Source organism: Sceloporus undulatus, chromosome 5, assembly GCF_019175285.1.
Source record: "Sceloporus undulatus isolate JIND9_A2432 ecotype Alabama chromosome 5, SceUnd_v1.1, whole genome shotgun sequence".
NCBI classification, from domain to species: Eukaryota; Metazoa; Chordata; class Lepidosauria; order Squamata; family Phrynosomatidae; genus Sceloporus; species Sceloporus undulatus.
In genome coordinates, this window is record NC_056526.1 from 121,058,288 (window position 1) to 121,119,235 (window position 60,948).

At 38.9% G+C, this 60,948-nt stretch overlaps 3 protein-coding genes and 1 long non-coding RNA gene across 10 annotated transcripts in view; 2 read left to right on the plus strand and 2 right to left on the minus strand.

The window, feature by feature from the left end:
• OCIAD1 (OCIA domain containing 1) overlaps positions 1-8,416 on the plus strand; it is a 13,547-nt gene extending 5,131 nt beyond the window's left edge. For all 4 annotated transcript variants that reach the window (XM_042468857.1, XM_042468854.1, XM_042468855.1 and 1 more), the window contains exons 5-8: positions 898-1,024; positions 5,948-6,159; positions 7,195-7,347; positions 8,232-8,416. In XM_042468857.1, coding sequence (XP_042324791.1) covers positions 898-1,024; positions 5,948-6,159; positions 7,195-7,347; positions 8,232-8,269 — 530 coding nt within the window. In that variant the 3' untranslated portion in view covers positions 8,270-8,416. The remainder of the gene's footprint in view (positions 1-897; positions 1,025-5,947; positions 6,160-7,194; positions 7,348-8,231) is intronic.
• A 2,888-nt stretch (positions 8,417-11,304) lies between these two features.
• Positions 11,305-29,662, minus strand: OCIAD2 (OCIA domain containing 2). 3 transcript variants are annotated; one of them, XM_042468595.1, is made up of 9 exons: positions 29,506-29,642; positions 23,428-23,573; positions 22,724-22,833; positions 21,001-21,091; positions 19,198-19,251; positions 16,814-16,861; positions 15,582-15,687; positions 13,976-14,062; positions 11,305-12,962 (listed from the first exon to the last, which is right to left on the minus strand). In XM_042468595.1, the coding sequence occupies exons 2-8, from the start codon at positions 23,516-23,518 to the stop codon at positions 13,981-13,983; spliced, it is 582 nt and encodes a 193-aa protein (XP_042324529.1). In that variant the 5' UTR covers positions 23,519-23,573; positions 29,506-29,642; the 3' UTR covers positions 11,305-12,962; positions 13,976-13,980. The 3 variants fall into 3 exon arrangements, with proteins under 3 accessions (XP_042324529.1, XP_042324531.1, XP_042324530.1); XM_042468597.1 differs by lacking the exon at positions 23,428-23,573 and adding an exon at positions 28,742-28,822 and having other exon boundaries at positions 29,506-29,634; XM_042468596.1 differs by lacking the exon at positions 23,428-23,573 and having other exon boundaries at positions 29,506-29,662.
• An 8,355-nt stretch (positions 29,663-38,017) lies between these two features.
• Positions 38,018-59,841, plus strand: CWH43 (cell wall biogenesis 43 C-terminal homolog). The gene is made up of 16 exons (XM_042469058.1): positions 38,018-38,060; positions 39,607-39,798; positions 41,312-41,432; positions 41,701-41,861; positions 42,669-42,852; positions 43,324-43,412; positions 46,527-46,781; positions 47,457-47,582; positions 50,140-50,219; positions 50,931-51,036; positions 54,270-54,405; positions 55,156-55,305; positions 56,190-56,334; positions 57,176-57,237; positions 58,861-59,016; positions 59,637-59,841. Exons 1-16 carry the CDS (start codon positions 38,018-38,020, stop codon positions 59,722-59,724), a joined length of 2,094 nt encoding a protein of 697 aa, XP_042324992.1. The 3' UTR covers positions 59,725-59,841.
• Positions 53,344-58,993, minus strand: LOC121931369. 2 transcript variants are annotated; one of them, XR_006104121.1, is made up of 4 exons: positions 58,892-58,993; positions 55,614-55,759; positions 54,142-54,197; positions 53,344-53,392 (listed from the first exon to the last, which is right to left on the minus strand). It is a non-coding gene; the product is annotated as an uncharacterized LOC121931369 (long non-coding RNA). The 2 variants fall into 2 exon arrangements; XR_006104122.1 differs by lacking the exon at positions 58,892-58,993 and adding an exon at positions 56,795-57,338.
• Positions 59,842-60,948: the final 1,107 nt, after the last annotated feature.

The following is a 60,948-nucleotide window of genomic DNA, read 5'->3' on the forward strand; positions in this document are numbered from 1 at the left end:
CTAAAGCAACACCACATGAGTGGCAGGACAAGGCTCCCTTTGCAGCTGCTGGCCTTCTACTCCTCCAAGGCACTGGCGCTTTGCTCATGAGGCAAGTCCCAGCCTCCAGAGACCACCCCCGGGCTAGACCAGACTGGGCTGGGTGACCACCATCTGCAGCTGGGCCTCGTCAAAAGTATCCCAGGCGCCAGCTGCATCCACCAGGTAGGGCAATGGGAGACAGAGTCAGAGGTAGTAGGTGACTGGGAGTGATGACTTGACCTGCAGCTCCCACTTGCGGACTCCAGCTGGGCTAAGACAAGGAACAGAGCAGAGGCAGATCAATGGTGACCACCACTTGTTAATGTCAGTTAATTCACAGGCATGGCACTATGTACTTCCTCATCTTGAATATGATTGGAAGTCTCCACTTCTTTTAGAAAATGTTCACTCAGTTATAGCAGCTGACCATCTGGACCCAGTTCTTTTCTCACTGTCAGGCTGTTAGTTCACTGGAACCCTCAGTCTTTGTTATTTTAGCCCTAGTCTTGTAAAAGTGAGCTTCTCAAGAAGTACTTGTCATTTTCTACCAAGTATTCGGGAAAATAGTTATTTGCGAAGACGTAGCTAGTAGTTCATCTTGTTCTTTTGGAAGAGACAAGACTTTATGTTTCTTAGTTGCTGCCTGGTAATGACCCAGTTGCCTCAAATCCTTTCTGAGGTCTCTCTTTTGTTGCCATGGAGGCATGGAATAGAGAAGAAGGCTCCAGGGACTAAACAAATCATTTTTTAGTGTTTAAGTTAAACAATTGTTGCATTCTTTTTCTTACATTTCACTTTAAACGTAACTGTATATTTTAAAAACATACCACAACATCAAACGGCTTAAATTGATGTTTGCCTTCCTTTCTAAATAAGTTGCTGGCTTATGTGGATACATCGGAGGGAAGATTTCCTATATGAAGACATGCCAAGAGAAGTTTAAAAAGCTAGAGAATTCCCCACTTGGAGAAGCTCTGAGGAAACATCGACCATTTCCACATGAGTAAGAAAGTTTGTTCACTCAAAATGTTAGATTTCTTTTAAAAAGTTTACTGTCTTATGAATGCTGCTGTTCATTTTTTCCTGCTGCAGGAGCTCATTGTGCTTCGAAAAAACAGTATTGATCATGTACCATCTATGAATTTTACTATCAGCTTGAAATTTTGGAGTGTTTTAACATAGAAAATAAGATATTTTAGACCACTGCAAAACAATCTTGCAAAGCATGCTTGCTTGTTTACTTTTTATTTTATTATGTAAGTATATTCTGAGTGTTGGGGATGGCATATACATAAAGTTAACAGGCATTTTGTTCAGTTTCCTGTAAGTAAACTTTGATTGAGAGAGAGGGTGGTAAGTATTTGTGCTCAACTCATCCAAAGCTAAGTGTTCTGGAGGAGCCTGACCTAAAGGGGAGATAGTCAAGAAAATATTAAAGTTTCACATTGAAACTAATGGGACCTCAGACTGCTTGAATTTGGCTAGATCATGTTCTTTGTGTATTATAAAGTGGTAAATAATAGGAAATACAATAATCAGCTTCTATTCCCCATTTAATTTATTTTAAAATAAATTCCAGCAGTTTAAAATGAAGCAGAAGTATGGGTTTCTTATTTGGACCATGGGAAATCCAAAACACATATGTAGAAGACTCATTAATTTCTTAACATTTTCCTGTTCTTCAAGTTGGTTTTTACAAATTTACATCAGATAGGGATTTCATATACCTATTATATGTTATTTGGACTACATTCATGAATTGTATAAGAATCAGTTTTTTTCACCATCTTTATTTTAAATCTTTCTACATCTATTTGCACAGTAAAGCAAAAGTATTTAGAAACCATTATTGTAAGCAAATGATTCTGCTGCCTATTGGAATAATGTCGTTTCATCCTCTTTCCTAGGGTGTAGGAAAAGCAAATGTAAAATTTCTGCTTTCATAACCATAGTAAGGCTATATGGCAAGCCATTCCTCCTGCATCTTCCCTTGTACATACATATTTTCCCTGCTGTCTTTAATTTTGCTTAAAGTGGACAGTGACAATAAAGTTCACACTGACAGCCTAAACCCAGGCTTTAGTTTTAAGCAAGATTTGAGATGAGAATTTAAAGCTGATTAAAATAGATTCTAGTTCAGCTAATAGAACTACTGTATTAACAATAGTCATGGTGGGTTTGAAAGTGGGCATTTGAAAGTGAATTGTGGTTAGGTTCAAGGAGGGAACTTGCCCTAGGGAGAGGATGAAAGTAATGTAAAGTCCTATTTTATGCTCCTTTGTTTTTATCCCATTTTATTTACAGTTGTTGAGACTGAAACCATTGTATACCAAACAGACATTTGAAAAAAAACAATTCCCCTTGACTTCAGGCGAAAGCTTAGTTGAGATTCTAAACAGGAAAAGCTTCAGCAGGATGTGGGAAAGTGTGTCAGTCCTATATATTTCCTTTCAAAATAGAGTTTTCTGAGTATAAAGATACAGGCACCATGCAGGTTAAGTACTAACTATTGTACGCAGATAAATTGAATTTTCATGCACAAAGTTCAGTTTGTGATTCATACAGCACATTCAGTTGACTGCAAGGATAGTAGTGAGAAAAAAAGTCTGAGTTGGAAGGAAGGGAACAGAATAAACTTTTCAGTTCTGTAAAATGAGCTCTAGTTAGCTTCACTAGTGCCTTGCTGTTGTCTTTTAACCTCAAAGACAGTTACAAAGCGAAGTAAAAAGTATGGGTTGGGACCACAAAGCACACACCAGAATTTGTGGTTTTGAGAGTTCCTGTACTCAGGGAACTCTTTTGAAATTGACCGTGTGTCTGCCTCTCTGTTGCAGAAGATTTTGAAGTGTATTCTGAAACACTCTTGTCAGTACACCAGGCTGCCAGAACATCATACTCCTAATTAGGATAGAATTCCATTCAGGCCTGTTAGTCCTGTATCTCTGTGCAAGTGAAAGTCCATTTTAGATTGTGTCCAGTGCACACCCATGTTTGCAACTCTTTAGGGGAAGGTTAGGTACTTTGTCTTCCAAGGAGGGTTGTCTGTTGCCACAAGTTTATCAAATGCAAGACTTCCTGATTTCTAGAACTCCATTTGAACACCAGTCCATCAGGTTATAACTTAGCTAGATAGAACTAGAAAAAGTTCTATGTTTTAATCTCACATTGTTGTTCATTGATGCAAACAGAAAGGATTAAGAGACCAAGAAAAAAAAATAATTTGTTTGGCAATGTAACTTAGAAAGATAGGGTTGGAGTTAGCAGGATACAAACTTTTTGGCACTGCAGGCTAAGAACAGCTGGGAGTAGGGTTGCCATAGCACGCCCCCCCCCCCCCTGACCCGCCCGGGTTTGGGGGGCCCCCCCCGGTCACGGTCTGGTTTGGGCCCCCACCCGTGCCTGGTCCCCTGTTTGGGGGCCCACTCCGGCCATTGCCGCTGCCGCTAATGCGGCTGCTGCGGCGCCAACCCACCTCCTCCTCCAGCTCGCCTTCCTCGCCTCCAAGGCGAGGGCTTGAACACTGCCCAGCCCAGGCCTCAGTAGGGGCTAGTGGCAGGTGCACGCGTGCGCGCGTGCGCGCGCGCGGAAGGAAGTGGGGCAGGGAAAGCGAGGCCCCATTCCCTTCCCTGGCTTCCTCCCCTGGCGACGGAGAAAGCCAGGCAGAGGTTTGGGGCTTCGCTTCAGCGAGGCCCCACTCCCTTCCCTGGCTTCTTCCGTCGCCGGCGGAGAAAGCCAGGCAGGGGAAAGTGCCTTTCCTCTTTCTCCTACTCCTTCTGCCTCCTCTCCTCCTCCTTTTCTTCCTCCCCTTCTTCCTCTTCTTCTTCCTCCTCCTCTTCTTCTCCATCTCTTCTCCTCCTCCTCCTCCTCCTCCTCTTCCCCTCTTCCTTCCCTTCTTCTTCCTCTCTACTTCCTCTTCTTCTTCCTCCTCTTCTTCTTCTCCTCTTCCTCCCCTTCTTCTTCATCTTTTTCCTCCTCCTCTTCTTCCTCCTCTGCTCCTTCCTCCCCTTCTTCCTCCTTTTCCTCCCCTTCTTCTTCATCTTCCTCCTCCTCCTCTTCTTCTCCTCCTCCTCTTCTTCCCCTCTTCCTCCCCTTCTTCTTCCTCTCTACTTCCTCCTCCTTCTTCTCCTCTTCCTCCTCCTCTGCCTTTTCCACTCTTCCTCCTCTTCAGTGCCCAAATGTGCTGTTTGGAATGGGGGGAGGCAGGTTGGCCAGAAAGGGAAGTCCATTTCTGCCATCTGCCTAGGAACAATGTCCAAATGTCCTCCATTTTGATCATGCCTAAGAAACATGCATTTATATTAACACTTTTTTAAAAAGCATCATTTTTTGCGTGTCCTCCATTTTTACAAAATATGCCCTACATTTGAAATTTTTGTCCTACTTTTGTCCTACATTTGTCCCAGTTTCGAGGTCCAGAATTATGGCAACCCTAGCTGGGAGGGAAATGAGAATCAAATCTGGTTTGCAGTTCATGTTGGAATATGCTTGTACAGTGCTATATTTGAATAATCAAGACAATGAAAAGGTAACCCAAAATCTGTCCTAAGACATTTGTGCATCCTTCACGAACAGAGTAGTTATGGAGAACACTGAAGATCTGCCACTGAGTAGCTGAAAATCTTTCTGAGTGACACAAGCACCAAGCTTTGAAAAGCTCATCAGATACTGTTGGCATACTTATTTTCTATCATGTCTTTTCCAGACATTAAGAACACAATTGTACTATTTTAAAATGAAAGCTGAGATTTCCAGAATACTATATATTTGCCCAGGGTAGCCGTAGAAGAGATACATCCCTGCTCATGGCCAGACACCGGTCTAATCTGCACTGCAGAAATAATGCAGTTTGATACTGCTTTAACTGCCATGGCTCAGAGCTGTGGCATTCTGGGATTTGTAATTTGTTGTGGCACCAGAACTCTCTAAGAGAGAAGGCTCCCAGGAAACATTTCACAAAACTATAAATCGCAGAATTCCATAGCATTGAGCCATGGCAGTTAAAGTGGTATCAGACTGCATTATTTCTGCAGTACCAATTAGACCATAGTCAGGAAAAGGAGTTTTTACATTTTCTATACTTAAAAGTTTAGCATGTTTGTGCAGAACAGATTCCATAGTAGTGAGCTATTTACACTGAATGAAAATAAGACAGGGCATGGGCTTATGTACTGATCTAGGATTGTCCTTGGATAACAGAGGCTTGGAAAAATAGAGGCCTGGACTGGTTGTGTGTACAGAAGTGAGAAAAATCTGAATCCTTATTCTTCTCTGTTACATATAGATATAGATATTGACATCTTGTGAGCTGGAACTCAGATTATTTATTTGCTTCTATCAATGTGTGTATGTGTGGCAAGTGGTTCCTATCTAGTTTCTAACATTTAGAAGTACTTCACTGTTGAATGGAAGGTAGCTATTGTGGGTTTTCATATTTCCAGGAGCATGGAATAGTGTGGGAAGCCTCAGGTCACATGAAGGACACTTGTCACTAAAACAAAGCTTATGGCCTGAATTCTATGGTTAGTAACAACTAGATTAGACCCATTGAATCTTATGGGATTTACCTAAGTGTTAACTAGTCAACAGCTAATTCAATGGGTCTTCTGTAACTGGAAGTACCAACAGGGTTCAGTCCTGTGACTTGAGTGCTAACTAAACTATACAAATATCTTAGATTTCTACCCAGATCTACTTTGGGACTTCAGATTGATGGCAACACGTATATCCATATCTATATGTAACAGAGAAGAATGAGGATTCAGATTTTTCTGTCTGCTATAGTTGTTTAGCATATTATCGTTTGTCCCAAGTATTACAGACTTGAGTGGCTTGATAGGAAATACATTTAATGCATTATACACATACCTTGAAAAATGGGAAGATTTTTTAAAAATGCATTTCTGATAACTGTTGCATTTCTCTTCAGGTATAATTCTCAACAACCAGGATTTCCAAAAGTGCCTTCACCTTTTGAAAGTGCTCCAGCAGCAGAATCATTAGAGTCTTCAAAATATGCTTCAAAGTATGCTGTTGATAATTATGGATCAATAGACTTTCGCTCTAATTATGAACCTGTCCCATTTAGTTCTTCTATGAATGAATCCTCACCTACTGGAATAACAGATAGTTCCCCTCAAGGTATGATCTGTCTTGAATTTTATAATGCATTTCCTGTCAAAAATGAAAAACATATTGTTCATTTCACTGATAGATGTGAACTTTTTCAGTTTTAAAATGGTGACATTAGGATGTATATTAGGGATATGATATGTGTGTTTTGTGAATGTCCCTGTTCAGTTGATTCAGTCAGTGTAGTCAGATTTGCAGGGGAGGACTGGCAGGCACAAGGAGGATATTCCTGCCAGTTCTCCCTGGAGATTTTCTTGTAGCATTTATCTGCTACAGTTAGTCATCTTTATGATGTTGGACTTTTGCTGATGGTATACACTTGGAAAAGACCAGGGGAGAATTGGTGGGTGGAAGGAATCATACACTCTGTACTATCTGGTGGATTCTGCCCTGCAAATTCAAGGAATTGCCATAACCTGACATGTGACTTGAAGGTCTGTACACACAGACAACCATTTGCATAGAAATTGTAGTGGCAGCATCCATGAAGAAGTGTGCTGGAGGCTGCTTATGAACGGTCTCTTCACCTTTCGATAATACACAGCAACACTTTCATTGTTTACAGGATGAAGATGACATTTGTCTATACAAACAGAAATAGCTAAATTCAACCTGAATTTAACCTGTATATTCCATTTACAGATATGTATAAAAACTACATTGACATTTCACCTACCTTATGGCTCATCTCACAGTGTAGTGCACTGAGGAGCAGATCCCTGAACTTAGAGCAGTGTTGAAATGTATGGCCTATAGGGAGCATCTAAAACAAAGGCAAGCAGGCATACTGTTTAAACCTGCATTAATTGTAATTTCAGTTACTTTTAACTCTAGGGCACCAGTTCCCAACCTGAACTCCATGGAGCCCTTAGGGTTCCGCGAATCAAAAATGTTGGGAACTGCTACTCTAGAGAAATCTGTTTTGAAACCAGTTGAAGTCAGCTACTCACAAATAAAATATTCCCATAATCCATTTGTGTGTAATGTTATTCATTCCACTGCTCCTTTCTCTCTCTTTTGTATTTATTTCTTTTGTTGCCTAAGAACCTACACCACCAATGGAAGAAGGTCCAAAAAGAAGAGGAATTACATATGATGAACTAAGGAGCAGAAACAGAGAAGTGTATGAGGCAGGAATAACGCAGAGGTCAGATGTTCCATCAAAGTCATCACAGGAAATACCATTAAAGAAAGAAGGTAAATTGTTAAATAGCTGAAATATTTGGTAATAACATCTGCACTGGTTGTGTCAAGGACATGGGAGTTTCATGTTTAATCTTGCCATTCCACTGGCGACTCACAGCATTGTAAGGAGTAAACAAGAAACAGTGTTCTTTTTAGAACTCATTTTATGTTCATTTCCTTTCAGTGGTATGGCCTGATTTATCACTGGGTACCATTCATATAGGTTCAGCTAAATGAACCCAAATGCCCCCTTCAGTTATTTGGACCTGAATAAATCAGCACAGTAAATTGGTCCAGATCAGGTGTTTGGAAACAGCCAACTTTTTGAGGGGTTGTTTTTAATTAACCTTTGAATTCATAGCAGAACTCTGAAGGATGTGCCATTGTTTTCTTCTGTTTACCATTGTACTGGAAGGAAACTGTACTTGGCACCAAATGTGAAACTGTGCTTCTCTGATTATAAAAAGTCCTGTACAAAAAAACAAAGACTGATATGAGCTAGGAAGTCATACTACCTTTCATTTAATAGAAATGGTATCTGTGACAACAAAAATCTGAATAAGAGTTTATTCTGTCGTTCAGTGTGCTTGCCAAGTCAGTTTCTGAATTTTGAAGCACTGTATTTTCATACAGCAAAGGTATTGTGTGGAATAATACATATCTACAAAATAAGCCACAAGCAATACCGTGTCCTTCTTTTGAGAAAGGAAATTCACTAGTGAACTGGGGGTTGCAGCAGTGAAAGCAGTATAGCAGGTTATACTGTTATGACAATCAAAGTTAGCAAGTCCAGTGCTGAGTCAGATAGTAATCTACTGGCAAGCAGTTCATCCTGTTTCTAACATGCACATAGTTCATAAGTCCTTTTGTGCATTACTGTCTGTTTTCTTTTGTAGGTAAAGTCAATAAGTACGGAGACACTTGGGAAGAGTGAAAATCTTTGCGCCTTCTTAAGACATTTCTTCAATCAACTAATTCACCTTCCTTATCAGGATGAATTAAATATCAAAATTTTCTGTTTTTTGTGGAATGCAAATGTATGACAATAAAAGATATAGGCCTGCCTATTTCACTTGGCAAAGTGAGTTGGTATTGGATTGTTAGGCTAAAACTGTTTAATTTTCAAGAAACAAATTAATTTAAAAAGCAACAACCACCCACAAGTTTGTTTTAAGGCTGAACAGTGACTAACAAGAAGGAAAGTGGGTAACAAGCATTCACGGAAGGAAGCAGTTAACATTTCAATCTGTTTATGATTTAATTGAAAATAACTACTTCTGAAAGGAGAGTCACAAAATTTTAAATCTACCATCCCCTTCTTTCTAAAGTGTAACATAACGTAGGAAAACAAAAGAGAGAGAAAGTACAGTGGTACCCCGGGATACGAATGCGCCGCCTTACGAAATTTCCGGGTTACGAAAAAAATCCATTGAAAAAAACTGTTCCGGGTTACGAAGGTTATTTCGGGTTACGAAAAAAATTTTGGTGCTTTTCGGCGCTTTTTTGCACAAAATCGCGGCTTTCGCTATTAGCGCCTATGGCTTTTTCGGCTTACGAAGATTTTCGGGTTACGAACGCGGCGGCGGAACGAATTAAATTCGTAACCCGGGGTACCACTGTAATGTGAACAGTAAGAACAAGGGCTGTAGTTTGACTTGAAAAGTCTTAGTTGATTTTATCATAGGAGTGTGTGCTACTGAGTGAATCTGACATTTAAATTTGGAGATGAATAAAAGCAGTCTTTCTGAAATGACAAAGTCGGCCCTCCATATCCACAGATGCAACCATTCACTGTGTGAAAAGTTATTTAAAAACCCACACACACCCCAAAAAAAACCTTGATTTTGCCATTTTATATAAGGGGCATCATTTTACTACACCATTGTATATAATGGAACCAAGGGCTCACTGTATTAGATACATATCATAGCTGGCATCTTCCTAGAAGAAGCATTACTTCTGTATGTGTGAAAAGAGAGAAGGCCTCTTAAAATGGCACTTGCCAGTAGCAGTTTTCCTCAGCATTGTGTTACCGTAAAAAAAAATTGCTAATCAGTTAATCAAAGACATCTTTTAAAGTTTTTTTTTACTCTTATTATTATTATTACAGTATTATTAAACTTTATTTCTAGAGCGCTGTAATTATACACATAAGCCACATTGACCAAAAGCCACTGTAACAATTAGCACATAAGATTTTTTTTTTTTAAAATCCCATCTTTGCAAGTTTGATAAAATCAAAGTCTTTGGAGAGAGACCTATAGCCCATTGATAATGCACATGCTTTGCATTCACAAGATGCATTCTGTTATCTCTTGTTAATGGATTTTGAGTAGCTGTGCTTTGAAAGACCTACCAAAGACTAGAGAATATGGAAATTATTTAGTACACAAACAGAACTACAACTTTTCTAAACATGTGAAATCTGCTAATGACAGTGTTTGATGCATATCGCAAGACTGTATATATAGATGTTTTATACCAGGCCATTTGGATATTTAATGTGTTTTTGTGATCAGCAAGTAAATCAGTACAATCTAGCTCAACTGAGGTTTAGTTTGATTTTATATTGAATTGGCGCATTTACTTAATCTCTTTTATGACTGAATGTCTTATACATTTGTATTCTTTTGGCACTTATTTGTCCAGCCATCTTGTTTGTTTAATCTGGCCTAAACAGCTGGATTTACATTTTATTTCCGTCTTCTCCAAACAGACACAATTTCCTGGGGGTAGGGTAAAGGTATTGAGGTTAACTCTTATAATAGATGAATAGGCCTACTTCTGTTGAAAAAGGATGCAATAGGCTTCTTTTTATTAAAACCTGATTTTTGTGGGCAAATACTTAAATGGATTAAACGTTCATTTGATTAAGTAAAAGATATCTGAAATGTATGTTGTTGTCATATTTAAAATATTTATATTCTATCTTGCCATCTGACAACAAGCCTTTAAGACAGTTTCTTTTTTAAAGGCAGTAACTTTTGAAGGTTTCTGTGGGAACAATGGTTGAAAAATATCAACTTGCTCAGCCTCATGGTGATGCTGTGATTGTTTCTACTGCTGTTTTGTAATGACAATAAGGGAGAATAATCACCCAGTGTATGTTATATAGCCAGATGCACTTACTCCTTTAGAATATTTCTCTCTCTCTAGCCTTTTAGGATGCAGTGGCTCAAGTGGTTAAGATACTGACTCTGTTGATTTGCAAGATCAGCAGGTTGGCAGTTTGAGGCCTGGGTGCCGCATGATGGGGTGAGTTCCCATCCCTAGTCCCAGCTTCTGCCAACCTAGTAGTTCAAAAGCATGCAAATGCAAGTAGATAAATAGGTACCACTCCAGTGGGAAGGTAAACAGCATTCTATGCAATCGTGCTGGCCACATGATCATAGTCTCTGACAACGCTGGCTCTTCAGCTCTTAGTAATGGAGATGAGCAACCCCCCCCCCCCATGGTCTAACACAACTTGACAACCTTGTCAATGGGGAATCCCTTTACCTTCAGCCCTTTGGCCAAAAGGTATCCTACAATCGCTTATAAATTGTTAATTTGATAGTTCCCCGCCCTCAGCCTTACAATCTAAATAAGACATGGCACATAAGAAAAAGGCAATGGCAATGGGGGAGGATATTAGGTCCAGCAGATACTGACTGCTTCTATGTACCTCTGAAGCCAGAGAAATGACAGTTGGAACATGGAGGGAGGAGTTCTTGCCAGCTGCTTGACCAAGACACAAAATGTTTTGTTGTGGAGGAAGGCATCTGAGACCTATCCCTTATCCAGGTTGCCCCTGTAGTTCTAAGCTCCTATCACTCACCATGCCCTTTTACCTTAAAATCCCTACTTTGATCTGGTACTTGGGCCTCAAGGTCTTAACTGTATTGGACAAGTAATACATGTGTTGGTTGGGTTCAGTGTGGCAAAGTGTGACCAGTCCTCCTTGTTTATTAAATTAAAACTTCAGACAGCTTAAGAAAATAAAACCAATTAAGATTTATTGTAATAGATAAGATAAACATCTAGTGTTAATCTGGTTCCACACAGAACATTAGAACATCTCAGGTTTCAGACAAAAAACACTTCTCCCTGAACTTTTCCATGCTATCAACTCTCAGAAACCCTATTCAGATCTTATTAATGCCCCTCTTTACAACTGATCCTTACTCATCTGATCTTCCCTAGATCTAATCTATTCCTATTAATCCCTGCCCCATCTCTATTTCTACCTGGCCCTATCTAACTGTTTAACAGATAAGCCTCCAAGTTATATCTTTTCCCTATGAAGTGGGGAGGAACCTTCTAAATGTGGGTTGTTCCACTCAGTTGGAGGAATTGTGAAAGGCAGGAACATGGAAGCACCCATCTCCATTATTCCCTGGGCTGTGATTGACTGGTTCTATCCAGGTTTGCCTGGCTTCTCGTGTCACAGCGTCTTCTCACTCTGAGCGCTAAATCATTTGCAGCTGTTGGCTCTAGGGTGGCAATGATGGAAAATGTCCACTCTTGAGGTCTAGGAGACTTATGCTGCTGGTTTCACTCTTCCAAGTGAACTTTTCATATGAAATTATGCTGAAAGTTAAGTCTTTGGCTTCATTCTATAAAGCTACAGCACAAAAATGAAAAGCTTGACACAAATACTTATTACTGGGAAAGTTGCCGGTGTTTTGAATCTGAAATTATGGGAATATTAGTAATTATCAACAATGTAGTGCTTATGCATTCTGTAGATATTCAAATGAGTTTCTCTACTTGAAAACCAAGCCATTATAACTGCTGTATTGGTAAAGTAGAAGCAAAACACCAGTTGGGCACCCAAATGGATATAATTTTTGATTTTAGGTCCCATGGATTCTGATGCTGCACTGTATTTAACAAGTTGGTATTTTTTTAATAGTGTGTTGTATCAGATCATAATATTGTAGTTCCTTTTATTATACATAAAACACTCAGGTTTTTTTATAAACGCAGTAATTCCTATGCATCTATCATGATCTAGCATATGAACATACGAATGACTATACTTACAGTCAATGTGTAATTCAATAATAGTTACACAAGTTTTTCCTACTAGCAATATCTTACAAAGAGACTATGTACATTAATATCAAAAACATTTTTCCTTGGCCAGGATGTGTAACCTCTCCAATTCATGCAGCCCCCATACCCATGTGCCTTAAAAACCTGCTAAAAGGACTGGGAAATCCCAGAGGAGAATTTTGGTGCTACAGAGAGCTGAGCGGGGGAGTTCAAATTATACAAACTGGACAGTCATTGGATACTGACCTTGATTAGCAGTTATAAACTAAAGATTTTTTTTACCATTAATTATTTACTGAAGGGTTGTTCAGTGGAATGACTTGCTTCCACCATTTGTTGTGTAACTTGATTGTTTAGCTGACAAATTTTCTTGACTGCAATTTTAGGGTCCAAGTGTAAAACCAGAGTAACTCTCTAAAATAATAGTGAGCCTACTGAAAGTTTGCATCTACTAAAAGAAAAGTGACAAAAACATCCTCCTAATTTTATTTAAAAGTTGCAATAAACATTTTGAAAAAGGCAGATTTTACAAAATAATGAGGCCATATTCAAGAATAGGTACCATGACAGAATGATCTCTTCCATGTTATCTGAAACAGAAGAGTAATATAACACTTTTAAGATACCTTCAATCCATATGGATGTCAAGATAATTGCTAAAATACAGTAATCTTATGTTCATTAGAGAAATATTTCAAAAGTGTGTTATAGAAGAAAATGTAAACATGAGCATATCTATCCTGGAATTCTCCCAGTTTTCAGAACCAAATACAGTACTTGACTGAAGGGTTTGTAAAGCATGTTAATACAACACACATTTTAAACATATGGCATGTACCACAGTATGAAGATAAGGTAATATTCATGCACTAAGTTAGAACAGCTTTAAATGTTACTGAAGAACCACCATCGGGTGAATGTAATTTTGAAATCTACTTGAAAGGAAATTTATAAAAGGGGACAGGTGCAGACTGTAAATGTAGACTTTAGGATATTACAAATACTGTGATCACTTCATCAAACTATATTCATTTAGTATCAGTTCACATTTGTCTCAAAAGCAATGTAAAAAAAAAACTCCTAAAGTCTTATGCTTGTGGGAATACTTGAGAGACAAGCAAGGCTTTGCCCTCTACTGCATATTACATATTGTTAAATAATAATATAATACACAATAGCCAGTCTGAAACATTCTCTCTCCTACCTCTGAAGCATGTCAGAATAGAAATAGGAAAGCAGTGCAGGAAGGGGAAGAAACAATAAAGTAAAAACATATATTCCCAGGCTGGGAAAGGAAACAATAAAATTTCTGGCCAATTCCCCATCAGATGCCAACATACACAGAGTCGATGTGTTTACTTAAACTGTTACCATTTGAGGGCATCTTTGAGGCCAAATTTAATGCAGTAGTATTGAACTATCACATGGAATTGCTTGTTTTAAAAACACTTGATTACTTTACATCACTTGACTACACAGTTGCAGAGAATAACTGTTTGCCAATGCAAGTGTGCAGTTCTTGTTCTACAGTTGGTAATTACAAGATATTGAGAGCTGAAAAGAAGCAGTGATAATTAAAACTTGAAATTTCATAGATACATACCGGTTTTAAGAAACGGAAGGCTGTGTTTGTTCCAGTTGGCTTGCTTTAGACTTAGCTTTACATTCCTCACACATGTGATGGCAATGCCTAAAAACATTGGAAAGAATTTAGAAATAACAGTCAATTTTTCCAGAGAAGTGAATCTGACATGCAAGCGCTTCAATCCAGATATCCTCACATGGATACAGTAGAGACCTTGTACATGGTCCCATTGCACTTGAAGTGAAAAGATCAAAGAGCTGAGCCTTCCACACCAAACATGATCCTACTACAGTGGAAGGCCCAAGTTATACATTGATTTTACATATCTGGGTAATCACAGTTCTGCTATAGTGCAAATAGTTACACCATGTTAGGGCCTAAGTGCCTTTCTATAAACAGAAAGACCTTTTATCTAGTCTAGGCTCTCAAATAAGGGGGTAACAGCAATTTTTTGCTGACTCCATTCCCATACAGCCATCTACATGCTCATACTTTCTAGTAATTTCCCCTATCCTCTGTGAAAATCAACCCCCCCATAGGTTCACAAAGTATTTAGTATTTGATGAGGGTTGTTTTCAGGACCCCCCTTGGATACCAAAATCTCTGGTTGCTCAAGTCCCACTGTACAATGGCATAATAAAATAGTATCCTTTATATAAAATGGCAAAATGAGATTTGCTTTTTGGAATTATTATTACTACTATTGTTTTGGAATATTTTCTAGCTGTGGATGGTGAAATTCGTGGATACAGATGACCAACTGTACTGAGAATGTAGATGCCCAAGCAGAGATTTAGGGATCCTACTCATTGTCTTCCCAAAATGTTTTTCTGCATAGGAGGATTACCTCACAGGATCCCCAATTATCATCTCCCACTTCAGGCACAAAACTATCCATGCACAAACATGTCCTACTTATTGTTTATTGATAATCATCCCCCCTTCCTCATCGCCCACATGGCCCACATGGAAATGTTTCACTTAATATTCACAAAATGTTTCACTTAATATTCAAAGTTTTTTCAGGGGGAGAGGTTCTGGAAAAGAAACTAGCTGCTTTCACAGATTATGATAAAACATGGTTTACAATGTGAAGTACAAGCAGGAGCAACCCACAGAATCCTTTTTGTGGGCTGATGAATGAAACTGCCTGCATAAAAGGATTAAATGGTGGTTTGTCTGAAATATAGTTTTGTAAATTCAAACAAAGCAGTGCATAATTTATTGCTGAACCAAGTATGGAAGCTTAATTGTTCCATGTGCAAAGAAAAGGGAATGTGTGACCCATGGCCCATCTACACTAATGATAGCAAACCATTATTTAATACAGGGATGGGAACTTCTCCCTCCCAGTATCCCTAGCCAACATAAGACAGTGGTGAAGAACACTGAGAACTGTAGTCCAACATTAACTGGATGGTCATATGATTCCCACTTTTGATTGAGAGTGACAGCTGACTAGCCCCACCAAACCCCATGACAAAAGTAGTGGAATGGTTATGTTTATAACCAAGTTCCTCTCCAGACTATCTGGATCCTAGTACTGAAAGAACAAGAAAAGGAAAGGAAGCTTAACTTGCACTCAGTGTGTTACTTTAAGAAAGCAAAGTGTTATATTTCAAACCATTTTTTTCCTGGGCCGAAAAATTGCACGCCAGCATGTTCAAACTTCTTCTGGCATGTTCTTATATACGACATTGTCCCAACAGCAAAACCCAGGGCACCAGCAACTGCCAGGGAGGAAAAGCGAAGCATGATTCTCTTACATATATAAAATATTGTATAAGATATAAATCAGTAGTTTAAACTTCAAAGAACGTTTTCAAAGAAGATTTTTAAAAACTCAACCAACTAACCAAAAAAAACCCCAACACTAGCTCGTAAAGATGAAAACTGAAGCATATTTGCTAGTTTGTTATAATCACATTTCCCTCTATGATTTGGAGGTGAGATGTTTGACAGTGTTGGATAATCTCCACAATTCACTGTGTGTAGTGGTGTCATGAGCTGGAATGAGACATTCACACCACAAATAGTAGCTAAACAGTAGCAGGACTGGAGATCATTAACAGATTATTGCCAGTCAAAAAAGAAGTGGTTCTTCAATGATTCTGGTGCTGAAGGTAGCCTTGACCCTCCCCTTTCCCATAACTATCTGTAGCTGATGAACTTTGTGTATGTTCTCTTTCATACATCTTCTATTCTATAAAAAACAAATAAATACAGGAAGCTGCAATTGTGCTGTAGTGATATCCTGTCCCGTATCATGTCTTGTGAATATTTTGCTTTCACTGTCTTTATGTGTATGGGAAATGTGCTTTTGTGTGTGTGCAAGTAGGGGATGGGGCATGCGTGTTAAAGATTTTAGGGATGAATGAACAGTGCAGAATTAGTTATTCCTAACTGCAACCAGGGATGTGTGGGTCAAATGGATTGTGTTTTTAATCTTTACCCATGTTGTAACTCTACCCCCCCCCCGAATTACAGCACTATGTAAAACTCATAAAAACCAAGATCTTATATATTTTAGGCAATAAACTGACTAACATCAAAATGAAATAAACATAAGATGAAAGGGAAGCATGGGCTGCAGAAAGTCAGCCACTGACCAAGACATAGATTCCTTGAATACAGTAGCAATATGATTTGAAAGTCCTCTCTTCAACCACAAGGATTACAAAACTCTTTCAAATTTAATACTAAAAAAATGACAATCCAGGAAGCCAGAATTGCTATATATGCCCAGGGTCAGCATGCAAATATGGCAGCATTTCAGTAAGACTAATCTACACCACCTGAAGCTTCAACAGTGATAATCTTTTCTGCCTTAACTTTAGAAGTAGGCTTTGGACTTACGTGCCATTTTAGGAAGGGGTCCAAGTTTAGGATTTGGTTTGAAAACACCTAGAATAAGATGCAGTTATCAGAAAATGCCATGTATTCCATCAGTTAATCATGCAGCAAGCTTGTGCATTTCCTCACAGAGAGGGACTGTATCCTTAAGTGTACAAAGTAATTGTACTATAATTCCCAGTTATAAGTATGATGCTCAACTCTTCATAGGATAGCAATGCCTTCTTTACCTATGTGAAATAATTCTATTTATTCTAAAGGCTTCCTTCTTGAATCAAAAAGTTATTGTGTAGAAGGATCCTTATCTTTCTACTGCACAATCACAGTCTTTTAATCCAGTACTTAAAAGTACTAATAACTTCCAATATGAAGAGCTACCCCTATTTTTACCTCTTTCAATTAAAAAAATAATAGAAACAAATCAGCAAAACTTAATGGATGCAAGGCCCAGAGGTGTTACTGGAATATAAACATAATGCTCAAAGACATGATATGGTTTTGCAACATTCTGGTCTCCCAGTTAAAAAAAATCTGAAAAAAACATGGTAGTGGTGATAATGGGGTCCTGGGGCATGTGATGGGATATATGTGCAGGATGCCCTAGGGACATCATTAGGGGTGGGTAGGCAATACCAGGTGACACTCTGAGGGAAGGGGATGATACCAATGTTCCCAAACATGTTCCTTTTATCAGAATCAGGGTGTGGTGTTTGCTTGTGTCCCTTTAAATTGCTGAAGAGATGGTGTGAATGGGGCAAGGCTCAGTGGAAGGAGAAAGGAGGAGCCCCAAGTTTAATTTTAAAAAATAATTTAAAAATTAAATTTTAAAATAATTTAATGGCCTGTTACAGACTGCCAAAATAAAGCTGCTTCGGGTCTCTTTGGAGGTATGCTATTTAAATGAGAGTCCGGAGGTTGCGTCAAAGCCACACTCCATTCCTAAGCACTGGAGTGCAGCTTTGGTGCAGCTTCCAGATTCTTCGGATGCATGCTTCATTTAAACAGCATATCTCCAAAGAGACCCGAAGCAGCTTTATTTTGGCAGTCTGTAACAGGCCAAAAATTCTCTTTTAAAACATCACATCTTACTAAATTATCACTTTAACCACATGCAGCTATGTACATGTAAAATACCTTTAGGCTGTGTGTGTGATATTGTGATTTAAACGTATAATTTTAATTTTCCTAGTATTTTGTGTCACAACCATTACTATTACATTCAGTGATATATGGGAATTGTGGTTTATGAGTACAATTACTACAAAAAATATTACTAAGGATTCATATGGTGTGGTATGGGAGGAGGTCAATGTAGGGGGTGACACCATAAGTTACACCATACTGGGTGATGCCAACCCGTGATACCACTGCTACAGACATATCTAGAAGAATGGTGAGAAAATATGTAAGGGTACTTGTATTTTGTTAAATTTTCTTATTTTTCAGTAATGAAAGGTCTATGGAGCTGTTATCTCATCATGTTCAACCAAAATGCAAAAAAGGGATCAGACTATCTCTGCTCCTATTCCACTGCTTTCCTCATGTAAAGAGTGAGAAATCAGAGCATGTAGATCCTCTCCATGCAACTGGAGGCCCTGACATTTTCAGTTTCTAATCATGCATAGAGCATCCACATCTAAGGGAACTTTTTATATTTATTTGGACTGACCACATATGGAAAAAAAAACAGAATTGTGGAGAATGGGGGCACAGCTACTATGCTCCTCTCTTCAAATATCGATAGAACAAATGTAGTTTTAAAAAATACTGCACTAGGGTATACTTTCTTCCAGATTAACCCTCTTCAGATGCTGATAGAATATGTCTAGATTAAAAAGTGTGTAGGGCTATACTTTCAGATTTAGCATACCATCATGCACAACAGAGGCCTATTTTGCTTTCTTTGCAAAATGGAGAATAGGTCACATCTTACTTTTTAGGTGTATTTTATGTGTACACCTGAAAGTGAAAAGTGTGTATCTGTCAAAACTCTTATGTCATACAAGTAAAATATGCTAATTGGAGGCTCAAATTTGATTGTACAGTATTTAGAAAGGAACAGCAAGTGGCAAATTTGAGTTCACTGCTGCATAGTTTATGAAATGAGCCATGGATTTCATATGTTCTGTTCTTCAATCCTCCAGATTTTAAAACCTAAGTTCAATGGTTAGTCACAACTAGTTTAGACACACTAAATTAATAAAAGTTAGCAAAACAAGTATATTCTGGTTGGCACTAAATACAAGATTTGAACCCTAGAGTTTAAGCTTCATTCAGATTGAGCTCCTCACCCGATTCATTACGGCACAGCAGTTGATAAATGATGTTTCTACAAAGTTTTGTGTTCACCTTTTTTATTTTTAAAAAATGAGGAAAAAAGGATTTACCTTGGGCAACTAGTCCTTGAACAACAAGCATACTTCCCAGAGATAGAGGGAGAGCTGCAAATAATAATAGATCAATTATAGCCTATAATTATAGCTTTTACCAACATTATAATGCATGCCAACTCCTCCTCCTGCCCACCAGCAGTGTTAAACGGTGTTATAAAAGTAATTAAATGTATTTGCTTACCATAACTGGCAGATATGAAATGAAATGGTGGAGGGGACAATGGGCAGAAGTTAAAGTGGGTAGGAGATCACCACTGGGGTAGACAGAAAAAAGAAAGGGGGTCCCTACAGTCAGGGTTGATATAGGTGACCACATCCCATTCTAATTTTTGGACATGATACATTGATTGGCTAATTTGTAATGCCCTGCATTAAAGTTTAACTGACCCACACAGTTTTCCACTCCCATGTAGACCATTAGCTGGTCCTGACCCATTGGGCCGCATGGACCCTCCTCCTTAATGTCACACACAACTTGTATAACTATATGATTTATAATTACAATATTTACATTAAAATTGTGGTAAATTTTACAACCCATAACATGGTTCCAGCCTTTTGTCTTGGTACACTTCAATGTTCTTGCTTACCACAACAACTCTGATTTGGATGTAATATGAGATTATGGTGAAACAGAGGATTTTGGACTGATTTTATACTATTAACCTATTTTTATGTAAAAGATCTGAATGATATTTTGTCAATTACATGCTATTTTCCATTTTTCTGAAAATGTTTTTACTGCAAAGGTGAGGTGTTTTTTTAATGATACATTTAGTTGTTATGTGGATTGTGACAATCAAGGTGGTGCCCACTCCCGCACCCTATGAAAATGTTTCCATCTGTTTCCCTATTTCCCTTCTAAGTCTCCTTGTAATGTTTACACAGCTTCTAGAACAGTCATTCTTAATCTTTGGTTCTCCAGATATTTTAGTCATCAATTCCCAGAATCCCTGAAAACTGAGAGCATGCTGGTTGGGCTTCTGGGAGCTAATGTCCCAAACATCTGGAAAACTGAAGGTTGAGAACAATGTTCTTGAGGGTTAGTGATGATAAAACAGTAGATTCCTGTGCTTGGAAGAATTAACTCCTCTTGCCACTAGTCATTTGAAGCTATAAGTGAAAGGGAGGGGGAAACCCTTCACTGGGTTACCGTGTGTGTGTGTGTGTGTGTGTTTAAGTATGGGTTTTGATCTGTTTGAGCAGAAGAAAACTACTGCTTTTTGCAATGAGATTTTTTTTTTTTGTTAACTGCCACCAAGTTGACTTCGATTTATGGCAACCCTATAAATGAGAGATCTTCAAGTCACCCTGTCATCAGCACCCCTACCCAAGTCTTGCAAACTCAGGGCTGTGGCTTCCTTGACTGAAACTATCCACATGTATTGGAGTCTTCCTTCTTTCCTGCTGCCTTCTACTTTACCAGACATCATTGTTTTTTCTAATGAGTCAAGTTTTCCCATGGTATGTCCAAAGTATGACAGTCTCAGCTTAGTTATCTTGGCTTTTAGGCAGAGTTCAGGTATGATTTGCTTTCATTTTTTTTTTTTTTTTGGCTATCCATGGTATCTGTAGAACTCTACTCCAATACCACATTTCAAATGAGTTGATTTTCAAAAATGTAGGACATTACAAAATAAAAGCTAAAACAGTAATATAAATATAAATTCATGCTTCTTAGCCATGTTCAAAATGGAGGACATTTTGGAATTCTTCCTGGACAAAAGGCTGAAATGTAAGGCATGTCCTGGAAAAGGAGGCGGTCTGCTCATCCTGATTAAAAATAGAACAATGTACCTCTGTACCAGAAGCTTTCTTCTTTACATTGTTGACGAATCTTTGCAAGCTCTTCTGGATGAATATTTGTAATGGGACAAGGCCATGAACTCTGAGAGTAAACAACACAGATAAATTGTAACAAAATGCTGAAACAACACAGATAAATTGTAACAAAATGCTGAATTATAAACAGAGTACAGTGGTACCCCGGGATACGAATGCGCCGCCTTACGAAATTTCCGGGTTACGAAAAAAATCCAATTAAAAAAACTGTTCCGGGTTACGAAGGTTTTTTCGGGTTACGAAAAAATTTTTGGTGCTTTTCGGCGCTATTTCACACGAAATCGCGGCTTTTCCCCATTAGCGCCAATGGGTTTTTCGGCTTGCGAAGTATTCCGGGTTACGAAAGCGGCGGCGGAACGAATTAATTTCGTAACCCGGGGTACCACTGTACTCTAATGCTCTTTTGTCTTATATGCCCTCCCCCCACTTGAGGAATATTGTACACCCTCCATATTTCTGTGGTTAGGAGCGCAGGCCCCCCTTGAAAATGGAAAAACCACAAATAAAAAAAAACTATTATTTTTTTAAATTTGAGAGAACATCTCTCTAAGAATCTCTAGGTCCTCCAATGCAACTCTATTATTATCATATGTGGAATATAGAATTGCACTGGAGGACCTACAAATGCCTAAAGAAGTGTTCTCTCTAGCAAACAGTATGCTTCCATTCTTAAACTAGTGCGATTGTGGCAGGACAGCATGCTGGTGTGATCAAGTCCTTAGACAAGCACGTACATTTCACTGCTTGATCATTAATTCTCATTTTATATTATATGACAGGAAGTGCACCTAGCATTCTTGCTATCTGTAACTTTTTTCTTGTTGAACTGACTTGCTTTCAGCCTGATCAGTCTCAAAGGGGTAACCAAATAAGATAAGAAAGCTTTACTGTACTCAATGACAATATAGGTGCTAAGAAGATAATCTTATATCTGTTTAGTTGTCTCCAAAATATCCACCCACTGTCAAATAAAATAAACTTTGGTAATATAAGGATCTATGGTTTCATAAAGGACAAGCACAGATTCAGATCACAAAGGAAGAGACTTTACAGCTGCAACATGGATAAAGGAAATTTTATTATCTTCATATATTGCTTTTGTTATTTTTGGGAGGTGGGAGTGTATCCATACTCTCTCTCTCTTTCTCTCTGTCTTTCTGTAACTTTTCAAACAAGTAAGAAGTAGAGCTATGACTCCAACTTTGTCATCTTGCTTTCCTCACCTAATTTTTTTTACCATCTCCACCTGCTAAAGAAGCCACTGTGCTTTGAAAGCTAGCACAATTTTGTGCTTTCTAGTTGTCCAAATAAAGGTATCACCAAAATGTATATTTTTGATTTTGAAAAAAAGAGAGAAAAGGAGCAAGTCTATATAAAGTACCTAAACAGTTCTGCTGGCATCTAAGAGAGAAAGGAAGCAGTGACAATGATGGAGGATGACAAAAGAGAAGGGAGAACATTACAAAACATATTTATGCATAGAAAAGGCCACACACATAGAAAATGCATATTATTTTGCTTGGGACACAGTTAGAGAAAAATCGTTCAGTGGGCAAAAGGACAAGAGTACCTGGACTGCCAAAACAAGTGCTGGACAGATTCTACAAATTCTGTAAATCCTTAGACCAGTTTCTACGCTATAAAAAGCAAGCTTCCCCCAAGCCAAAGCGCCACAAACCTTGCTTTTTTGTTCCACTGGAGAAGCCTGAACGTTTGCATTATCTGGAACAGAAGCCATGACTATTTTAATGTTGCTTGAAAATCTGGACCAAGTAAAATATGAGTGCCCTAAAAGAGAAGACAGTTATAAGAATTCAATATATAGTTTGAAATAATGTCTTCTTTTTTTAGCCATATTAACATATTAAACTGCCTTTATATCATAGGAGATCACTGGTGAATCCAACTCAGTACAACCTATTCCCTACTCTAATGAGTAGCAGCTTTCCAAGTTGAATGAGTTGCCATTTCATTTGTTGGAAATCTATTTTTAATTGGAAACAAAATTATTTGTTTGTTGGATATGATGATTATTATTATATGTATTTATATCCCAAAACTGGGGATTCAAAAAGGCACACAATTTAAAAGAACAATACAATTAAAATCATACAAAACGTGAGCATTAAAAAGATTTAAAATAGATTTAAATTAGTAGAAGTAATTGATTACAGCATTAAAACAAATCATACAATAAAAGAATAAAATGTCACCTTCCTGACAAAGATGGAATGTAAAGTATTCAGAATAATATTAGACAGCAGAAGAACTCAGTTAAAACATAAAAGACCAACTATTTATAGAATCAAATTAAAAGAAAGATTTTAGAAACTTACAAGGTATTAAATCTAGGACAACCTGCTTGCATGTGCTACCACTGACCTATGGTCTCTCCACCAAGGCAATCACGCAAGAGCTGATACCCAATGGACTTTGACTGTTTTGCCTTTATTGTAGTAGTTCCATTGGACATGGTCAGATTTTATGGTTCCGAAAGCCATCTTGAACACAACTTTACAATAGTTCAGCTTCAGGTTTTATATAACAAAGATAAAGCAACAATCTATAATTCTTATTTAAAAGAAGGAACTATCCCCTGATGACAATCTGTCCTGGAAACACTGACCACCTCTGTTCTCTCATCTATCCAGCCATAAGAGTAAGCACAAAGAGTTGTGTCTGCTGGAATTTTGTAAGTTCTCTGACGTTGTTTTACTTTGCTTCATCTTTTAAATCCTTTGCTATATGCCCCTAAGTTTTACCCTAGACTTATCCATGGGTCATAGCAAAATCCATAATTTTGGTCCCAAAACTCGCCCTCAACTTATACATGAGGTCAATTTATAGTTGAGTATATACGGTAAAATAAGAATCAATAGTTGTAGGAGTTATTGTGTGCCTTCAAGCTGTTTCCAATGTATGACCACACTAAGGTGGCGGGTTTCACAGGTTTTTTTTTCGGGGGGGGGGGGGGGAATTTGTTCAGAAGGGGGGGTTGCCAGTGCTTTTATCTGAGGCTGACAAAGTCTAACTTGACTAAGGCCGCCCAATGGGTTTCCATGGTCAAATAGGGATTCAAACCCGGTTTTGCAGAATCATAGTCCAAAACTCAAATCACTATACCACACTGGCTTATCAATATAAAAAAAAAACATAATTTGAGACAGAGTTAAAACATTCTAACACTGCATCTTAGCACTAGTATTAGTACACTGGTACCCCGGGATACGAATGCGCCGCCTTACGAAATTTCCGGGTTACGAAAAAAAATCCATTCAAAAAAAACTGTTCCGGGTTACGAAGGTTATTTCGGGTTACGAAAATTTTTTTTGGTGCTTTTCGGCGCTATTTCGCACGAAATCGCGGCTTTTCCCCATTAGCGCCTATGGCTTTTTCGGCTTACGAAGTATTCCGGGTTACGAAAGCGGCGGCGGAACGAATTAATTTCGTAACCCAGGGTACCCCTGTATAGAAAAATGACACCCCCCCCCCAAAAAAAACCTTTCCAGCTTGCTTCATCTTTTATACTGCCCTATCCTAGAAATGCAGAACCAACAAAAAGTTTGCTAGGACAGGAGCACAACAAGTTATAGTTAAGTTAGTACAATTTTGTTTACAATTACAGTGTTTACACTATCTCATGTATATCAAACCCATATATTTCTTAAAGAAATTAAGACTGGGGAAAAACTATCCATAATGTCAAAAATTTAGAAATGAACACTTCCCCAAACCTCCTTCCACCAAGCATGTTGGTGACTGTCATCTTCAACATGCTGGATCATGTCTGATATTAGTAGTTAAATAAGGTCAAGCCGGGTTAGTATTTTGGGAGAGGGCACACGGGTAACATCAGGAATCTCATTGTATGGCTAGGAGGTAACCTTCCCCGAAACTCTGTCAGAGATGATGGTCTGAATCAGTATAAGCCAGTTTGCTATCTTCATATGATCTTTGGCTCAGTTTGCTAGGTGTATCCACCACTATTAATTTATATCAAAATTCATTGGGAAGATACCTGTTTTCTTGTAGCAAAGATAAGAAGTATTAATAATATTATCTGTTACATTTATATCCTGTCTTCCTTCCAGTGAGATCAGGGTACCATTAATGGGTCTCTTGCTCCCTATTTTATTTTCATAACAATCCTATCAAGTAGATTTGGCTGAGAGAAAGCAAGTGGTCCAAGGTCAGTGCAGTGCTACCCTGTGGTCCATAACTGGTTAATGGCAAGTTTCCAGAAAGAAAAAGAACAGTTGTAGTCAGCGGGCACAATTATGGCAATTGGCCTTGACACATTAAATGATAATTTCCTCACATCAGATAGTCTAAGAAGAACTACTGGTAATCTAGTGCATTTTTCATTTTAGTGGAGACTTGAACCCAGAGCTCCCAAATCCTAGTCCAACACGCTCATCACTACACCACACTGGCTATATAATAAATATCTCCTTGTTGCTGTGTGCCTTCAAGTTGTTTTCAGCTTATGGCGATCCTATCAAGAGGTTTTCTGGGGCTGAGAGTTGATGCCTCACCCAAGGTAATCTATTGGGTTTTCATGCCTGAGTAGAGAATTGGACCCCGATATCTAGAATTGGGGGACTTTATTCCAGCAGCCTGTTATCTCGCAGCAATCACCTTGTTGAAACAAATGGGAAGATATGGAAAACACACCTGCTTGAAAACTTGACCACATATCTGCAATGCTGCTGTTGTGACATGAGTTTGAAAAGACACATTTACCCTGGCCTTTGCTTCTCCTCTCTGTTTTTTTGTCTTGCCTCTTATTTCCCTTCACTCTTCCCTCTTTCCACAGGCTTTGCAAAGCAGATCCTTCCACCCCTAAAAAGATAAAAATGAACTAGGAGGAGAAACAAATCTGGGTCCTATGCTGAGTGTTTGCAAAATACCCCTTGTTCTGTCAGAGGGGACAACTCTGCTGGCAATTGGGGGAGAGGAGGTGTCAGGAGCACCCAAAGTGTTGCATTAAGGAGGGGATGTTTCTTTGGAAAAGTGAAATCAGACCTAAGCTTGCTAAGACTCCCTCTTCCTTCCCCATACCTCTTACTTGAAATCATGCCCACTCACACAGGGTGATGAGATGTCAAAACCACAAAGGAGGATAAGGCACGCCATATGTAGGACATGCAAGAAAAATAGCGGGCATTACAAAATAAAAGCTAAAAGTACTAATATGAATATAAATTCATGCTTCTTAGTCATGCTCAAAATGGAGGGCATTTCGGAATGCCTCTTGGAGAGAAGGCGGAAATGTAGGCATGTCCTGGAAAAGGATGATGTCTGGTAACCCTGCCACTCACACCACACGACTGCTAGTATGGAAACTGCAGTGGAAGGGACCTATCACACCTTGTAAAGACCTTGTAAAATTACAAATCTCAGGATTCCATAGGATGGAGCTACAACACTTAAATGTGGTGTCAAACTGTATTATTTCTTCAGCATACATGTACCCTTAAATGCAAAGCAGCAACAGGAGGGACACTCAAAGCACTACCCCACACTCTGAAATACTTCTTTACCCATATTTAAATATCTTCTTTATGTCTATGTCGGGATGCGGTCCCAACCAGGATTCTCAGAGGCACACATGCAAATATTTAAAACTGCACAAACCTTTCCTGTATACACCACTCAGCATGGTGTAGTGGTTTGAGTGTTGGACTGTGACTCTGGAGACCAGGGTTCAGTTCCCAGCACAGCCATGAATCCCACAGGGTGAACTTGGCCAAGTCACATGCTCTCAGCCTCAGGGAAAGTCAATGGCAAACTTCCTCTTAACAAATCTTGCTAAGAAAACCCCATGATGGGTTTGTTTTAGGGTCGCCATAAATCGGAAAGGACTTGAAGGCACGCAACAATAGCAATACACCACTCACTGCAAACCTCTATGACAAATCCCATGATTCCACAGCAGGGAGCTACAGCACTTAAAGTGGTGTCAAACTGCACTGTATCTACAGTGTAGAGACACCCTTGAATGCATAGCAGCAACAGGAGAGACACTCAAACCACTACCCCATACTGCCTCTCAAATACTTCCTTTCTAAATATCTTCTCTATGGTTCAAAACACACTGCAGAAATAACCAAGTTTGAGATCGCTTTAACTGCCCTGGCTCAGTGCTTGGAAATCCTGGGAATTGTAATTTATTGTGGCACCAGAGCTCTCTAACAGAGAAGGCTAAATGGCTCACAAAACTACAATTCTCAGAATTCCCTAGCATTGAGCAAGAGGGCTGTTAAAGTGGTCTCAAACTGAATTACTTCTACAGTGTGTTTTGGACCTAAGTCTGTGTTGGGATGCGGTCCTAACCAGGATTCTGAGAGACACAAACGCAAGCATTAATACACCACTCATGCAAATCAGCATGACGCACGTCCTAAGTATTTGCTTTCCATCAAAGAAATAAACATACAGTGATGGGCTCAGCCCTGGAGTCTGCTTTTAGTACAGTATGCCATTTTAATCCAGAAAAGTATGATAGCAGAAAAGCAACACACATTCCAAAGGAATAGGTTTGTTAAATCTGTAGCAGTCACAACAACAAAGCCCCTCTTCAAATTCATGAGGGTAAGCTATGAAAAGAGTCCGCCTGGTGCAGTTATTTGAGCATTGGATTGTGACTCTGAACATGATTTATTCCCTGCTTGGCCATGGAAACCCAGTGGGTTTGGGAAAGTCATATACTCTCAGCCACTGAAAACCATGTATTAGGTTCATTTTAGGGTCGCCATAAGCCTGAAATGACTTGAAGACATACAAAAACAACAGGCTATGTGAGAAGTCTTCCTCATATGCAAGGAAAACATCTGCTTGCAAAATAACCTTCAATGGTCCAATACACACTGCAGAAATAATCCAGTTTGAGACTGCTTTAACTGCCCTGGCTCAGTGCTAGGGGATCCTGGGAACTGTAGTTTATTGTGGCATCAGAGCTCTCTCAAAACTACAGTTCTAAAGATTGCCTAGCATTGAGCCAGGGCAGTTAAAGCGGTCTCAAACTGGATTGTGTCTGCAATGTGTTTTGGACCATTGTTAACTTTTTAAAAAGAACATTAACATACACCCCTATGACTTAGCCTTTGAGATGCAACTTATGTAAAACAAGGCTACAATCCACACTCTTCTGTGTAAGTGCCACTGAACTAAAAGGTACGCAAATGGATCTGGCAGCACTTTTGAAACTTAATAATAATTTACCTGAGTAAGTGCCACTGAGCTAAAAAAGTATGTAAAGGGATTTTGCAGCACCTTTGAAACTTAATAAGAAATAATTTACCCAGGGAGTAAGTGCCACTGAAGTAAAAGGTATGAAAGGGGATCCTGCAGCACTTTTGTAGCTTAATAATAAGAATGATGATGATGATGATGATGATAACTTACCTGAGGAATTAGTGCCATTGGACTAAAAGGTATGCAAGGGGATCTTGTAACACCTTTGAAACTTAATAATAATAATAATAATTATTATTATTATTATTTACCTGAGGAGTAAGTGCCATTGAACTAAAAGGTGTGTAAAGGGATCTTGCAGAACCTTTGAAACTTAATAATAATAATAATAATAATAACAACAACAACTTACCAGGAAAGTAAGTGCCATTGAACTAAAAAAGTACACAAAGGGATCTTGCAGCACTTTTGAAACTTAATCACAACAACAACAACTTACCTGGGGAGCAAGTGCCATTGAATTAAAAGACACACAAAGGGATCTTGCAGCACCTCTGAAACTAATTAATAATCATAATAACTGAAAGAGAATAATAACAACAGAAAGATGGAAGTTGGTAGCTTGAGCTTTCCTAGACTTGAGCCTAGTTCCTCAGATGCATTTGGTGGAGGAGAGTCAAATGGGGCTTACATCCCACTTTGGGGCGAGTCACACTCTCTCAGCCTCAGGGGAAGGCAATGGCCACCCCTCTCTCTGAGCAAACCTTGCCAAGAAAACTCCCATGATAGACTTGGAGGCACACAAGAATGTTCAAAGTGGAGAAATGATGCGGTTTGAGAGCGCTTTAGCTGCCATGGCTCGACGAGGCGGTGGAATTCTGGGAATGGTAGTTGGTTGTGGCACCAGAGCAAAGCACCAGAATTCCACGGCCTCCAGCCATGGCAGCTAAAGCGCTCTCAAACCGCATCATTTCTCCAGTGCGATAGCAAAGTCTATGGCCTGTTACAGACAGCCAAAATAAAGCTGCTTCGAGTCACAGTGGAGATACTGTATGGTGTTTCAATGATGCATGCGTCCTAAGAGTCCAGAAGCCACACCAAAGCCATGCTCTAGTCCTTAGGGCTGGAGCATGGCTTTGGTGTGATTTCTGGACTCTTAGGACGCATGCATCATTGAAACACCATATCTCCACTGTGACTCGAAGCAGCTTTATTTTGGCTGTCTGTAACAGGCATCTGTGTCAGACCCAAGCAGTCTCTCACCCTCGCCCTTTCTGCGCTGCTTCCTTCCCTTAGGCCTTGAGGAAAAGAGACCTCTCTCTCCCGTTAGTTGAGCTGACAGAGGATACACCAGGCGCCTCTCTCTGGTTACATAAGATGGCCTCCATGGAGGCGGGGCCTTCCGCCCTTCCTAGGCCTCCTCCAGTGTGTTTGTTCTGGGTGACAGGAGGGCGGGGGCTGTGTTTGTACTAGGCCCAGGGTGGTGCCCAGACCCAGAGGCCCTGGTCCTCAGTACTCAAGGAGGACAATATGGAGGGTGTGACCAAACAAAAGCCTTTCAAAACACTCATAGAGAAATCTAAATCCAGGCTCAGGGTGGCTTTGAAATCCCTCCAAGGAGAAGAATAGGCCTCTGGGGTCAGCTGAGGAAAAGTTTGTCACACCCAGAGTTGTGGTTTTCAAAAGCATGTTTCACAAGTACAACCACACACACACACACACACACATTTTTCTCTCTTTTAGTTGTGCTGTTATTTCCCTCTGAACAGCTATGGCTGAATCCTATGGAATCCTGGGATTTGTAGCCTGGGGAGGTGCTAGGGCCCACTGGGCACTGGGTGATTTTAGTGGTCCCCAGACGGTGTCCTTTAAGAGATTTTTTTGGACTACAGCTCCCAGAAGCCTCAGACATGTTGGCCAATAGCCTGGGATTCTGGGATCTGAAGTAAAAAATCCCTTAAAGAGCACAGTTTGGGGAGCACTGGGCTAGTCACGCTCTCTCAGTATAATACCACACTACACGATTATAGTGCTGCTATTACACTTTAACTGCTCTGGCTGCCTCCTGTTGCATTCTGGGATTTGTAGTTTAAGAAGAGGCATTTAGAACATTCAGCCAGAGAGCTCTTAGGCCTCACTGAACTACAAGCCTCAGAATGCAACAGGAGGCAGCCAGAGCAGTAAAAGTGCAATAGCATTATGTTTCTCTCATAGTCTTGTCTTGTTGTTGTGTGCCTTTGAGATGTTTCTGACTTATGGTGACTCCAAGGTGAACCTATCATGGGGGTTTCTTGGCAAGATTTATTCAGAGGGAGGCTTGCCATTGCCTTCCTCTGAGGCTGAGAGCATGTGTCCTGCCCAAGGCCATCCAGTGGGTTTATGGCTGAGCGGGAGAATCGAACCCTGGTCTCCAGGGTCATAGCCCAGCTCTCAAACCACTGCACCACACTTGTCTAGACATAAATAAATCCCTCTGAATTTATTGGGACTTGATGTTGTCATGTGCCTTTAAGATGTTTCCAACTTACAATGACCAGAAGGTAAACCTATCACAAGGTTTTCTTGGCAATATTTGTTCAGAGGGAGGGTGGTTTGCCATTACCTTCCTCTGAAGCTGAGAGAGAGAGAGAGAGAGTGACTTGCTGAAGGTCACCCAGAGGATTTCGATGGCTGAGCAGGTCCCCAGAGTCATAATCCAATCCTCAAAGCATGAGTCTTGCTCCCTTGTAAATGTGATCCAGAATGCAGAAATTGTGTAGACATGACTTTAAGCTCACGGTGAGGATTGCTTGCTTCATCCTGGGTTTTTGTTTGTTTGCTTTTGGAACATAAAGCCTGTTCTTACAATAAGCCTAAGAAGCAAAATTAAAAAGGTGAAAGGAACAGGTAAAAGAAATTATTCATACTCAGGAGAAAAGGGCTTCTATTCTTAATTAACTAAAGCAAACATTCTGGAAGCAATGCCACACCTTCATTTCTTTTTGCCTTTGGCCTGATTTCTCTTTCATTCATTCTAAAGTGCAAATAAACCAAGAAAGCAGCTAGTGCAGTTGCCTCTGTGCTCCACTCCTTGAAGCAACACCTGAAAAAAGGGGGAAAGGTTTTTGTCCTTCCTGTAACTATGCAGTGTAAATCTGATGTATACTTATCCAGAAAAGAGTCATGTTTTCAGCAGAACTTCCTCTTTAGAAAGTGTAAAAAGTATCTTGTTTTTATGTTCAAAGAGACACACTTTAGCTGTTTCAAATACGTTCACAGGAGTTTATCACCCAGGACGAATCCCGTGCAGAAACTAAATTTAAACTGAAAACTGAAATACATTTGTGGGTTGTTTTTCAGACGATATTCGGGGTTAACCCAAACAGAAAGTTTAAAAACCCCGCATTTGTGGGATTTTTTTCAGACCACATTTGCGTGAAAGACAAATAACACAGAAATAACCTAAACACAAAGTCACCAAAACCAGATCCTTTTTACTTTTGCTAAATTTGGAAAGTACAAAGGAGCTTTCCATTTGTATTATTTTTGTGTTATTTCTCTTTCATGCCAACACAACTGAAAACAACACCGGGATTTTAACATCCCGTTTCTGCACGGGATTTTACCAATTCACCCTCCATGTGATAGACTCCATAGTTTGTATTCTTTTGCTGGAGGATCCTTAGTTCTTGTAACAGGCATATCTTCTACAGCAGGGATGAGCAATATATGGTTCCCTAGATATTTTTGGACTGCACATCTCATAAATCCAGCCACCACAGCCAATACTGAAGTATGGTGGCAGTTGTAGTTCAGCGTCATCTGGAGAGGTGCACTTTCTTTGCTCGATTACTCATGTAGGATAGTAATGTTAAATCATTTTCAAAACCTACCAATGGTGCTATTCAAGAATTCATAGGTTTTCAATTCAGACATAGTCCATTCTTGTTGTACTTCACTGCCACCTTCTGGCTGGTAAAGTGTGCAATAAAAATGTGTGTGTGTATGTGTGTTCATTTCTAAATCCCACTTTTCTGTAATAAATCAGACTTGCAAACTCAGGAAAGCAGCTTGCACATAAACATGAAACACACATACACACAAATAAAACTAAATTATTATTAAATCATAAGAAGAACTTGTTTTAAGCTGGTGAATGGGGAAATGTGCATAATAAAAGCTATATCTGTAACAAAAACAAAAATACAGATACATTGTAAGAAATATATATACAGCTGAGTCATCTGTACTGTATTATATTTTTGCCTTTAAATTATTATTCAGGCTGCAATTCAGAACAACCGCTCAATCTGCATGTTGCCCTTATAAAAGGGCACATAACTGGACTTCTCTTGCATGAATACCATACTGTTGTTGCCAAAATTGCATGCTTTACTTGGATATAATGCCATTTGGGCACTGGTTGATTGACTGTAACTAATAAAAAGGTTCAGAACTTTGCAACATATGTCATTATTGTGTTGAAGGCAAGTGACTCTTTTTAACCTACTTATTCTCAGAATTATACAACAAAGGCTTTAACCATAAATGGAGCCAGAAATGTTAGATTGTGAGATAAGTTCAGAAAATAAAGAGGCGCTGAGGATCATATTGCGACCATAATATCCTTCTGAGCCACCTCTTTGAGATGGGACTTAGGGGCACTGTTATGCAGTGGTTCCGGTCTTTCTTGGAGGGGTGGTCTCAGAAAGTGGTGTTAGGGGACTCCTGTTTGACTCCTTGGCTGCTGGCCTGTGGCGTCCCAAAGGGTTCTGTTTTGTCCCCTATGTTATTTAACATCTACATGAAAACATTGGGAGAGGTCATCCAGAGGTTTGGAGTGTGGTGTCACCGGAATGCAAATGACACCCAACTCTATCCCTCCTTCCCATCTGATTCCAAGGAAGCTGTCTCTGTACTGAGCCAGTGTCTGCTGCCAGTAATAGACTGGATGAGGACAAACAAACTGAAATTTAATCCAGACAAGACAGAGGTGCTCCTGGTCAGTTGGAAGGCAGATCAGGGAATAGGGATGTTGCCTGTGCTGGATGGGGTTACACTCCCCATGAAATCTCAGGCTCGCATCTTGGATGTGCTCCAGGACTCAACTCGGAGTTTGGATGCCTGGGTTTCAGCAGTGGCCAGGAGTGCATTTGCACAGTTAAAACTTGTGCGCCAGCTGTGCCCATTCCTGGCTACAGTGACACATGCCTTGATTACATCTCATTAGGACTACTGTAATGCACTCTATGTGGGTCTGCCTTTGAAAAGTGTTCAGAAACGTCAGTGTGTGCAAAACACTGCAGCCAGAATGCTGACCGAAGCCAGTTACACGGAACATTTAACTTCCTTGTTAAAAAAGCTTCACTGGCTGCTGGTTCATTTCCAGGTACAATTAAAAGTGCTGCTTATGACCTATAAAGCCCTACATGGCTTAGGTCTAGATTATTTGAGAAACTGTATCTCCCCATACGAACCTGCTAGAGCCCTAAGATCTTCCGGGGAAGGTTTTCTCTTGGTCCCTCCACCATTACAGGTTCGCCTGGTGAGGACACGAAAGAGAGCGTTCTTGGTGGCTGCTCCTGTCCTATGGAATGCCCTTCCATGAGAAGCAAGGCTGGCCCCCTCCCTGCTTGCCTTTCGCTAGCAAGCAAAAACAGCTTTATTCAGGCAGGCTTTTGATGTATAATCATGAGGTGGCTTGGTTGTTTGTTATATAGGGTGGGTATCATGGTTTTACTGTGGTTTTATTGACTGTAATTTTATATTGTTTTAGATGATATTTTTAAATGTTTTATTGTAATATGTTTCTATAATTTGTATTTGTGAGCCACCTTGGGTCCTTTTTGGGAGAAAGGAGGGATAGAAATCGAATAAATAAAGGAGTGCATCAAAGAATTTCAAAAGAAAATCAGACTCAACTTTATAGATTATAGCAAAGCCTTTGATTGTGTAGATCATGAAAAACTATGGCTTGTTCTTAAGGAAATAGGGGTGCCACAACATGTTATTCTCCTGTATTCAGGACAAAAAGGCATAATCAGGACAAATTATGGAGAAATGGAATGGCTTCCAATTGGCAAGGTCTGACTCTGAAAGAACTGATTTTTATCAACCAGTCTGTCTAATTTGTACACTGAATGCATCAAATGTAAAGTTGGATTAGACTCAATGGAAGAGCGCATGAACATTGGAGGAAGGAAACACTTAAAATATGCAGATGATACCATACTACTACTAGGAAATAGCAAAGACTTGACACAGTTACTAAATAAAGTCAAGGAAGAATGTGTAAACACAAGTTTACAGTTGAACATTAAGAAAACAAAAATAATGACCACAGATGATTTAAATAACTTTAAAGCAGATGATGAAGCCATTTAAATAGTTAAATACTTTCCTTACTCAAAGACTGGAGTAAAAAAATCAGAAGAAGACTAGGACATGGAAGGGCAGATATGAAGAAACTAGACCAGATCCTCAACTATAAAGACACGTATATCATTAAAGGCCAAAGTCAGGATTGTCCATGCCATCATATTTTTTATTACTATGTATGATTGTGAAAGCTGAATTATGAAAAAAGGTAAAAGGAGAAAATTAACTCACTTGAAATGTCTGTGGCTGTCATGGACTGACAAAAAGACAAATAAAGGAATCCAAGAAGTCAAGCATGAGCTTTCCCTGGATGCTAATATGACTAAACTGAGACTGTCATACTTCAGATATATAATGAGAAGACATAACTCATTAGAAAAGACAGTAATACTTGGTATTGTAGAAAGCAGTAAGAAAAAAAAAGGTCATTCTAGATGCATAGACTCAATCAAGGAAGCCACAGCCCTGAGTTTGGAAGACCTGAGCAGGGCTGTTGATAACAGGGTGATGTGGATGCTTTCATTCATTAAAAGGTAAACATAGTCCCTTGACATGAATGTCTCGTCGAAACTGATTGTAGGGGACGGTGTTCATCTTTGTTTCTAAGCCAAAGAGCCAGCATTGTCCAAGGACTGCGCTGGTGGTCATGTGGCCAGCATGACTGCCCCAAACGCCATTATCTTCCCACTGAGAAGTAGTACCTATCTATCTACTTGCATTTGCATGCTTTCAAACTGCTAGGTTGGCAGAAGTTGGGACTAGTGATAGGAGCTCACCCCATCATGTAGCACTCAGGCCTTGAACTGCCAACCTTCCGATAATCTGATCATCAGAATTGGTGCCTTAACCACTAAGCCACCAAAACACCCCCTTTCATACATAGGGTCACCATAAATTGAACTCAGCATGAAGGCAGTTAACAGCAATGAAATCAAAGTGAGCTTGAAAGTGAATTCTGTGAATTCACTTTTTTCCAAATTCATCAAAATGAGAAGTCACTTTGGATTCACTGTGGAAGCACTACGGAAGGAGCACCCATAGAAAGGAATCTCATCTGATAACACATTCATGTTATAACGTGAATTCGCATCATTGGACCCGCAGTCACCCTGGAACTGAGCTGCAAAAAGCTGCAAAAACCTGCGTGTGATAAACACCCTTGTTGCTGTGAAGGGGATTCTGAAGGCAGCTGCTGTTTACTTGTCTTTTATAGCCAGGCACACATAACTACAATGGGATTGTCCAGAGTAGAACTCTATTCTTTCCAGCTCAAGCTTTATTGTATTGTTTACTGCAAACATGCTGCTTTAATAGTCTGGTGTTTCTCCACCCCTCCTTCATTTACTGTTGTTGATGTGTGCCTTCTAGTCATTTCCAGCTCTAAAGTGAACCTATCATAGGATTTTCTTGACAAGATTTGTTCAGAAGAAGGTTGCTTCTGCCTTCCTCAGAGGCTGAGAGGGCGTGATGTGCCCACAATCACCCAATGGGTTTCCATAGTTTAGGGAGGATTCAAACCCTTGTCTCCAGAGTCCTAGTCTGACACTCAGACCATTGCACCATGCTGGCTTTCACCATCCATTTTTCACCATCCTCCAAATGCTGATGCTGTTAAAAAAAGCAAATACCAAACCTCAGATAGGCAATGAACATGGAGGAAAAGCAGGGATGAGCAGTCACTAAAAGTCTTTGTAAAAAGGAGCTTCTTTGTCAGAGGCTTTGTAAATTGAGGTATGCTTGTATTTATAATACATTTATAATGAATTAGGTAATCAGATAATCTTTTAGTTGTCAGCCATAGCCTAGTCAGGGGTAGGCAACCTTTTTGAGCCGGGGGCCGGGTTGCTGTCCCTCAGACAACTGGGGGGCTGAATTCAAAATGGCGCCCAGAGCGGCGCGGAAGCTGCGGCGGGGGCGGCAATTGGCGGCAGGACCGGGCTGGGGCCGGTCCCAAGGCCTCGCTGGGCTGGATCCGGCCCATGGGCCGTAGGTTGCCGACCCCTGGCCTAGGTATAGTTGCCAGGCAGCAACTTGCATTGAACTTGATGGGATTTCTGCATAACCACATTTACAGTGGTACCTCGGGATACGAAATACCCAGGTTACGAAATTTCCGGGATACGAAAAAATCCCATAGGAAATAATTGTTCCGGGTTACGAATGTTTTTTCGGGTTACGAAAATTTTTTTGGTGCTTTTCGGCGCTATTTCACACGGAATCGCGGCTTTTCCCCATTAGCGCCTATGGCATTTCGGCTTACGAAGGCTTTTCGGGTTACGAAAGCGGCCGCGGAACGAATTAATTTTGTAACCCGAGGAAGCACTGTATGCTGCATCTGCACTGAGAAACAAGGCATTTTGGCACCGCTTTAACTGCCATGGCTCAATGCTATGGAACTCTGGGGTTTGTAGTTATGTGAGATATTTAGCCTTCTCTGCCAGAGAGCTCTGGTGCCACAATAAATGACAAATACCAGAATTCCATAGCATTGAGCCATGGCAGTTAAAGCAGTTGCAAACTGCCTTGTTTCTCAGTGCAGATCCAGCCTAACAGCAATCTAGAAAGACAAGAATCTTGTAGGACAGTGTAACAGGGACTAGGAATTGCTGGAGATCCCATGAAGCCTTAGGAATGCATGACTGTTGCTTCAGCAATACTCATCTCAGTTGAAGAGACTAAAAAGGAATGTGCTCCTGAGATATTTAATCCCAAGACTGCTCTCATCAATGCAATAATGGTCACTGTGCTCATGTAAGCTTTATAAAAGTGACAACTCTTGCTTTGAAGGTGCTAGAAGAATTTTCATTGCCTTTAACTTGATCTCCCTTTGTGCAAAGATAGGCAGCTGCTACAGGTGAGCTCTTTGTTTGTTGTAGACACCCAACGCAAAGGTTTTAAAGTCTGATTACAGGAATGGAGGGGGGAAATTCCACAGCCTGACAAACAACGAATGTGTGCACTCTCTCTCTCACTCCCACCCCCCAAGTTATAAAATAATACAAATTAAGTTATAATTGCTTGAGGCCTACAGAAAATGAAGCAAGTTGATACTCTGTTGATACTTTTGTAAGCATCTGCATTACAAAAACAAAAGAAAACTGTGGAGTTTAGTGTTCTGTTAATGCTCTCAACAGTGCCAAATATGGCAAGCCACTGTTTGGCATGCATTCATCTCCTTTCTAGGAGTAGCATCTCCTTCCCTTGACACTAGATGTTGCTGCTGTGCTCAGGTGCTTCACATGTCCCACAAGTAACCAGTTTTACAATGGGTGTGGGCTGACTGGCTGGCACAGGTCTAGCTGTGACATTATGCACTACAACACCATACATTCATCTTAAAGGCAAGCCTTTTCTTTAGTCACATTGGACTGTATTGGCACTTCTGAACAGCAGAGGAAGAGAAGCCTAGAGTGAAGCAATGGTTTCCCTATGGACAGAAATTCTAATGGAAACACTCCTGGGTTTGTATTTTTTCCAATCTATGTTGCATACTTAATGAGTATGAAATTATATTTGCAAGTGGGTTTATCTCTCAATTTAAAAAAAATGGTTTATTTAAGCTGATATTCTTCATGGAGGACATTAGATTTTTAAAGTATTGCCGCACTGTCAAATGGCTCTGGGATTTTCTTCTGCAAAAAGATAATATTTTCAGCCCAAGTTTTGCAGACAAAAGAAAAATACTTTTGCTTTAATTTTATTTTACAAATTACCACTCTTAAATTGCCAGTGACCCAGCATACTTGCCTCTGCGGATTGAAGTTGTAGAGCAGCAGGAAGATGGTGTTATAGTGGCTGTGTGACCATCCTTTCTATAGTGACTCCTTGCTAATAATTGAGGTGACTGGAGTGATATTTATATGGTGGAAATGACTGGAATCTTTACTGGGGACCTAAACCACTTTATGTGTATTAATCATGGGAAGAGAATCACTAAAGAGTTTCAATGTAAATTTGGAGACAGACTAGACGGCATATAATCGTAAGAAATCTTTTGCTGAAACCTAGTTATTTCCATGTCATGGATAAAACGGGACAGTGTTGAAAGCAAAAACAGGCTGTGGGGCAAAGGAAATTGACTGCCTGAAACATTTTCTCTTCCCACTATACTCACTTGTGGTACTGGAACCTGGCTCCGTGGGGGATGAAAATTTCCTCATTTGTATTTCCCTTTGACTTTTATAATGAAAGCTACCTATTTTACACAGCATGCAGGGGTTGAGAAGGAACATAGCTTTAAATAAAATGCTGTGTCTCCCTTATGTTACTTGAACCTTAAACACAGAGTTGAAAGTTTTCAGCCAAAGTTAGTTTTGGGACCTTATACAAGATTTGTGAGTGTGTTGCTTGTTCACAGAATCAGTGTTCTTCCCATATGAACTGCTTGCATATTTAAAAACAAAATACTGTACATATTAACAAAAAGAAAGAAAAAAGCTTCAGCCCCACAACTTCCTTCTGGTCCTCAAAGGAAACTAAACCTTATAATTCTGCTCCCAAACTTCTCAGGAAAGGTGATCAGCACCTTAATATCTTACGCTATGCTTTTAAGTGTCTAGCTCCTATAAGTTCTGGGTATAAATTTATTTCTGATCATAGAATCATAGAGTTGGAAAAGACCAGAAGGACCATCCAGTCCAACCCCCTGCCATGCAGGAACTCACAATCAAAGCACTCCCAACAGATGGCCATCCAGTCTCTGTTTAAAGACCTCCAAAGAAGGAGAATTTTGATTAATTGATTGATGATTCAGGGCCCATACAGACAGGCCAAAATAAAGCTGCTTTGGGTCACTTTGAAGGTATGCTGTTTAAATTATGCATGCATTCTAAGACTTGCATGCTTTCAATCAAACCCTGGTCTCCAAAGTCCATAGTTAAACATTCAAACCACTATGCCACACTGGCTCTGTTTTAATATTTGGTACCCTAAAAATCTTTACAAAATCAAATAAGATCTATTATAGCAGAAGCATAATACTTACTGGTACTTCTCTCTTTATTTCAGGTTATATTTCTTGGTCTCTTTATTATGCCCTTCCACCAATGATCTATTATTTTCCTTTACAAACATTGACACTTACTGGCTTGGAAGCCTTTGCTCTTGCATTCTTCTCTCCAGCGTTCTTAATTATTGGTGTGTTTTGGCGGCTGGCAAACAAGAAATGCACTCTAGCCTTCCTGAGACTGAGTATGATTGGTAAGTATCCTTTCACAAAATGTACTGTATTTTTGTAATACTGGTCACATGGCAATAATAAGGGGTAAAAATCAAACCATGTAAATATTTAAATGGCTCAAAGCATCTTGTAGTAGGCAGTTATTTCTATAAAAAGAGGGTCCCAGAGCAGCTTTTTATCTCTCCTTCCTAGCTGGCCATAACAGAGGATGAAAACCACTTAAGTGGTGATTAACAGGGGAATACCATGGATGCTGGGATGCTCATGCTACAGTTAATGTCCTGCTGCTGGCTGTCTGTGGGGCTATTGCAATGGGAAAGCTTTTGGTTTTGATTTCCGATTGCTGGTCAGCTACAGCTGCTGTTTCTGGCCAGTGGCTGGTGGTTTGTATTAGTTGCTGCTGGTCAGCTATGCAGCTTTGCAAGCGGCTGTTGCTGTCCAATTGCTGGGCTGCAGATACTTCTGTTGCAGCTATTTCTGTATATTCCCCATTTCAGAATGAAGCTGGCATTTGGACTAAATTAGTTTCTGTTACTGTATTTTAGTAGGAATTAAAAGTGTAAGATGGGTCCTTTTCAAGACTTTTCAGATCATAATTTTTTATTTATTGGCAAATCATTATAGTACTTTTGAGGCCTATGTACATACTTGTATTCTTGTGCTGCGGAGGATTGGGAGTACAGCATGTACCCTCTCCCCGCCCAGCAGCTCAAGAAAACAAGTATGTAGAAGGTTTATATTGCTTTGCAAACTTCTTTCCCCAGCCCCCGCATTGTCCCTTGAGAGTAATAAAAAGTTAAAATTTAAAGATATAGCCACGTAAGTTTGTAGAATCAGTATGCAGAGATCTCTTGGAACACTTTCGAGACTAACTGAAAGAATGCAGCATGAGCTTTCATAGACTTAAGTCTACTTCCTCAGATACATTTACAAAAAGCGAAATGTACTTTATTCATTTATTCTCAAATAAGTCTTTATTATTTAGAAAACTGCATTTCCATAGTGTACTTCGGTATACTTTTAAATGGCTTCTTTTTAAGCTGTGCTTTACTAAGATTTCCTATCTTAACCTCCCTAAGCACCCCCCTTAAAAGAGACAAAGCATGCTGACTTTTGTACACTGTGTCCTTGAAATTGGCCCATGATTGACTAAGGCCTGCAGAATGAATGTACAGTATGCAAATGTGTCAGCTTGAGATTTGAGGAGCTGACAGATTCTTGCGGCCAATTTGCTTGGCCAACAGTCAGGAATTCTGGGAGCTGAAGTCCAAAAACTGGAGGATCAAAGTTTGGAAACCACTGCCTAAGTGAATGTACAAAAGATCAAACAATTGCTTAGAATTCACCTAAGTACCTTCTCCTTGATATCAAAGAGAGAAACTGAAATACATGATTAACTCTTCCAATTAAATTAATTTTATTTAATAGTACTTTTGTACCATTATATACTATTATGCTGCATTGTAACATTATGCTGAATTGTACCATTATGGTGCAGCTTTACATTAAAAAAACACATATTTCCTCTTACAGGAAGCCTTGCTTCTTACCAAGTTCCAAATGCTTGCCTTCGACTTTTGATCTTGGCCATGGGTGTTTCTTCATCATTGGTGGTTCAAACAGTAACATGGTGGTCTGGGAATGGTTTACAAAGGTATTGTATAACAGAATATAAATATGCATCACCAAAACTGCAGATGATCTTTTTTGATATCGCTGTCAAAAAACAAGGACATACTTTTAATTGAAAATAACAATTATACATATCAAAGTCCATATTGTGGAAATGCCTTTATGAGGCCAACTAAAAAACCACACAAATATCATGGCAACTGTTGAAAATTCCCTTACCTTTATACAACAGCTATTGTTTTTGGTTGTTGCATTGCTTGTAAATATTTTTTAACATTGTACTTTTACAGATACTGCAGAATCTGGGGATTTATACTAGGAAAAATTCTTCTTGTTGTTATTCGGATTTGGTATACATCATTGAACCCTGTGTGGAGCTATACAGCTTTCAATGCTGCTATAATGATTTTAGGTTTCATGGCAGTTCTTGAACGAACATATGCAGGTGAGTGTTTAGAAGTGATCCATCTCTCAGAAAATTATTGCATAATGCATTATCGGTGGTACATCAGCCCCTCCAAATTAGCAAAAATTTACAAAAATTATAATGATCATTGTTGGAAATGTGGAACTGATTTGGGTACTTTTCATCATATGTATATGGAAATGGTGTATAGCTGCATATATATTATATCTGTATTATTGTGTTTGGACCATTAATAAAAACAATTTAATCATTTCAGAAAAGGACAGTGGGACTGCTTCCACCACCCAAAAGTGGGAAGAACTGAGGCAACGGTTGCAGATGTGTGATTTATTTATCACAACTTGTTATGTGAAACTACTGAAATAGGGGACGGGGACCCTACTTTGTGTATTAGAAGTTGCATGTTACTGGAATTTCAGTGGGGGAAAAAACAGGACAGGAAGAATGTTGTATGGACAAAACTCTGCCCCTCCCCATAAGTACAGATACAATTCCTGCCAAATCCCAAGGTTTGGGGGCATCTGGAGGAATCCTCAACTACTTTCAATAACTGGTCTGTTTAATAGCAGTCTTAGGCAATTCCTTCCTTCAGAAGGCCCTTTGATTTTAGAAAATGTTTTAAAATTCTGGTTCAGCCATCTTCTAGTATTTTAATGACAATAACTGTTCACTGTTTTCCAAACACATATTGTTATCTTGCATCACAATCACAAACAGTGCGGGAGAATTCATGTCATGCATGAAGATGTTGTTAGAAGTTGCTCAATATTCACTTCTTCATCCATGTGCTTTACAAGGCTAATGTTTCCCACATTTTATGTCATCATTTAGGTGCCAAGAACCAGGCTGATAATGAAGTAGAGTACATTTTACTTAGACCTAACTGGCTTTTGTCAGGGATGGCTTTTGGCAGCTTGATGTTCCTCACCTTCTGGATTTTTGGAGAGGTCTCACTAGTTTCTAGATGGGCAGTCAGTGGACACCCAGAGCCTGGACCAGACCCTAATCCACACGGGTAAGTGTTGGCTATTCCAATATAAAAGAGGTCGGAACAGAGAGCTATTTACTCAAAAAAGTTCAAAATTTTGTGTTTATGGATCCTGTTTGGATGGTAACTGCTGACGTTTCTGCAACTGAAACCATAGACTATATGCAGTGGGAGTAAGCCACATTGAACTCAGTGGGGCTTACATTTGAATAGACATGACTGTGGCACCAACACTTTAAAATAATGCACTTTGACACCACTTTAAGTGCCAAAATGAAGCATGCAGATATGGAGAAGACAATTGGCAGTAAAACCCAAGGAGCCATATTATGAGAACTCACACTTCTTTAAGAGCAGTCTGAAAAAGCCCTTTTGTATGAATGAAAAGAAGTATTATATATAATCCAAATTTTGCAATTTAAATTTCACCTCATGTTTCTCTGATTTCTAACAAGAAAAATTGCAATCTTCTGGTCTTTCATTTGCTTCAATATATAGAGGTGCAGTTCTGTTGGGATTGGCTCATGGACTAATGCTTTCCTTTTGGTCTTGGTCTACCCCTGCACTTTGTGTCTGGTGTGTGGCAGGTAAGATTAAATGCATTGCTGTAGTCCTTAAGCCTTTTAAAACCAAGTTCATAAAAATGTGTTGTATATACTGTAAATGTGTTGTATATACTGTAAACTTTCGATAAAGATCATTAAAAAATAAATAAAACCAAGTTCATAAACTGGAATCCTGAAATAAGCAAAGTCCAATTCTGCTTACATGTATGGAGGTGAGATTTGCTGATCTTACCTGTGGTGAACATTTATGAGTTCCATTTAATGTTACTAGAAAGCAGAGGATGAATAGTAAGTTACAGATATTTTGAAGTGATGTGATAAATATTTAATGAGAAGTTCATTAAATATAGCCAGGCACCCCGTTTCTGCCATTGTGGGTTGCAGCGGGAGTCTTCAGAGCAGACATGATATTGGTGGTAGGTAAGGGGTATGTGGTGGCTCCATGGTGCAGTGGCGGGCAGGTGTGTAAACACCTGCTTATCACTGCACCAGCCTGGGGATAGAACCAGGTTGGACCCATGGGCAGGATACAATGTGGTTGGCCTGCGGTGTGCTTGCCATCTGAATAAGTCTCTACTTATAACTGAGGTGATAGAAAATATTTAAAGTTCCATTTTGAAGTTATGTAAATCATCTCTGATCCTTCCCTTCCCTTAACATTCGACTGTAGTCCTGCTTTTCACTTTCTTCTTTAACTTTCATCTGAGGCCATTCCAAATATTGCTATTTTCTGTGAGTAATATGGTGACATCTGCACATCTTAGATAGTTGTTGTTCTTTCCTTGAATTTTGACACTTAATTCCTTTGAGTTTAATCCAACTTTCAGTATGATATGTTCTGCCTAGGAATTAAACAGACAGGGTGATAAAATGCAGCACTGTTTGACCCTCATCCCAATTGGAAGCTAGGATGTTTCTCCATATTTTGCCGTGAGAATGGTTTCTTGTCCAAGACAGTAAAATATTGTGGCACGTGTATTTCTTTTAGAGTGATCCATAGTTTTTTGTGATCTGCACAATCAACAGTTTTGCTATTATATATAAAACACAAGCTGATTTTTTTTCTGAAATGTTCGGTGCACTCCATTCGCCAATATATATTTGCAGTATGATCGCTGGTGGTACCTCCTCATTGTCTGAACCCAGTTTGCATGTTTGACATTTCTTTCTTTTTTATGGTAAAAAAAATCTTTGTTGTAAAATCCTGAGCACCATTTTGCTTTTATGGGAAATTAATATAATAATCCAGTGGTTATTGCAATTTCTGGTGTCCCATTCCTTGTGCTGATATTAAAGAGTAAGTAATTTTAGAGACTAATACAGTTTTCTAAAACTTCAAGGAGGTTTCATTCTCATTGCTGATTTAATAGATGAAGGAAAGTATGCATAGTTCTTTATGCCAAAATTCCTCAACCTAGCACTCAATAAAATGTTGCACTATGTCCCTAATTCCAGCTATCTCAGCTGTCTCAGTGGGGATGAGAATTATTGTCAAATACATCTCGTGGGCACCAGGTTGGGGAAGGAGTAATTGAGGAAGGCTGAAAGAAAAGCAATTACAGTGGGCCCTTGGTATCTGCTATGGTTTGGTTCCAGGACCCACCATGGATATCAAAATTTGTGGATGCTCAAGTCCCATTAAATACAATGGCGTAGTGAAATGGTGTCCCTTATATAAAATAGCTAAATCAAAGTTTGCTTTTTTGAATTTATATATATTTGAAATATTTTCAAGCTGTGGATGGTTGAATCTATGGATAAAGAATCTGTGAATATGGAAGGCTGACTGTAATTTTGGATTATCCAGAGTAAAACTTGCTTGGAAGCTCTGATATGTCCAGTTTACTTGGGTAAACCGACAATGTTCAGACATTCCAATGTAACACACCCAGTCCATGATTCCTATCAGCCTAGTTTCTGGCCCATTTTCAATGATGGACTAAGTATGCCCATCCTGGTATTATCTTTTTCTGGGACAGTTCTGTCCTCCTAATCCTCCTCATCTTCTCAGTAATTTCCCTTATAGTGGATCATTAAGTGCTGGGTAAGCTATCTGTAGAATTTCTGATGTAATCCAAGTGATAGTTTAAATTTAATTGAATCCTTTCTGTTGGATCACTGTCAGACTGTTATTGGATCATTATTCTTCTTTTGCCTGATAGTCTTCTTGTGGAGCCAAGAAACCTTTATTATATTGCCTGCTATTTGATACCTATATGAAGTTGATTGATACCCATATGAAGGCTGCCTAGAACAGTGCTTCTCAGGCTATCTGATGTGGGAGAAAATATATTATTTTTTCCCAAGGTGCCAGGGATTAGCATCATGTTTGCATCCACTGGCTACAGTTCTTTCTTTCTTTCCTGGAAACTTGTGTGGGACAAGCAGCCAATAGCTCAGGGATCACCACTGGTCCAGGGATCACCACTTTGAGTAGAAAAGATTGGGTTGGGAGTGTCTGGCTCTCAAGATATTGTTAGGCTACATTTTCACGCACTAGATTTTCCATCAGCCCTAGCAAGTAGAGCCAGTGGTGAAGAATAATGAGAGCTGAATTGTATCAATTCCTGGAGTGGCCACACATTCCCCATCTCATGTCTAGATGTTACAAGGCCAGTATCAAAATGTGTTTCTTTCTGTCTTTCCGTCAGGCAAGGCATTAATTGACATTCTTATTGATGGTAAAATCCTTAGAGAACATAAAAATCATCATCATTATTATTTCTATCCTGTCCTGCTTGCTAGAAAACTAGGAAAGCATGTCTGCCTAGTGGTATTTATTTGCACAATAACTCTGGGGGTAAACAAGGTGGAGAAATAGTCCCTGGCCCAAAATCATTCAGTTAATATAATGTGTCTGAGTAGAGATATGAAGGAAGCCAACCTAAGTCTGAACATACAATGCACAGGGAGAAATGAAGACAATAGTTTTTCACAAGGACACTTGGGAATCTCACTTTTTTACTCTAATTCCTATTTTAATTCCTGTTCATAATACTTTGATTGCGTGAATGCTATTGTGTTATGTTTGTTATGGATTGTGATCCATAAAATATCTTGGTGCTCTATGCACCAAAATTGAAATAAACAATAATTTTCCAAGGTGTAATATTATTTGTGTTGGATTCTTTCTAGGGGCAGCAGGAGCAGCTGGCCTTCTTTGCTTACAAACATGGTACGCAGCCATTGCTGGTGACCTCCTTGCTGTCTTTACAATGTGCATGTGGCCACGCATAACTGGATGTTTTATTAGCTGCTTATATCCTGGAAAAGCCATGAGTATGGCCATGCTCATGTTAGTGCTTGAAGTGTTCTTCTGTGTGTGGTGTACAGCTTATAAATTTGTGCCTGGTGGAATTTATGCTAGAGAAAAATCCCACATTCTTCTAGGTATGTTTGCTCTTTCCTAACCAAAAGCAACAATCAATTTTGCTGTGCTTGATCTCTAAAAGCTGTAAAACATGTAATTTAGAAGAGTTTCACAATCCTTTCCTATTTGTCTTCTCCACTCAAGTGAAACCCAGCATTTATAGGATATTACATAGAACTCTAGAAACTGTTTTGATTGTTAGGCATTCAGAATGTTTTTAAAAGAGTGGCAAGAAGTAAAGCAATACAACCACATTCTTTCATTACTTCTGAATGAAATATTGAGATTCATATTACAGAGAGGAGATAACAATAATAACAATATGATTGTAGTTCACATATCACGGAAAGCTCCCGGCTTTGAAAAGTGGCCTCCAAAGCATGCCTGGGACCCGGGATGCAGTTGCCTGGTGGAATTGGCAGCAAATTAGGAACAATAATACCTGCCTGCATCCCGCAACCCGGCTGCATCTTGTTAGGGAGCAGTCGGGTTATCTGTCCATGTGATAATCTCCTAACTCAGCAGGGAGGAGAAGACAGAAGTGGCAGTCTTTCCCTTCCCAGTAGGTTCAGGCAAAAGCAAACTGCTGCAGTTTCTCCTAGCTTGTGTCTTCTTCCTCATTAATTACTTTTGCCATAAAGCATTACAGCAAATACCATGTTAAAAACTCTGTATCTGTCATATGTTCCTTACAGGGATTGTCATGATGTTTATTGTCTTAAACGTGCTAGTTGACTGCAGGAAAGATCTTCACTGTTTGTTTAATGTAAAAAGCAGTAACAAACATGACTTCAAACTAAGTGAAAAATACATCAAATTATGTAAGTATAACTTTGCTTCATTCCAAAAAGCAACTTGGTGGTTGACTTTCAGAATATTAAAGTAGCACTCCTATACATACTTACCAGGTAGTAAGTCCTGTAGAAATCCATGGATCTTATATGTGAGTAGACATGTATAGGAATGTGCAGTAAATGTGCAGGGTTACCGCTAGGTGAATATGTTTGCGTCTTGTAGGCATAATTAAGTGTTAGATGGGTTGGACAATGTGTTAACCAACTCTACCCAAAGAGCTTTTGGTCAACTGTAATAACTAATTTGACAATAAGTCAGGTATTAGTGTATTTGCAAGTGTGTTGTGCTTGGTAAACACTGTACAGTATATCAATTCAGTCTATATGGGATTAATCCATCCTCCCAATTTATGCTACTGTTTTCTCTTTCTTCAGAATTTACCACTTTTGTACTGAAGTATTAGGTAGATAAACAAGAGGTAGGCAAACCATACTTCCCAAGAGTGTTTTTTCAAAGGCCCCAACTTCCTCAGACTTCTTTAGACTTCTTCTGGAATGGGATTTCAGCTTTTAAACAAATCCTAAGATGTGCCCTACTCTGATGCATACATATATACACAGGCATATTTAACCCCCCCCCCCCCCCAAAAAAAAACACAACTAAAAATTGACTTATGGTTCATTCTTGATATATTTTTTTTGGTGGAGTATTTTTTGTGCCTTTTTGCTAGCCTCTGTGGCTCTCAAAAATTGAGCCTCAATTCCATTTTAGGTCAATCATGTTTTTGCTAAACCATGCTTGACCTAAACTGATTTAGACTGCATCTGCACAGTAGAAATAATCCAGGTTGACACCACTTTATCTGCAAACTGGAATACTGGGAACTGTAGTTTGTTGTTGCAACAGAACCCTCTGACAAAGAAGGCTAAATGTCTCACAAAACTACAACTCCCACAATTCCACAGCATTGAGCAATGACAATTAAAGTGGTGTCAATCTTGATTATTTCTTCAGTGTGGATGCAGCCTCAGAAGAACAGCTGGATCTAGCTACATAACTCTAGGTTTATGGATAAGAGAGTGTTAAATGGAATCAGAGCTACTGCAAGAAGATATCTCTTTGAATAGGTCTTCTGTGATCAAGGCCTTGTCCAGAATGGTCAAATTTATTGTGACAAGGCAGTTTTCACTGTTGTCCTTAACTGCTGTTATTTCTGAATGATGTTTCTTTTGTCATTATATATTTCTTGGAATTCTTGTCAATTAACACAAGTTTTACTAGAAAACTGAGTACTGCACTTTTTCTTGGGTACAATGTAGTACAATTTGAATTCCAAATTTGCATGTGCACCTCTTGTTAGGGTTCATTTTGTTTTGCGTTGGGGCCATGCTTTCTTTGGACATGTCTTTGGACCAGCTTTTAAGCTCCATTTTAGAAGTGTGTGTGTATGTGAGAAAGAGCATTGGAGTCATTCTGTGGGGTTATTCACACTGTGAAAATAATCTAGATTGAATCTGGGTTGAATGAAGCTGCTATAATATCAGTTGTTTACATGCATCCTGAATACACTTGATTAAGTTTGGGGAGGGGGCTGCCAAAAAACCTACTTATTCTCGGATAAGTGATATCAGTTTTTCCCCTGAGTTTTTAAAAAAGACCCGCAGCATCGGTAGTGCGAATAACTGATGTGAATAGACCTGGGATAAAACACTGCATTCACATTGTCAACTCTATCTTTACTTGAATGTTTGCATGTGTAAGCAATGGAACTTGCAGAGATGTGCAATGATGTGGTTCCATAGTGTGAATAACAAACCCAGAATGCATGAATGAGATTATTTGCATCGTTGAATTAAAAAAAAACAACTGACTGATCCTGGTGATTTGGGGAGAGTGCTGCTGCCTACAGCTGTTTCCTTGACAAGAAAATTGTTGTAAATGGAAAGACAAGGGGAGAACAATCACATATTTATAGTAAATATGTGTTGTGCATCCCAGTCATTACTCTGGAGGGCAGTACCTTGGACCTATATCTGTAAAGACTTTCTTTTCAATACTAATTTACCAAGATGAGAGTAAGGATAAACATACACAGTGGGCCCTTGGTATTTACTGGGGTTTGGTTCCAGGACATCCCCTCATGGATACCAAAATCCATGGACGCTCAAGTCCCATTAAATGCAGTGGCATAGGAAAATGGTGTCCCTTATTTAAAATAGCAAAATCAAGCTTTGCTTTTTGGAATTTATATATATATTTAATATTTTCAAGTCGTGGATGGCTGAGTCCATAGGTAAAGAATCCATAGATACAGAGGGGCAACTGTAATATAGAGTTATCAGACACTATGGACTGAAACACAGGTGAATATGAATTAATATATTAATTTTGCAAAAATCTGCCCTGTTTTGGTCTGTTAGAAAAATTCTCGAATTATGGTTGTGCTGAAGTCTGTATGTTAGGTAAGCTATTATTAATAACTGAAATTAGTAGGCTCCTGAGAAATCAAAATTGGTGTTATCTTCCTTGTGTTCATATACTGTATGCATTTTTAAAAAAAAAACCCTTCTCTTCTGTTTCTAGTTTTGTGGCTACTAGTTGGTGTAGGTTTACTGGGACTAGGATTGCGATATAAAATTTATGAGAAAAAATTAGGCCATGGGGTGAGTGATTTCCTTCTTTTTGTAATGCATTTTATTGATATGTGTTTAATATTTCATCTTTGTTAGCTTCCACTAGTGAAAAAATAGTATTTTGGGATGAAGTGAATGGAGCAATGCATAGAATTCAATGTGTGTAATTCTTTGGATATATATAGCAATGGCAATTCAGAATTTTTGAGACTTTGATACATGATTTTTCCAGGAGCAAAAATTCATAGATGTGGCTATGAACCATCAAACAATGATAAACCAAGTGAATTACCACATAGGGCTGTCAAGTTATGCCTACAAACAGTAGATTGAAATAATTTAAATAATTTAAAATAATGATTTTCCAAGGTTTTCAGTAAATTAGATGTTAATTTTTTGAAGAAACTCCTCTTTGCCCTCTCCTACAATGTATTTTATGAATTGTGTATACCTCAGAATGAATGAACGAACGAGTGTGTGTGTATTGTATGTATGTATGTATGTATGTATGTGTATAGTACTTTCCAAGTGTTCACAACTAAACAAGATAGACCCTGCCCTCAAGAGAGAGTTAATTGCAAGGGTAGCATGTAAATGCAGTTATTTGAGTAAGGTCCAATTGGGTAATATCTAGTGATGAAAACTGAGGTTGTCCATCATTTCATTTGATGCCATTTGATATACCGGTAAGTACCATGGAAAGAAAACAATAGACCCTTTTTCTCTTTTCAATTTTTCTAGCCTCCAAAGAAAGACTTCTCTGCCTTGATTTGGCCATTCAGGTTTGGCTATGATAATGAAGGGTGGTCTAGTTTAGAGCAATCAGCCATTCTGCTGAATCAAACAGGTACTTCCAACAGAATTATGTTTGCTTGAGTGACTGAACATTATGCCCCGTTGTCTTCCATAGCAGGCTCTTCCATTTGTTACAGAGGGAACAAGGGCTTCCTCTGCAAGGAAGCAAGAGCTAGTGGTAGATTCTGTGCCCAACAAAGAGCTCTTGGACAGGAAACATCTCTAGATCTAAAGTCAACCATCAACTGTCATGGGAACACAGGAACATAGGAAACTGCCTTATGCCATCTCAGTCTGCTTGTATATCTAGTCCTGTTTTCTAGTACTTTGACATAGAGCTAGAAAATATTAAATATTCTGGAGGGAAGCTCCAGTGGCCATGCCATTTGGGGATATGGTTAGCAGTAGTTCATCAGGGTCCCAGGTGGATATCATCTCCGTTGCATGAGCTACATCCCTTCCCTGTTTCTGATGACATGGAAAGCAGGTATTCCATTCCACTTTTGACAGAGGAGTGAATTTAGACCTTCAGGAAGTTGAAGTGACAGCTGTAATGTAGCAATAAACATCATGAATTGAGAATAACTGCTCTAGTTCTTCCATCCAAAGAACCTTGGAGAAATTGTTACTTCTTTGTCCCAGTTTCCTGGTTTTATATGTAAATAATATTGCATTATTACAGAGAGTTTTCATAAGGATTATTAATTTCATTATGAGATTCCAGTGATGGAGTCATGTTGAATCTCACTGCTTTTACCGGAAACAACAATCCTACCTTCTCTTGCAGCTCCTTCATGCTCCCTAAACACATGCACTGGGAAATGCCCTGGAGCAAGTGTTTGGTACCAAGGAAGACTGTAGCAGGAGGACAAGGGAAAGAAGGCCTTGGAAGGGTTGGATGTATAGGAAGGTTAAAAAAAGAATGGTGCAAAAGTAAAGCTGTTCTTTAATTCAGTTTTACATCACTCTTTTTGAGTACATGTATTACTGGGCTTTACATCTTTAACAGAAAATTTCACACCAGAGGCAGAAGTAACATGGAAATAATAGTGGCAGGTTCCTATGTCACAAAAGGAAAGAGCAGTTGTTTCAGCAAACTTTTTATTCAAAACTAACAATATGCACATGCAAAATGAAACAACCAGGCCAAGTAAGCTATGCCTTAGTAAACAAAAACATTTGTGTAAATTTACAGCGCTTTATAAATAAAAGATAATAATAATAATAATAATAATAATAATAATAATAATAATAATAATACCACTTGAAAGCTTCTAGAGTGCATCCCAGGATTTTTTTCCTCTTTAGCCAGTCTCCACTTTTCTTATAATTTCCACTCTTGGTGGGCAAATGAGCAGATTATGCTTTGTAATATGTTAAGAATAGCTGGTGAGGTAGGATTATCTCCTCTTGCCTTTTCTGTTTTGCTGTTCACACAAGCCCAGTGAGGAATTCTGGAGGCAACTGTTGTTTACCTTGCCTGTGGTAGATAATCAGGCACACACAGCTACAAAAGGATCATTAGAGCAGAATCCTGGTCTTTCTCAGCTCAGGCGTTTCTTCACTTTATTGCAGACACCATATTACAACCCAGTATCACAAGTCTGTGTTTCTCCAACCATCCTTCACCATCCTCTCAATGCTAATGTTGCTAAAATTCCAACTAGAAAGAAGGCAAGGAAGAAATGGGGATTAGGAAGATGTAAAAAGGCATTGTAAAGAGGAGTTTATCATAGGCTTTGTAGCATGACGTAGTGGTTTGAACGTTGGAATAGGACTCTGCAGATGAGGGTTCAAATCCCCGCTCACCTCTGGAAACCCACTGAGTGACTTTGGGCCACTCTCGCACCCTCAGCCTCAGAGGCAGGCAAACCGCTGCTAAGAAAATCTTGCCAAGAAAATTATTTGAAGACACACAACTGTTGTTGTTAATTGAGGTATGAAATAATCATTGCTGGTGTTTGTCACGGGTATGTACTGTGCAATGTTGATGTTGTTATTGCTAGCATTATTATTATTATTATTATTATTATTATTATTATTATTATTATTATGCAGCATACCTTTTGCAGGTATGTAAGAAAAACCTGTGAAATTCATGAGGTTGTCATAAGTTGACAGGTGACTTGAAGGCACATAAACCCAAGAATGCATTTAATAAATAAAATAGGTACTGGGCTCAAAGTAATAGACTGAATATGTGAAAACATTTATGGTCATTGAATATTTCATTATGCACCTGTGGCATTACTTGGGGGTGCGGGAATGCTGGCCACTCCAGGTGACAACCTAAGGGAGGGTGACACCACTGTTCCTCAGACACCTACCTTTTGGCAGAAACAGGCTGTGACATTCATCTGCTTCCCTTTAAAATGCTTTAATCGATGGTGGGAGTGGGGCATAGCTCACTAGGAGGAGAAAGGAGAGGATACAGAATTTAAAAAAAAATTAAAATGTAATAGTTAAAAATGTGATTTTTTAAAAAAATTAATAGTTTAAAATTTTTCAAAAAATATTCTTTTAAAATTTTCTTTAAAAACATCACATTTTAACCAAACCTTCACTATTTATAGGTAAATACATTTAGGTTGTTGTGTATGATATTGCAATTTGAAGGTATAGTTTGAATTTTGCTAGTTGTTTATGTCACAGCTATCAGCATTACATTCAGTGTTATATGGGGATTAAGATTTATGAATAAAATTAGTACCAAAAAAAGTTTACTAATGGAAGGAGGTCAATAAGGGGAGAGGGACTGGCAACATGAATTACTGCACCAGGTGACACCAGCCCTAGTGATGGTACTGTTATGCACATAAAGATTTGTTGCTCCTGTTGCCAGCCACAGATACTGACAAAACGTCAGGAATAAACTCTTCTAGAACATGGCCACATAGCCCGAAAAACCCACAACAAACTATGGATGCTGGCCATGAAAGCCTTTGACTTCACATTGTAATCAGAGAGTTAGATCCAGGCTTAATCCTACTTGGACTAGACCCCAGTTATACTCCAATTCATCATGACCTAACCAGACTCAGAATGTTTTTAGTTTTATTTCAACTTTTTACCCAAAGAGTCTACCAGTCAAAACACTGAAGGATAAATAATATTTTTGATGGTTTTCTTTTCTTTTAACAGGAACAAAATGACATACCTGATGCAATGAAACGATCTTCCAAATTTTTCATTTTCCACTTTCCTTAATTTGTACTGGAGAAAAAAAGTAAATAAAAGGTCATTGAATTGGTTACACTCCTGTTTCAAAACATTTGTCTTTCTCAGGTGCAGATTTCATCACTATTGTGGAAAGTGATGCCTCTAAGCCATTCATTGGGAACAATGATCCAACTATGTGGTTAGGAGAAAAACTTGGTTTTTATACAGATTTTGGCCCAAGTACTCGAGATCATACTTGGGGGTGAGTGTGGGATATGTGAATACAAAGACAGAGAAGCAGACAATTAAAGACATGTGTGTTGTATAAACTGCAGTGGAAATTATATTGTGTTGTGGCAAATTAAGAATTTGCTATCTGCTCAGGCTGTATATAACAAAACAGCTAGAAATGCTACTGGCTGGAAACTAAAGGAAACAACAATTCTAAATATAGCTGTGAAGGTTTGCTATTAAGTGGAACTTGGTGAACATGAAAAACATGTATTGTTTTGTTATACAGAGGCTAGAAAAGCTCCTTTGGGGGCTATAACACCCCAATTCTGGGAATCATAGTTCAAAAATAATATTACCAAGCTTTGGCTACTAGGTTGAGTTTTAAACTGTTGATCACCTTTAATTCATGAACATGTAAATAAACAATTACTTAGTCCTTGTAGCTGACCTGATAGTGGAAGCTGGAAAGCATAGGATGCCTGGGAACATTTCCCCCATGATTTCATCTAATAAAGCTTTTCCCAGAGCTTTAATGTTCAATCATTCCATGCTCCCCCCATTTCCTACAATTCCTTTGAACCTTGCATTTGCGTCCTGTCCTACTCTGTAATGACAGAGGTTCTGTTGGCTTTTCACTGCTAGATGAATCATTCTCCTTCTCAATAGTGGGGCTGTGGGCAACTGTCCTGGTTCAGCAAACTTCAATTGACAGTATTATTGGTTTACATTATGCTTTGAAGCTAAAAGTCTTAAATCATTTTACTTTATTGTATTGCAGGATAATGGTTCTGTCAAGGTACCCGATTGTGAAATCCAGGCACCATCTTCTCCCCTCTCCTGAGGGAGAGATAGCACCAGCCATCTTCATGACTGTAAACTTCACAGGGAAAATGGTGGATTTTGTAGTTGCTCATTTTGGGAATGAAGAGTATGTATGAAAATCACTTGCTGGACAGACAGAAAATGAAAAGTTAAAAAGCAGAGTTGTACTATTTTTATTTTGGTTTGTCTTTTTGCTGCAATCACATATAAGAAAACATACAGGGCTGGTTTGTTTGTTTTTAACCATGGTTTGCTGTGTGAATGGCAGAGGTATAGTGCCTGATTAGTCCAGGCATAAAACTCCCCATCACTTCCAGCTGGAACAGCATTACTGGTTTGGAATGACAGTGTTTATAATTGAACACATCTGGAGGATACCAGATTGAGGAAGGCTAGATTAATATGTTCACTTACACATTAATTTCTCATTGCTTGATTACTCAATGTAGATTAATAGCAGATGCTTCCGTGAGGTGATTCCACTGGAGAGTGTTGTGAGGTGTTACGAAGCACCCAGCTGTGGGACTGCATCTGTGATGGCACTGTTAAGCACTCATCATCTGCAGATGAAGAGACAGCGAAAAGATTCAGGAGGGAAAAGTAGAGAAGAGAAATTGCCTTTCTTTTACTTTGCTTGCTACGCAAAGATGACACATGTCTCATGACAAACATATCCTGAATGTGCATAGGAATATTCTTTAAAGATTAGTAATGTTTGTTCATTCTTAAAATGGATAGGATCTATTATTGGATAGAGTGGAATCAACCATGCTCAGTCATAGTGATCCTTTGGTATCCTGAACATGTTCTCAGAATAGCCTGCTTCATGTGTGTAAGCCCATCTATGCGCTCAAAAAAAAGATGTGATCATAGATAGATAGATAGGATCTATAGCAAGTGATAGCCAAGATTTTTGCAATGCCCTCCATTGTATATCACCCTTCCTTTCTTTAGAAGTAAGCCTTTTAAAAATTTTATTAAATTTTTCAGGGAAGATTTGGACAGAAAGCTCCAAGCAGAAGCTGTTTCCAATCTATTGAGGATGAGTTCTGATCAGGTTGCATTTCTAGGATATGTCACTTCAGCTCCTGGCTCCAGAGATTACATGCAATTAATTGAAAATGGCAATGTTAAGGTATTATAACACTAACAATTTATCAGTGCTTAGTAAAAAAAACAACTCAAAATCAATACCAGGACAGATTGGTGGCAGAAATATATATTTAACTCCTAACAGTAAATTAAAGAAAACTGTAGATTCATAGATAAAAGACTTCAAGATTCTTTAAAATAATTTTGTGCTGTCCTTTTCTCCTTATGTGGACCTAGTAGAGCAGCTGGATACCAATGAAGATGCACATCTCCTGTTTGGTTTTTTAACAATTGTGTGGCTGGGAGAGGCCAGCTGGAGTTTTGGGGCTGTTTGGCATCAGTATGCTGGTGGTACCCGGCTCTGTCTCTCTTTTACAACTGATACCAAGGAAGCTGTGGAAATACTGAATTGTCTGGATGCAGCAAAGGACTGGATGTGGTTGAATGGACCAAGGCTTAATCCAGCCAAAACAGAAGTGTTGTTGGTCAGTAAGAAAACCAACCTGGGATTAGGATTGCAACTTGTTCTGAATGAGGTTGCTCTCCTTCTGAACGAGAAGGTTCATAGCTTGGGGATGCTCATGGGCTGGTTTCATACTATCAAAAATAAAAATACAATAAATGAAAATAAAAATCCATGCCCCACTTCAAAATGTACTGCTGTGATTACAGAAAGTGCAATCAGTTGTGCCACCATATTGTCCAAACTCAATACATTTCTTTACCCATGTACAAGAATTTTGTAAAAGCCCTGTGTAAAGTAGCCTCTAGCTTCACATTTACCAAAGGCCTCTGAAAACTTATTATGTAGATATTTTTGTTGAATCTGTAAAGACATAATTTGTTAATCATTTTTTCTTTGATTTGTTTTTACTTATGCTTAGGATATTGACAACACAGATCACAACAGGTGGTGCAGTTATATAATGTATCGTGGATTAATTAGGTATGTCCATCAATTGAATACCTTTATTATTTGCTTTCTCTGCTGTTCCTAAAGACTGTTTATGGCCTATTTCTAGTCCTTACTTTATGACATATTGCATACATTTCAGGAATTTCACAAGGGGGCCGTGCATTCAGAGCATACAGAATCAATTGTATAAGAAATGAATGACTACCAGTGTGTTTCTAGGCCCAGTGGAAAGTGCTGGCAATTATCTTTATGGCTTTAAATCATTTGGGAGGACCAGTTTATTTGAAATATTACTTATACCCTCTGTGGGAAGGAAGCGTCATCTTAAATAGGCCACTATTATGGTCCTGGATAGTTTTCTGATATTCCAGCTGAGTTCCACATAGAATTTATTGGTGGTGTCTGTAAACCACAGCCAGGACCTTACCACTAGGCCATCAAACCAGTAAAGGTATATATGGGGAATGATAACTAACGCAAAAATGGTTTAGCTCAATGACTGGGTTATTTAAGGATCTTTTAAATCTATGTATATGAGCAAATCCTCAATATGATGAGTTTTATTTAAAAGGGGAAAATACACACACACAAAACTCGCACACTCACAAGGACTAGAGAACTTGGAATAGAGAAGGCTTTATACAACACCTGATTGGATGCTGGTCCTCTTGCAAATGGTCTGGAAATGGAGAAAGGAACTCACTCCCAAGTTCCAAGACTGAGTGAAAGAGGGGTTAGCAACAGCATCTTTGCCTGCTACCAAACTAAGCCGCTGAACAGAAGAAAGGTCAGGGTTTAAATAAGGTTTTTATGCCCTGGAACAAAGTGCAGAGACCACATGGCAAAATGGTCTAAATCTTTGTTTAAGGATCTTCCAGGGTGTGAACTGGGGGTATGAATAGGCATATTATCTCTCCAGACCTGATAGACAAAGATGTTTATCCTGGCCGGGATCATCTCATCATCCATGATCAGATTGCATCTTACCTCCTTTGCTAAATCCAAAAACTAAATGTCTCCTATGCTGGCCGACGTGACTCTCTAGCTTCTAACTTATAGCATTCACATTAGGATCATAGAGGTGGAGTTCATAATATTTATGATATTAACAAAGAGGGGTAGAATGAAGCCCAGAACCCCATAACATGTCCTAGAATAAGGTGTGTCCAGGCCTACAGATACAATCACGCCAAACGTTCTCTGTCAAAAATCTTCTATCAGATCATCTCCTTGGAATTGTGATGAAATGCAGACTTGAAACTAACGTAATTAAATGCCAGTTTTAAGTGTCCATACCTGAAGCTGTCCAAAAGCAAGAAGGTGGGGCAGAACAGGTAGAAATACATATTCCTAGATGTTATTCAGAGCCCCAGACCTGAAGGAACTGCTGTCTAGGAAGTCATTTCTGATAAAGTATGCCTAGGCAGAAGAGAGGCTGAGCACCTATTATGCAATCCTGCCTCTGTAGCAAATTATTCCCTGTTGATGTTGAGTTCTGCTTTCAGATCATGTTCAGAAACTGTTAGCTACAGATAGATAACCATCAACTGCGATGGCTCACAATCACAAAGGCCAGTTTGGAAATCCTGATTAAGCAAAAAAAATTATTTGGATATTTTATTACATTGAAAATATTATATATCTTTATGGCAGGTTGGGCTATGCTCGAATTTCTCATGCTCACCTGAGTGATTCTGAACTCCAGATGGCAACTTTTAGAATCCCAGATGACCCAGATAATTATGCTGACAATGACAAAATCACCATTGATTCCAGTGAAGTTCCTAAAGAAACACACTTCAGTTCACGGTTAGTGTATTTTAAACAGTTTGTGAGATTTTCAACAGAGTAGCTTTGAAACTCCAATCATATTCTTACATAAATGATATATGAGGAATTAATAAATACAGTTTAGCAGCCCATACCTAGAGTATGGAATGAAATGAGCCCATTTTCTGATTCTATCAAGATCACTATACTGTATTAAATAAATAATTTGCAGATGTTGAGGTTTTGTGTTTAGTTTTTCCATTTGAAATCTAACAGAAGCTAGTGCAGTACTAGGATATGCATTTTAATGCAGATGCAAGTTTATCTAAATTCAGTAGGACTTATGTTGCAGCCTTACACATCTGCTCAAAAGTAAACCCCCCTGAGTTCAAATATGCTCACAAGTAACTGTATATAAGATTGTTCCAGGTAAGTTTATAAACAAATGAAGAAAGAAATGGCTTAGGCATGGAAAACCTGTAGAAATTAATAATAGGACAGTATAGAAAAAGTCAAATTAGATGATTTAATTAAAATCATTTTGATTCTTGTTACAAATTAAATATTAATTACACAATAAAAATGAATGATCAGAGAAGGATTATCATGTTTGTGTGATTTAGCAAGAACATGTACTTACACAGATTTGTTTTGTATAGATTTGGATCCTACAAAGAGGGACACAATTATGAGCTGAATCATCACTTTCACATGAGCACACCAAAGTATTTTAAACAAGCTGGCTAGAACAATGATACACCAACACATTTTCAAGAAGGAGAAAACAATGACGACGACAAAACCAAAAAAGATCAGAAGCCCCTATTTAAAAATAAGACACAACTGTATGAATATTTCATGGACCAATTGAATAGATCATGTTCAATTCAAGTACAGTAATTTATAGTGCAATGCTATAACTATTTCCTCAGATACAAGTTCCATATCATTCACTGGGTTTACTTCTAGGCAGTGGCATCACCCAGTGCGGGAATTCATGTTGTCACCCCCTATTGACCTACTCCCATTTCACACCATACAGAATCCTTAGTAATGTTTTTTTACACTAATGCTATTTATAAATCATGGTTCCTCTATCCCACTGAATGTAATGTGAAATAAACAACTAGAAAAATTAAAATTATCCCTTCAAATTACAATATCATATGCACAACCTAAGTGTATTTACATATACATAGTGGAGATTTGGATAAAATATGATACTTTTAAAGAAAATTTTAAAAGAATAAAAAGGTTTTAAAATGTCAAAAATTTAATTTTTTTTTAAAAAATAAAAATGTTGAATATTGAAATTTTAATGAAAAAATTCAAGGGCCTCTTTTTTCTCCTCCCACTGAGCTTCACCTCACTCCCACCATCTCTTAAAGCATTTTAAAGGGAAGCAAATGAATGCCACAGCCTGTTTCTGCCCAAAGGTAGGTGTTTGAGCAGTAGTGGTGTTACCTGGAGTGGACCACACCCCCAAGTCAGGGGAGGATAAGCCTCCATCTGAGGTGTGACAGCAGGGCCCACTATTGTAACATTTTTTTTGTAGTACAGTACTGTATACTGTAAGCTACCATTTTTAGATACTTTACCGTATGATGGATGATAGAAAATGCTGCATTTGTATGCTTAATAAAGCAAGGAGATAGCGCTGTGGCTGGCCATCACAATCTCCAATTATCTTCTGAAGCTGTTCCAGCTGGCAAGGGTCCTCTGGGACCTGTTTATCAATTCAGCATTCTTGATTCTTTGTCCCCAAATGGTCTTTTATGTATGCAGCTGTGGAACACCTTCGTGGACAAGGACTTTTTTGCTCTAGCTAGAGAGTAGATTAGAAATATGTTCCATGCTTCATCCATTTGCAATATTATTCTACTCCCCATGACTTCTTAATATCAGGAGTTAATGCAGAGTGCATTTCTAGTGCAGTTTCATGTCGATGTTACCATTTGTTGAATGCCCACC

Bases quoted from the DNA above. Each gene is read 5' to 3' on its own strand.
- CWH43 (XM_042469058.1), top strand. From the start codon at position 38,018: ATGGTTTCCCTATGGACAGAAATTCTAATGGAAACACTCCTGG. The intron at 41,862-42,668 runs GTTTAGAAGTGA...GTCATCATTTAG, and splicing joins ACGAACATATGCAGGTGAGT to GTGCCAAGAACCAGGCTGAT. The intron at 56,335-57,175 runs GTATTATAACAC...ACTTATGCTTAG, and splicing joins TTGAAAATGGCAATGTTAAG to GATATTGACAACACAGATCA.
- OCIAD2 (XM_042468595.1), bottom strand. From the start codon at position 23,518: ATGTCCAATGGAACTACTACAATAAAGGCAAAACAGTCAAAGTCCATT. The intron at 15,688-16,813 runs GTAAGTCCAAAG...CCTCCCTGGCAG, and splicing joins ACCCCTTCCTAAAATGGCAC to TTGCTGGTGCCCTGGGTTTT. The intron at 14,063-15,581 runs GTTTGAAATATA...CAATGTTTTTAG, and splicing joins TTCGGCCCAGGAAAAAAATG to GCATTGCCATCACATGTGTG.